The 71,973-nt window shown below is 41.1% G+C and overlaps 1 protein-coding gene and 1 pseudogene across 1 annotated transcript; both read right to left on the bottom strand.

The window, feature by feature from the left end:
• Positions 1-5,496: 5,496 nt before the first annotated feature.
• On the bottom strand, positions 5,497-60,525 carry LOC145413185 (glutamate receptor ionotropic, delta-1-like). The gene is made up of 11 exons (XM_080282910.1): positions 60,376-60,525; positions 59,036-59,146; positions 56,555-56,628; positions 45,571-45,813; positions 35,811-35,938; positions 35,299-35,420; positions 25,496-25,724; positions 24,705-24,859; positions 23,128-23,217; positions 20,630-20,796; positions 5,497-5,629 (listed from the first exon to the last, which is right to left on the bottom strand). Exons 1-11 carry the CDS (start codon positions 60,523-60,525, stop codon positions 5,497-5,499), a joined length of 1,602 nt encoding a protein of 533 aa, XP_080139036.1.
• On the bottom strand, positions 47,374-47,493 carry LOC145413331 (5S ribosomal RNA; annotated as a pseudogene).
• Positions 60,526-71,973: the final 11,448 nt, after the last annotated feature.

Consider the following 71,973-nt stretch of genomic DNA (forward strand, 5'->3'; position numbering starts at 1 on the left):
AGTACCTGCCTGGATGTACAAACCTTCCTCAACTCTTTCCATCTCCCGAAAGGAGGATGGTGGGCTGCAGTGTTATTTCCTGCAGTCCACTAGCCTCACGTCCTCATGAGTCTGATGTTGCTGCTACTACTGTTACTACTGTCATTACTCAGGTCGAGTCTCATTAGCTGAATAGAATTGCGAAGTGTATCCCGAATACCATATGACGTTCCCTATCCTTGGCCACAATGTTAATCCAGATAGGTCACAACATTTAGCGCCAATGGGTATCTCTGATATGCATAAAATCGCCATAGGTTAGGCGCAACACAATACAAACTTCGTATATCGCACTCAAAGCGTTAACCGATTCAGCACAAAGACTTTCCATTCTTGCTATCTCCACTCGATTTTACTGATATTTGTATAAATAAATAAATATATATATATATATATATATATATATATATATATATATATATATATATATATATATATATATATATATATATATATATATATATATGTATGTGTGTGTGTGTGTTTGTGCGTGTGTGTGTGTATATTAGAATTGGAGAGATTAGTTATATCCTTCATTAACACTGTAAGTAAGAAAACTGAGAAACAGGACAAGAGAAATAATTTATTTAATATCATTCACTGGATTAAATATGCTGGTATTCCTGCACAAAGATTATAAATGATGAGTGGCTGCCGGGGCTGGTAATATTCTCAACCGACGCAGGCAGACATGACCCTTTTAGCGTATTTACTCCAACCTAACAAAGAGCCATAACCACCTTCAGCTCAGTTGAAAGCCAAGAGTAGACAGACTGGATAGACGATTTAACTATTCATCGAGGAGACCCATTCCTGCCTCATAACCAATACGCATAGAATTTCATGCAGCCATAACGCAGTAGCCAAGCTCTGGGGGTGGCTTAGCCCCATTAGGTGAAAGCTAGCCTACTGTGTACTAATCCTCGTGTCTAGTAGTCAGCAAACTTGTATTATGCTCATCGACAGTCAGAATCTATCGAGACTTGTGTAACACCTTCATTCCACAGATGCGGTTTTCATTTGGTTCTTCTTACCACCTCATAATTTTAATAATTCCCAGGAACCTTCTTGACAGAGAATTTTAATGGAAATTGTTTCTAACCTCTTCTCTGTGAGGGGTCTCCCAAAATCTAAAGAGAGAGAGAGAGAGAGAGAGAGAGAGAGTAAAACAAAAACCGTGTCCACTGGCTGAAGGGGTTGAACCAAAACGAGGGCTTCTGAATCCTGCAGTCGCGGTGGAAGCTGTGCGTAATAGAATTAAAAATCCTGTAACAAACTCATTGCTCTCACCATGCGAACCCTAATTCCCACTAATGCATGGGGTGGGAGGGATGCAGGAATAGGAACAGTAAAGCACGGAACAGGAGAATTATCAACAGGCTTCCACTGAAACAGACCTTCCATTATCCACTCACCGTTCAGTCCTTCGAAATGTTCTGGTCTATCTCAAAGGCCAACCATCCGCACACAAAAATCTGCTTTGTAATTCATTTGGGACAACTAGATAAAAATAAAAAAAAGTGGGGGAGGGGAGAGCTGAAACCCTTGTCTTGTACGTTTTCGTACATACTTAAAGCATGTTTTTCTTTTTTTCATATATTCATTTCTTCTCTCCAACAAAGAGACTATCTTTCACCCCTGTTTGTTTGTCTGTTTGTTTGTTTGTCTGTTTGTTTGTTTGTCTGTTAGCAGCATCACTCAAAAACTTAAAGAGAAATTTGGACCAAATCTGGTGGGTAGGTAGCCCATATCCCCGGGACCGATCCGGATCGTATTGCAGATTCTTGGCCCGGAAAACACATTTTGCGAAACCCTAATCAGTGATGAGAAAACATAACCCATTTTGATGAGTGGTTTGGGAATTACGTTGCCCTTGTCGGAGAGATGCTCTCCACTGAGTGCCCCTCTAGTTTGTCTGGTTTCATATTTATTGTACCCATGCGTCATTAAACTTACTCTTCACACATTCACTTACTTGGAAACCCACGATTTTCTCTACCTACTTACTACTACCCTCTGAAAAATAGACTTCTTTGCCCCGCATCTTCTAAGATTATCAGCATTTTCTTACATACTCACCCTAATTAACCCATATACATTCCTCAGTAGTCCCATTTATACTGCACTCTTAATTTTTCCACACTCCAAACCGCTTTGAGACTGAGCAAGATGATTTTTTTTTTTCCCTCAAGGAGGATGAGCAGAATCTGATAAAATATACGGAGCACAACAAAATAGTGTATGTGAGTGTGGTAGATGGGAGACCATGGATGATATGGAGAGATCAAGTGGAAAGATTTAGGAGAGAGAAGGGTAGAAGTTGGAAGGAGTGCAGCAAAAAGGCAGAGGACAGGCCGTCGTGGAGGAGATTTCTCTGTGTTTTTCGTTTTATGTGTCCGACCCGGCATATGCTTCAGTCGCTTCATATCCCGTTCCCAAGGCCCTGTAGTCTTTCATACCATACCCCTTCACATGTCACCACTTCGGCGCTAACACCCACCGTCCATACAAACTAGATGCTAGGGCTGTCTCATACAAGACTGGTGTATTGGTATTAGCGGGGGTATATTTGCAACATGTCGGAGGGGTCTTTTGGTAAATCAGTAAAGTCTGTTTCATGAAAGTCAAATTCTTAAACTGTTCTTGCCCCAGCCGGGATTCGAACCTGGGTCCATTAGGACTTCAGGCCACCCCACTATCGATTCAGCCACCCCCTACCTGTGCGTGATTAAGGTGTCTGGCAATAGATAGAGAGATAGTTTTAGCAACCGGGATCGTCACAGAAAACTGTTATGAGGCTAACTATGGTATTGTTTCAGAAATACTTGTGGGCTAACTATGGTACTACTTTTGCTTACTGTGAGCCTCTAGATCTCCTACAGTGCCCTGTTGCTGCGTGGTGCTGCACAGTATTGCTACAGTATGCTTCCTGATACTTATGCCACTCCAGTGTATCACACTCATATATTGATGTGGACACTTACAGACTTATTGACAGTCCTCTTGCTGCCTCTGTTCCGTATCAGGTAGTAATTTTAATCTGCCCGTCTATCTCTGTCAGTCTATTTGTCTATCTTCCTGTTGATTGATTTATCTATCTACCTGTCAGTCTATGTCAATATATCAATTTATCTAACACCCCGTCCTCTATTGCTTCATTAGGAGCGCAGGGACCCGGGGATAAGCAACTCACTTCTGACTTTTAATGACTGACCAATCGTCCTATTCTGAGTGAAATTATGTAAGCAAGAAAACCCAACCATCCCTCAGACGTACACCCTGAAGAATCACATCCAGGTGGAACGCCTTAACCCATCATACCACTAAGCGTACACTACAGTATATGGTTACCTCTCATGGTAGTAAATGGTTTCCTGGGCCACAAGATACAAACTGGCCTGAGAGTGGCACTGCATCTAGGAAGTGAATGGATGTTGCCTCCACACATCAAATGAGTGGATGGTAAAAACGTGGAAGGTGATGCAGCTTACCAAGTGGGACGAGGCAAAGGACGAGGAGTACAAGGCGACCTGCCACTGAGCCAGCCATGGTTGTGGTACTGCGCGCTCCAACACCTCCCACCTGCCCTCTATATACCCACCTCACACACACACACACACACGCACACACACACTCACAATCGTACCGTACACACACACGATACACACACACACCTTACACACACACATCAACCATGCCAGTTGACACCAACATATCCAGAATTATTTGCCTCCCTCTAGGTATAAAATGTGACAGCCACTGTCGATAGTTTCAATCCTTTATTGATATTCTAGCGATATTAATATGGCTTCCCGCAATTACTGAAGTCTTTTATACGTAACGACATACTATTTCCTTCAGATCTGGCAACCCTATGGAACTAGCCTCTATTCACCATAACCCTATTTGTGATCACTCCTCGCCCACGCCGCATCTGTGTAAACAATTCTTCTATACTCACCAGCGGTTTATTAGCGCCGTATTGAGAGGTACTGCTATGGCCGTAGCTCCTCCAAGGTTATTATCACCTCATAACCAGAAAGCAAGAGGGCGTGGGACTTGAGTGATGATTACTAAAATCTTGTTAAAACATAATATCACCATCATCATCGACATCATTATTGTCTTTTAATACACAACAGGGCCAAGGTCTTTCTCAGCTTTATTCAGGCCTGTACGTAGTGTAACTGATCCAGTCCTGTCAAATCATTTTACGGATATACTCTGGACATCTAGTAATTCTGCCTGACCTTATCCTCCAGCTCCACTTGGGTTGCCACTCTGTTATTGTGTCTACCTACTATAGTTACAATAGGAACTGATACCCAGTTTTTGCTGCCGTCTCCACCAGGTTGTACTGTTTGACCCTAGTTTCAAAACAAACCGCAAGTCAACTGATGTTCCATGTGCTCGTGATCATGCGTTCTTAAAATCGTTTTTACGAGGTAAAGCTTTCACAAGTCAAAATATAATCGTAAGTGCATCGATAAATATTGTGAAGTAATGTAACTCCTGTCTCGGGCATACCAGTACACCTCTGTGAAAGTGATGCTAAGAGGGAGTATTTTCCCAGTGCGTTACTTCTCGCTGAGCTTGAAACATTCAATGTCCAACCATCAATACACTAAGCTCTAGACTCAAAGGCAGGCTGCATAAATGAATGCCGACACATCATATTACTTCTTCGCCGTCTGCACATAGACTTGACGGACCGTTACCTGAGACCTACAAGGTACAGTACCAGAAATCGTACACAACCGCTCCGGCGCTGGTACCCATCATCCATATTGAGTACAGGCCAGAGCTGTTTCAGTCAGAAATACTTACATATATATATATATATATATATATATATATATATATATATATATATATATATATATATATATATATATATATATATATATGTATATATATATATATATATATATATATATATATATATATATATATATATATATATATATATATATATATATATATATATATATATATATACATATATATATATATATATATATATATATATATACTGTATATACTGTATATCCTGTATATATATATATATATATATATATATATATATATATATATATATATATATATATATATATATATATATATATAATCACACTGTTTCTTGTCCCAACCTAGAATCAGCCTCCCGTTCATTTGTTGGTACAGCATGCTCGTATATTTGTCAATGGTTACATCACACAGGCTGTCCAGCATTCTGTGCGCATTACGCAATCATCATTTTACACATGGATGATGATCAGCTCATCATGAAATTATGTCTAAAGCGTCCTTGGTTTTGCTTTATATATATATATATGTATATATATATATATATATATATATATATATATATATATATATATATATATATATATATATATATATATATATAATTCCGGGAGGAAAGGACATATCTTTGGGAAATGATAGATGAGTGAATTAGAAGTTGTGCCCTATCAAAATGTGTTCAAATCTCTGCCGTACCAGAGCTACATTTACTGATGACCCTCTGGGAGAATTATGAAGACCATTCTCGCCCATGAGGTCATCAGCAACTGTAGGCTTGTAACGGCTGAGGATGGACATATATTGATAGGGTGTTATATGCATGGAATCTGCTCATCTTTCACTTCCCAAAATTATGCCATTCCCTCCAGTGACACCCTGTTAGATTACATGTTCATATAATTTCTAATAGACACTACATTTTACATCCAATATCCACACAAATCGGTTCCAAGAACAAAAGATAAAATTCTGTATCTGCATGGAATGACCAAGTCGTACTGTTCTTAAGCAGTGTTCTGTACAAGTGGTGAGATTAATTCAGGAATACGAGAAACACAAAAGGAGAATTATGAATAGAAATGATCATATAACCATTTCATTGTTTAAGTTTTTTAAATTCTGAATTCTAGCACACAAACCAAATGATTAAAAATGTGTTTTATAATGTCTGAGGGGTTGAGACCAGCAATTGGCTACTGTATTAAGAACGGGGTGTAGCGCTTATTTTGTGTATCACTCTAAAAACTTACGCTTCCACATTATGGTGGACACCTACTCTATTTTCAAATTTTCCAGGTCCCCTGCTTTTCTACTTTTTGTCGTAGTGAAGTAGGGGGCTTAGGACACGGCAGCAGAGACATGGTCCTCTTAAATCATTGTAACTGTAATTATTACAACCCATTTTCGTCGGGACCTATTGCATCTTTTTTGTCTGATACTATTTTTCTCATCTTCCTCTGTCGACCGGCATTTACATTACCAGTCTTGGCAGAAACGTCTGTAAAACCCACATTAATTTATTTATTCAGTTCATTTCGTTCTTTCATTTTTCCAGTTCTTCTTTTCGTTTGGTGTATTTCTTTGTTACAGTTTGCTTTAAACTTCGTACAACTGTTTTCTGGACAAATACCCCTAAATGCCCTTTTTTATTAATCGAAACATTTCCAGAACATCTATGGGATCACAGGTCAAACCATATAAACTCAAAAATTTGCAGGATGGTTTATCAATGTACTGTAGCTGTATAAAGAAATTTTCGTATTCCCTTGGAGTTGTTGGCAATCTTTACAGGCCTATTCTGTCTACTTTATTTCCCTCGTCAACAATTTTGCTTTAACCTTCATACCTCATTTATTTGCACCTTCATTTACCACAGTAATTCGTCCTATTTGCCTACCACAGCTGCTACTGCCCTTGGAATCAGCCATACTTATCCTTGTCACCAACATGTTCATTTCCATTCTCCTTGTGTAACGATACCGCCTAAGCACAAATATTTATCCTTTCAGCAGTAGACTTCGTTACTCCACATTCTTTACAAGTTTCTGTTTCTTATCCTATCCCGTTTACACAACCCACGTATAATCACACATATTCCTTAATACTCCCATTTCTACCGCTCCCAGTCACACTATTAATACTCATACCAGTTCTAAGTATCACACGAATTCGTTAACGTGCACATTTACGTCTCTTTTTCATCTGTCTACCAATTGCCAGACGTCTCAATCCCGTAAGGGGTGGCCACATAACAAATCGCTTCCATGTCGCCCTGTCCAGCGTCATATCACTGCCCTGCTCCCAGTTCACACACCCCTCTCATATACCTCTCCACTCCATCCCTCCATGTCATCCTCGGCCTCCCCCGCACTCCCCACCCCGTTCCACCTCACTCGCATACACTCGCCTCGTTAGTCTCTCGCTCTCCAACCTCCCCACATGGCCAAACCATCTCAATGCATTTCTCCTAACGCTTTATTTCACTCCACTTCAGCACCACAACACTCCTTTATTTCCTCGGTTATCAGTCTGTCTCTCCCCGTAACTCCACAGGTTCCTCTCTAATAACTCATTCCACTGCTCTCATTCTTGATTTGTGCCCTTCCAAGATCCAAGCTTCACTTTCATACGTTAGGGTTGGTACCACAATACTGTCATGCAGCGACTTTTTTACTTACATGCGCACTTTCCTGTTCCTTATCACAGCTTTCAAGAAACCAGCAACCTTTCTTCTCTGTTGTACCCATTCATGCACTTCACCCTCTAAACTTCCATCCTTATTCATCACACTACTCAAGTGCTTAAACTCACTCACATTTTCCATTTCCTCTTCATCCAGCCTCACTGTACATTCAGTGGCTTCACTTCTCTCGAAGATCACAACTTTACTCTTCCTTATATTCACCTTTAGATTTCGTTTCTTACACACATTCCCAAACTCGTTCACCATGCCATGCAGTTCCCCATCGTCTTCATATAACAATACAGTATCATCTGCAAACAACAGTACAGTTTCCAAACACTACCCTCTCTCATTACGGTCGCTCCAACATCCACTGCCCTACCTTGTACCTCTTTTATAACCTCACCCATATACAACATTCAACAACAATGGGGACATGGCACATCCCTGTTTCAATCCAAAATTCAAATAGAAAAATTAATTCAGTTCACTATCCACATGCACTGCAGCCTTAGCACCCTCATACATACTCTTCACAGCATTCAACAACTTCCCATTTACTCCATATATTCTTAATACTTTCCACATTCCTTGTCTATCCACCCTGCCATGTGCTTTCTCCAAATCCATGAAAGCCGCATACAACTTCTTTCCCTTCTCTAGAGACGTTTCTACTGAAGACCTAAGAATGAATATCTGATCTACACAACCTCCCTCCTTTCTAAGACCTCCCTGTTCTTCTTCAACTAATTTCTGTTATTTCCATATCTCTGCCACTAAGTATCCTGCCATATACTTTTCCTAATACACTGAGAAGACAAATGCCCCTGTGATTACCACACACTTCTTTTTCCCTATTTTCCTTGCACAGGGGAATAATTATCCCTGACTTCAAATCCTCCGGGACTTTACCTACCTCCCAGGCCAATCTGCACATCTTCCTCATCCAATCTAATGCTATATCTCCCCCATGATTTCAGCATTTCACCACACACTCCATCAGTTCCTATAGTCTCACCAATCTTAAACCCAGGTTTGGGTGGAGTCTGGCGCTGGGTGCAGCCATGCCATACTTCCTAAACGAGCGATGAGTAGATTCTGTTATATATGTAATAGGCATCACAGATAGGTACACACATACTAATACAATATAAACGTAAGTATTCTAGCATATAAAAGGAAGGTAAACGTGTAATGCATATGGCTCTTGTACATCAATAAAGAAACGTGGCATACATATTTTACAGTGGTGCTGAAAAATATGTAGTTACTTTTACCGACTTTCACGGTAGTTCTAAGTTGGGTAAGTAATGTAACAATTACGTTTATAATATAATTTGAAGGAATCAGTAGAACATACGCTATTTTCTTAATAGAAATAAATAAGTTAAAACACTCACGAGCGGCAACACCAGGCCCATACTGGGAGTTAATCCATTGGAGGGAGATTTAAGCTTCTGTCAGGTGCTTCCACTATTCACTTTCTATGTTGATGCAGACACAATGGCAGCTACGCCAACTCGCTCGCATCTACATAGTCAAGCCAAAGAAATGGCCTTCAACGTAAGCCAGTATTTTCTGCAGGAGAAGCAGTACGGAGGAATTTTCGATGATGTGTCAAGGGCAATTCATCGAACAGCTGCAGCAACAGGACTTAGCAAGAGCAGGATTGAAGCAATACGCAGAGAAACAAGAGATAATGAAGAAAACAACTCTCCAGAGTTTACGTCTCCCAAGAAAATCACTCTCACCTCTTCTGATGAGGAGGATTCATGATAATTTCTTACATGCTGTAAGAGAAGAGGAATAGGCCTATCGGGGAAACCTCTTCAAAAAAAAAAAAAAAAAAAAAACGCGCCGTGACTTTTACCTCTTGGGTGGTGTGGAAAGAAAGTCTAAGTTTTAATATGTAGAGTGTAATTTAAAGGCTATAACCAGGTAAAAAATCATAAATTATATGAGAGAGAGAGAATGCGACTTTTAAATTCATTATTTTGATTATATTTATAACTTACACTAGTTTGTCTTTACACACACACACATACACAAACACACACACACACACACACACACACACACACAGAAGTGGGTGAAGTCATGTCAGGCCAAGTGGCGAGATGGGAGCGGACGAACTCTAACGGTGTCAGGTCAGCCACTAGCCAATGAGAGTATAGGAAACAAGGCAACGCTGTACGCCGGGAAATCCCCGGCTAGACTCCACCCAAACCTAGGTTTTAGATTGGTGAGACTATAGGGCTTTTCCCATTTTGACTTTCTTCAGTGCTTCCACTACTTCCATCCTACTGATTTCTTCCTTTCGTCTCACCTCCCTCTTTCTCCCAGCCATTCCCCAGCCACTTATACTCGCATTACTTTCATTCTCTGTGTTCATCATTTCCTTAAGTGTTCTCTCCATCTGCTCATTTTTTCTCCCTTCTCCACCATCAATCTACCATTTTTATCTTTCACTCCCCGACTTAATATACTTCTTTATCACCCTGACTAACTCGATTTTTAGAAATGGTATTTAGTTTACCCTAATTTGTACCTAATTCGAAAACTAATCGTCCTATTTTCAGTTCTGTGGTAACGATCTTTATCTCTCATAGTCCCCTATGCATGTGCCGAATCTCATTGAAATCGTACGAAATTAGCTGACACGTTTAGAGTTAATACCGGATGGCTCCCCACTAAACCACCTGGTGCCATATGGTATTATATATCACCCAACATAGTAAACGGTTTAATGGTTTACGAGAAACCACATGGCTTGTCACTCAGTGCAGAGTGACCTAAAGTAAGCACTACATGAAATGAGTGGAAGGTTTTCATGCTTATCTACCACACTCCGATATTCACATGCACTTAGCTTGACATCCGTGGCTTCCAGTTTGATTAAAACTTATCAGAAACGAGTTTGACAAACACTTAGAAAGATAATCTCGTGAAAGCAGCGCAACCTGGTTTTCTGAAAAATAGTTTTTGCCTTTTTAATCTCCAGGAATTTTCAGTTCTGTAAAGAATGTGCATGGTGAGGGAATATTCATTGGCACTGTCTGCTTAGATTTTCAAGAGGCGATCATTTAAGCTCCTTACAATTTAGATGCTAACAGCACGTGGTTTCAGTGACAGTGTGCTATGGTGGACTGAACACTGGCGTGCAGGACGTGAAAGAACGAGTCTAACTACTGTAATGACAAAGACGCAAACTGGAGGATCATCATGGATGCGGTGCCACAGGGCTTGGTGTTTGGTCCTATTTTATTTTAATGTACAGAGATAAAAGTGGAGAAAGCGTACATTGTAAAATAGACAGATTTACTAACAAGAGAAAATTTTCCAACAGATCTGATTTAACTTTACAAAAGCAGGTGATTCAGCGAATCGTTTATTAACTTTGGCCCCAAACAACGGCAATCTGATTTCAGAGCTGGTAAACTAAAACTGCTGGTCATCGTCACTAACAATGGAAAAATTATTCTAAACCCAAATGTAAACAATGGAAAAAAAAAAAAAGGGACTTACAATTACTAAAGATCTGAGACCAAGACATTGGAGTACAGAAGCTTTGTTTTTTATAAATCGGTTCATAGTGCAATCGAATATTGCCAAGTTAGAATATTCTCAAGTTGTATTATTCTCTAGTATATTTACGCCATTGTGATCACTTCTTATCACCTTTTTACAAAAGAGACAGGGAGAAACTCGAGAGTACAGTACAGGGAAGGTTGACAAAATGTTACCTAAGTTATAAACAAATCATACGAGGAGAATTTAAAAAAATGAATCTCTTTACCTTAACCGATAAAACTTCTAGGGAATTCAGTCAAGATATACAAATTTTATTAAAGACACGATAAAATGGCAGCAGAAAAATATATGGCGGCGGACCAGTCGAATTATACCAAGGTTTCCAGTCACATACAGTTGTAAACATTTGAAACAAACTGCCTTTCAGTGAGGTAAGTCGTGATACAATGAAAACGTTGGAAATATATTTGTCTACTAACCCCTAGCTAAGAATTATCAACCTTATTTCTAACGTACAACATTTTCTGCACACGTCATGAAGGAAAACCCACAGAGCAACATGCCTATACACGTAATATCTACTTTGTTATTTTACCTTACAGGTTGTGATAGAGTATGTTTTCCAGCCATTCTTTTCACTCAGATTTGCATTGACAGCTCTTCAGTGATGCATGATAGCCTTCTGTTTATACGATCTACTTCGCCTAAAGGATGCGATGGGTAAAGGGACTCTTCCTGCCTTGTTCTCTAAGTTATAACTTATGGAATAACTTACTGTAAACAAACCTTCTCAAAAGGACCGTCTGTTGCTGTTTGTTTTGTCTTGTACTGTGCTGTCCCTTAGTTCTTATGTATTGTGGGTGCAAATTCACACACACACACACACACACACACACACACACACACACACACACACACACACACACACACACACACACACACACACACACACACACACACAGATTTTTATTTTGTACATGTGCTCTGTAAACGCTTGTGGGCTAAGTAACATTTCACCGCCTGTCTGGTTTAAAGAAGTATCCTTTTTATTCAGCGAAAACCTGACGGACTAGAAAAGAACAAACGTTTTCTTTATAAGTAGTGGAAAAAAAGAGACAGACAGTTAGGTGTTAAAATGAAGAATCGAATCTCAGGACATAAATTTAAGTGATCTAAGAAAGAGGAGTTGACATGTTACTGGAAAGACGTATAAAAATCAGGTTTCATTGACGTGCAGACAGAGAGTCTAGTGTTTATGTCTGTGGGTGAACACTGAACACCGTGGATGTCGTTTTCTTTCCATTAAAAGGGCCATCCCAGCAACACAGTGGCCCAGGAGCAGCAGGAAAAAGGCAGCCTGGAGGTGAACCAGGGTGATGGCTCCAGTCTCCTTTCCTTCCTTAACCCCAGCCTTTGACACCTGGGAATAATAATAATGACAATGATTAATAAAACTAATAATAAAAAAAATAATAATAATAATAATAATAATAATAATAACTAGAATGGCACTCAGTAGAGCGTATACCTCTGCCAACGCCCCATCTCGAGATGTTAAAGAAAGTGAAAAAAAAAAAAAATCCTGGAACCGCACCTTTATCCGGATCCGCATCAAAATTTAATGGAGTGTATTTTGGGCTAAGGCCCATTCTTCTACCAAGTTTCGTGGAAATCCGTCCAGTAGTTTTTGTGTAATCTTGCTCACAAACCAACCATCCAACAAATAAAGGGACAGGGGTGAAAACATAACCTCCTTGGCGGAGGTAATAAATAAATAAATAAATAATAATAATAATAATAATAATAATAATAATAATAATAATAATAATGTAATAATAATAATGATAATAATAATAATAATAATAATATTATTATTATTATTATTATTATTATTATTATTATTATTATTATTATTATTATCATTATTATTATTACTAATCACCATCATCATCAGAAGAACAAGAACAAGAACATGAACAAGAACAAGAAGAGAAGAAAAAAGAAGAAGCAGCAGGAAGAGGAGGAGGAGGAGGAGGAAGAGAAGGAGGAGGAGGAGGAGGAGGAGGAAGAGGAGGAGGAGGGGTAGAAGGAGAAGAACAAGAAGTAGAAGAAATGATGATTTATGGCCCTTAAAATTAACAGGACCACGTATAAACAAACCCACAGCGTCTGAAGGTATTTACTGAACCGATGAGGGCAGGAAATGTGGCTTATATACACGTCGACTTAATGAGAGCGTATTTACCTCCGCCATCGAAAGCTGGTGGAGGTTATGTATTCTCCTGGTTTCTTTGTTTGTCCACACGATGTCTCAAAATGTTATTCATGGATTTCAAAATCTTGTGGATATTTGGGCCAAGGATGAGTTTATGAACTTTTGGTGACGATCTGAATTAGCTGACACAGGCATTAGCGGAGGTATAGGCTCTCTGTGTACGCTTAACTTGTTATAAGTGAGACACAGAAGCCTAATCCACTTTACTCACACCGTTGATAACATTAATAAATCAAAATCTGGGGTTAGTCACATCTTCACCTCACGAGTTTTAGTGAAATGGCCATTAATATTCGAAGGATCTTAACTAATTTTTATGATAACCACGTTTTCAAAGAAGAGAAATATTGTTCGAAAAATACATTATTGGTTCATATTTTATCGCTTCAAAGGACCTTAATCAATTTGTGTGATAAACACTACTAAGTTAGTGAACTGCTGTATTATGAATCACTCAGGTCGTATTCTGTCACTTCAGTATTCACACTTTGGTTTTGAAGTGACTCGATGCTGTAGGAATGGAAATGCAAGTAGATGCAAGCAGTCTTATTCGTACCTAACCTCAAGAACGTTATAATGCTTACTGAATCCGCTGAGAAAAGAAAAATTTTACAAGGAAATTATGCTCAAGATCACAAGTTTTATCAAAAGGGTGAAAAAAAAATAAGTCATTTTTACAACTTAATTCCCATTGATCCGAGTACTTTTTTTTTTTTTTTTTTTTTAAATCCGACTCGCATTCTCGTCGGTTAAGAACGCTCCCTAACACCTCTTTCAAAGCGATTTATTTCGGCTGTTATAGGTTACAGTCGTCTTTTGCTTAAATCTTTCAAATACCGCCATACTTTGCATAAATAAGGTACAAAAGTATATTAACTAGCCACATCTAAAATAGATAGCTGAGGAAGAGGTGTAATCGACTTATGGCATTTTGGTGGAGACTTTCCCAACAGTAGGAGTCATAATATACAGCCTTCATGCAACCCTAACTACGAGAGGTCTCCTTCAGTACATAGAAGTTTGACGTTCACAAAAATACAATGAAAAAATCGTCATCTGATCAAGGACTCTAAGCTGAAGAAAGTTATAGGCCTGTGTTCTCGTGGGCTAAGGAGGGTTCCAAGCACCTTTTCCTTAGTGATTTATTTTTTAATATGGCTGGTTAATACAATTCTCTTTCTTTATTTGTGCAGATTATGACGATGTTTGAGGGATTTATATGACACAGAAAAGGAGAGTAAGGTGTAATAAGCCAAATTAATTGCCTAGGGAAAGGTGTTAGGGAGCTTTCGTTAACGGAGGAGAAGGCCATAGAATTATAACAGGTTACCTTGGCTTCCTCATCCCGTGCCCATTTCAGCACCAGACCTGCACCGACGGCCCGACCCACCCTGAGGACCACACGAGGTTGAGGTGAGTAGCTGCTTAGTTGATTAGCTGGTGTGTGTGTGTGTGTGTGTGTGTGTGTGTGTGTGTGTGTGTGTGTGTGTGTGTGTGTGTGTGTGTGTGTGTGTGTGTGTGTGTGTGTGTGTGTGTGTAGAATATGTACCCATCTTTTAAGCCTTCACTACACTGATGTCACATTATCATCTTGCTATCTACATACGATTAAATTATGCATAGAAGAGTCATACCGAACTAGAGAGGCCTCATACTGAACTAGAGACGTCTGAGAGCGCCTTCACGCACCCTTTCACAACGAGGGGCCCTTCCCGAGCTGAATAAACTCGCCTGGCAGTTGTAGGAATAAGATTAACACTCCGTCATTGCAGTAAAGTGACTATACGGTGTTCACTTTCACTTGGCCCAGATTTTTGTCTGTGTCAAGCTTATTCCATGTAGTTCAGTGGCAGAAAATGACAATGCTACGGCTCTACAATACTTTCATTCCATAGCATCTCCTCATGACCAGCATCATATTCTAATTATAATCTCCTTTAAAGACTCAGTTATTGAGCTGGAGAGATGGCAATTCTAGGCTAAGTTGGCGTAAAAAGGGTATAGATTATAGGGTCACGTCGATATAAGAGAGAATAGGGTCACTTCGGTATAAGAGATCACTCCTTCCTATGATCGTCTGGTGATAAAAAGCATGGATGTAGAGAAGACGTCAATGACCTAAAGAGGCTAAATGAAACTGTCTCCAAACACTTTACTAAGAACAGCCGTTCCCGGTCAGAGCAAAACCGTCCAGCAAGAGCAAGGACGAAAAACGACAACATAAAGACAAACACTTACTTCTCACGATAACGAATTCTTAGCATATCCTTACTACCACTACAGATTTACTCAGCTGACGAAGGACTTGTATTAGTATATGTGTTGACGAGGGCTATGTAGTAACACAGCCAGTTCAGAAGTCTCCCACGCCAATATGATTGTCAAGTAGTGTCAGGAATAATAACAGACTAAAGAGAGGGAAGGAAGGGGCCTAACTTCAACCACACGAGGTGGAAAGAAAGCCAGCATTTATTAAGGTAAATAGCCTGGCGATAATCAATAAGGGACAGAATAAAATAAAAGCAGTGAGGTAGTTGACAGAACAAGTATATAATCGTCAGGGGGTAGGCAGAACAAATACATAATCGTCAGGGGGTAGGCAGAACAAATACATAATCGTCAGGGGGTAGGCAGAACAAATACATAATCGTCATGGGGTGGGCAGAACAAATAGGTATTCGTCAGGGGGTAGGCAGAACAGATATGTATTCGTCAGGGGGTAGGCAGAACAAATATATAATCGTCAGGGGGTATGCAGAACAAATATATTACAGCCAAGGGGTAGGCAGAGCAAATACATAATCGTCAGGGGGTAGGCAGACCAAATATACAATCGTCAAGGGGTTGGCAGAACAAATATACAATCGTCAAGGGGTAGGCAGAACAAGTATATAATCATCAGGGGGTGGGCAAGACAAATGTAATCGCCTGTGGGTAAAGCTGTTAAATAACTGTCTGGTTGTGGACATAACTTTTTTTTACAGAGTATGAACAGAACAAGGAAAACAAATTGAATAAAAGAAAAAATACACACACCAGATTGCAGGTGACCTCCACTCATAAAAAAATAAATAAATAATCTATCTATCTATATACCTAGGCTGCTTCCCCCAAGGAAAGGGAGGCAGCCGAGGCAGGACGACACACTCCCCATTTACTCATCCATTCAAACACATTCATTCGCATCTTAGCCCCAAAGGGGAGAACGGACAGATCCTCACCGCACCACACCGCACAAGGGTCAACTGCGCAATGCAATCAGTGACATCCGCAGCAGGGCCCGACAGCAGAGCTGATTTACCCCTGCCACATCATAACAGACCCATCCCCTTACCCGCACCTGACCTGACTAGCTGATCAGACCAAATGCGGGAGAATATCCCCTCAGGGCTGTGTCATCACTTATTCATTCACAATTTCTCTCCATTTATTTCTGTCACGCACAGCCACTCTTCCTTGCTCAGACATCCCTCTCGCATCCAGCGCTCTCCTCACACTGTCCTTCCATCCTATTCGTGGTCTTCCTCTCAGCCTTACACCTCTCACATCACATCTAGTTATCTTTTTAAATAAATAAATAAATAAAATTCTGTGACAACTGAACTTGAGCTGCTGTCGCTTGAAGTCTGGGAGGAACTAATCTGAGGAAACGAGTTCCAGAAAGAACCCGCTCGGAGAATAAAGAAATTCTGACAGGCAAAAGACCTGCAGTATGGTACCGCGACAGTCAAGTCGCGAGCACTACCAGTTGGCCGTGTAGCATGAAGGAAGGAGTGGTGAGGTGGTGCAATGGATGCAATTTCTTCTGAACATTTGCCACAAAAGTATCTGTAAAATGATGCAAGGGAGGCAACATTCATTCTTTCTTGTAGGGGAGGTAATTCTTTTGTAACTGTAAATTAGACTGGTGATATAATAAGTAGCAAAATCATCTGGTGGTAAGTAGGAGAAAAAATCGTTCGTTGGTAGTCGGAGTTCAACATACAATCGTCTGGTGTAGTAAAAAGACAATATTTTTTTTCGAAATAGTCTTCTGATGATCAGAACACAAGTGTCAGCTGGTAGAAAGAACGAAATCATTTGGTGGTTTTAGTCTATCTGTATACATACCTAGGCTGCTTCCCTCAAAGAGGGAGGTAGCCGAGACAGGACGACACACTCCCAATTTACTCATCCATACAAACACATTCATTCGCATCTTAGCCCTAAAGGGAGAAGGGACAGAACCTCATCGCACCACAGTGACCACACCACATGAGGGTCAACTGCGCAGTGCAATCAGTGACATTCGCAGTAGGGCCCAACAACAGAGCTGGTTTACCCCTGCCGCATCAAAGTGGACCCATCCCCTTACCCGTACCTAACCTGATCAGATGATCACACCTAATGTGGGAGAATATCCCCTCAAGGCTACGTCATCAATTATTCATTCACAATTTCACTCCAGTTATTTCTATTACGTTTTAGTATAAGTATAAAATCGTCCTGTGGTAGTGTAAAAGTCAGTCATCAGCTCTGTTCTGGACGTTTTGAAAAGGAGTTTGTCAGTAGTCACAAAGCATAAAGATCATGTGGCAGCAATCAGAACAACAAGCGCAGCAAAACTGTTGACACCCTTTCCATAGCCGAGGACTCTGAAACCTGAGTGGGAAAAAGAATAAGGCCACAGCTGCCCCTAACATGTTTTCTGAAACGTTCTCCATTGAACATCTTCCTGGGAAAATGCTGTGTTCTGCTTTCTCCCAGCGATGTGTTGGTACATTTGTTGGCACATCCAACTCTCAAAAAAAAAAATATTAATTATAAAACCTAGTTCTGTTCTTGTGACGGTCTAAGTCTTGGATGAAGTGTGGTTTCCTCCCTTATCCCTGCTCATATATCAGGATATTTGAGGAAGTGGAGGTAAATTATAAGACTGGGTAGTGTATTCGTGTGAAAACTGACTCTTGATAGAAATAGCCCTCTTGAAAAACCCTGTTGCTGTCGAAAGGCATTATTTCAAGCCTCCATCTCGTCGTAGTGAAGGGGTTACTGAGGGATTTACCTCTTTCAACTTGCTACGATTTAGGCCAAATAAAATCGACTGAGAATAGCAAAAATATAATCTAGTGGCCATCAGACTGGAAAGTTAAACCAAAACAATTACACAGCCCACCCGATAATATATATATATATATATATATATATATATATATATATATATATATATATATATATATATATATATATATATATATATATATATATATATATATATATATACATATATATATATATATATATATATATATATATATATATATATATATATATATATATATATATATATATATGTATATATATACTGTATATATATATATACTGTATATTCTTTCCTTCATACTTTCCTCTTCCTTCTGCCTGTGGGTGACTACACTGAGTGACAAGCCAAATGGTTTCCTGTACACCAGGAAAACATTTACTACACTGGGTGGTAACCATATAACCAAATTTTGGCGCGTGGTGGTTTAGTGGGTAATTACGGAGCTCCAATCGGATTGAGCAGGTGGTTTATATCCAAGGGGTGGTTGGGGTTTATTGCTCACGTAATGCCACTCAGGGATGAGTAAGACTGGTCACTCATCTTAAATGCCAGGACCAACAAGCCTAGCCCCGGGCTCCTACGCTCCTAATGGGGCAACGTAGGATTGGCTGATGAATGAATGAATGACTAGACAGATAGATAGATAGATAGATAGATAGACAGACAGACAGATAGACAGATAGATAGATAATATATCCGACAGCAGTCAGAAGAAATAAAAAAATCGCAGCGTTTTAGGCAGAATAGAAAAAAGTAAAAACGTATCCCAATAGCCAGAAAAGGCAAAAGAAAAAATCGTCAGTTCGCAGTTAGAATAAATAAATAAAATCGTTTGACAGTATACAGAACTAGGGGGGAAAAGTTGAGGTTGTGGCCAGAAGAAAAGGGGAAGGGCACCTGTTGGCGAGTTTACACCTTCACCACAATGACGCGCTTCTTTTTAACCCCTTCATTCCGGTAATTTCTTTATTTCTGCTGCCTCCAGACGATTGTATTTAGTTTAGGAAGGCCCTCTCATACTGATGTGGCCAATCTGGACTACATCTAATCCCCAAGGTTGAAGTCTCTCCTTAGCTGAAGAAAATCGTCTGGAGATAAAATGAACAAAATACAGAGTACGTCACCTGACTGAAGAGGCTAAACAGACCAACACCAGACGATTTTATTCAGCTAACGATTGACCTCTTGTAAAAGAAAAATGAAGCCTTTATCTAACCCTGTCCAGTTCGATAAGCCTTTTCCAAACTGAATAAAATCGTCTGACGGTTTTTAAAAAACAAAAAGATATCGTTATTGTATTGGAGAGAGAGAGAGAGAGAGAGAGAAAGAGAGAGAGAGAGATTTCACTACCAGACTCCCCTCCAATGTTGAATGAAAGTGTCTGGCTGATCAAGAATAACAGTTACCCCTTCAGCCAGTGATGTATTTTGAGTTTATTGTTACCACATCCAAACCATTGTATTGTTATCACATCCCAACCATTTTATTCAGAGCGGGAGAAAATGTGTGCACCAGAGGGGTTGGCTGCAGTTATTAATTCATACGGTCACGGGTGTCTCCCCTAAGCTGGGTAAAAAAGCCTGGATGTTTGTGTCTGTATTTGCTTCAGTCCACATTAGGTACCGTGCACTGCAGGACAAGGGGACGCTGGATTCCTAAACTCTTTTTTTTTTTAATGTGTCCTACTCTCAGTAGAGGCTTTAACAGCCCGTTGCTTGAGGTGCGGCAGTCATCCTATGTACCATACATCTACACAAGTCACCATTTCGGCAATAACACCCACCGTCCATATTGAATTCATGCTAGGGCTGTCTCATACAGGATTGGTGTATTGATATTAAGGAGCTGTTTTTACAACACGTCAGCGGGTCTTATGGTAGATCAGTAAAAGTCTATATTAACGAAATTCAAATCCTTGAACCAGTTCCCTGCCCCAGGCCGGACTCGAACCTGCATCCACTGGGACAACAAACCGCCTCTCTACTGACTCAGTCACTTGTAGGATAGCTTCACACAAGCAGTTGTTACCTGTGGTCTACGAGTTTTTTCGGCCAGAGAGACCAGAGTTAATCAACAACAACAACACAAATACGAGAATCGATCATCGTCTGCAAGTAGGAAAGTAATTTACTAAAACACCACCAGACTGAAGAGGTTAAAAATACGTCATTGTACTGATGAGGGATACAAGAGGTGCCATGTTGTGACTCACATGATGTCAAACTGGTGCGTGTATGGTGACCCCCGAGGGCATGCCACCCCATAACCTTGGGGATAGAAGCTCTCCCGGCCAAGGTGGAACCGGTGCCTTCCTCTTGCAGCGGTCTGGATGGTGGAGCCGAAGAGGGCGTTCAGGAACACGTACCGCCCTGTTAGTACCTGGGGGTGAGGCTATCATCATCATTATCATCATCAACGGTAATTATGATCATCACCTTACTTCCAGGAGACAGTGACAAGGAATACACTAATGCCACCACCACCACCACCATCATCATCATCATCATCATCATCATCATCACCATCATTTTAATAAATTTCTCATGAATATATGGAGAATCATCATCATCTTCGATGTAGTCATCACAGTCATCTTCATTATTGTCACCATACCCATCATCTTCGGAACGCTACTTGTCATTAATATATGCAGAACTGTAATTGTCAGGAACTTTGAAAATCAGTTGGTTTAACCTTTGCCATACGTTTGTTCTATCGTCAACCATTACGAAAATATTCTAATATAAGTAGGGAGGCAATTTACACGAAATTATTTGTGAAGGCTTTGTCTAACCTCCGCCGCTTGACGTCTCCTTAAAACTGAAGATCGTCTGGCAACAAAAAAAAATCAGAGGTACTGTATGTCATGAAAGCGAGGAGGGTAAAATAATACTAACGAAGGTGGTGTGGTTACTAAGCTAAGATCTGACAAGCTGTGGCATACTGCACTGGATGTGGTAGGAGCAGTAAGACACTAAAATCCTACTATCCCTCCACCAACTAGGGACAGGGGATGCAGAACTGGCGTTTTCAAATAATTATATTGCCAGGCACTTCCGACTGCAACTTGACTGAAATCGTCTGGTGATTGTTAGAACCGAATACTAGAACTGCCTGACAATGAGAGGGATACTGATAACACTACTAACAATCTCAGGCACCTACTCTTACCCTCAGCTTGATATTATTGTCTAGCGTTCACTGAAGGAAACCACTAGAGTTGTTTCGATCAAGAGGAAGTTAATGATACCAATATGAAGCAATGGTCGTCAACGCTAGAAAATATAGAACGTATTCGAGCGAGCAGGGTAGTCATTTTAGCTTTCCAGTGATGTACGTAGGTCCTCTGTAGCTTTTATATTTGTCGTGATAACCCAGTTTTGGTGCTGAGAGTGGCACGTTTTAGCTTTTTTCGGCAATATGGTGGCTAATTTTGAGAAAAGCTACTTACGTACCGCTTATTACTTTCCGTAACCTTTCCAACTGTGTATGTTCACTGTAGTTTTATTAGTTCCCTAGATAATCCAGTTTTGGTGTTCATATTAGCTGTTTTGGCTCTTTTTTTTCGCCAATATCTTGGCGATTTTTGAGAAAAGCCGCCTCTGTAACTCCATTATTTTTTTTTTTTTCGCAAATGTTTCGATGGTGTGCATATATCCACCGTAGCTTTAATGGTTATCGAAATGATAGTGTTAGTTTGACTTTTTTTTTTGGGGGGGGGGCTTTATGGTGGCGAATACGTAGCAGTCATTAAAGTACGCCTGTTACTTTTTATAAGTTTTCCAGCGATGTGCAAAGATCCGCTATAGCTTTAAATGTTTCAGATATTACAGTTTTAGTGGCGCTCCCTGCCATTCTACTGTCCTTTCGCTTGCCCTACTGCCAGGCTGCACTCACACTCAGCTGAATGAAGTTATCTGGCTTTAGCTGCAACAGAATACTAGAGTTGTCCTGGCCATGGCAGGGTTATGAGAGAGGTTAATGATATACCTGTAGGCTCTGAGGCAACCGCTACATGCAGGGTTACTCAGGTGGAAAGGACATTACTCTGGGAAATGAAAGATGAGGGAATTCAAAACAAAATATTTCATACATGTATCATCATGGGTCCAAATCTCAACCGTTACGGAGCTACAAGTATAAGTATTGATGATCTGAAGGATGAATTATGAGGGAGACCATTTCGCCCATACGGACATCAGTAACTGTAGCTCCGTAACGGTTGGGATTTGGACACATGTTGACAGACCATTATTTTTACTTAGAATTCCCTCATCTCTCATTTCCCAAATTTATGCCCTGTCCTCCCGAGGCAACTTGTATTTCTTCTACCATAGGAGTGATTTTGGAGCGCCATTGGAGGCTTCGTCTCATCTCATTCTTAGTGACCTATTCTAAACATTATACCTCAATATTCTGAACATTATACTTCAATATTATAGACACTACACCTCAATATTCTAAACATTATACTTCAATATTCTAAACATTGTACTTCAGTAGTCTAAACATCACACCTCAATACCCTAGACATTATACCTCGGTATTCGCTTGTTTGAAAATGAAACGACATAAACAGCATACAAGATAATACTAAAGAGTAATATGCAAAACTAATCGCTAAGGAAAAGATGCTGCAGAGCCTCCCACGCAACTTCTTACCTGAATTTTAAAAGTACGTGATGAAGAGCAAAGTGGGAGAAGTCTTACCTTTTCAATGCCCTCAGAGAAATGAGTGACGTAGCCCACCGTGGGATCGAACACCTCCCAGACCTTCCTATATATGCCACTCTCCGATTTCTGGAAACAGGTTTTTGTTGCTGTACTCTGTCGACTTTAAACTGGCCGAAAATTATCACCCCTCCATCGCAAATGTTAAGAAAAATGGAAAAGAGCAAAAAAGCTAAGGTGTCTACAGTTGAAAAAAAAAAAAAAATGGCGCTCCCTTGAGTACTATGACTTATGTATTTCCTTCTTGCTACCGTCGGATGATTTTATTAAGCTTTTGGGAAAATCCTTGAGGTGAAAGTGTTTGAACGGACATCTGATGATTACGTAAATTATTTACGGCATAGATGGGAGAAATAGGAAGAGAGGAGGGCAGACACAGAAAAGGGATGATAAATGTGAAGGAAGAAATAGGCAGCATGCTGCCTACTTTTTCGTTTGCCTTTATCATTCCTTTTTTGTCTGCCCTCCTCTCTTCCTCTTTCTTCCATCGTTAATATCACTTTTTATTAATCTTCTTTCCTTTTCAACTGGCTTTATATCCAAATGGCTTCCTGTAAACCAGGAAGCCATTTACAAAGCTGGGTGGTAACCATATAACCAACCGGTACGTGTTCCTTACGTGTCAGTAAGTGGGTCGGCGGAGGGTTAGTGCCCCTCCCCGTAAATTAACTAACTAAAAGACAAACGGCCATCCCTTAAGAGATTCTGGCGTCTGGCTATAGATAGAAAGATGTTCTTCTTCCTGCAGCCAAACTATTTTATTAATCTAAGGAAAGCTTCTTGTACTAAAAGGGCTAAAGAGCAAAGTGTGGAATTAGTTTTGATGAATGTTTTCATGATGGTGACATACTTTGCACTATGTTCTTGCTATGTCCAGACGATTCTGTTCAACTGTGGAGAGACTTTTCAAACTGGAGGGGGTTAGGTGTAGCCTTCATTAAGCCCTTCACTACTAGGACACATTTGAGCCTGAAAATTATCGCATGGTGGCAGCAAGAATATAGCAGAACAAGGCTTCATCGTAGTGACCAGGTAAGCTCATTTATGTAAAATAAGTATGAAGTACTCTAGAGGGTGAGGTGTGACTGCACTGATTTCTCACAACGATGACGCCTACTTTATTGTACTTCATCCATACTAACACCAGACGATTTTGCTTAGCGTAGGCTTAGCTTTTTTGAAATGGAGGAGTCACATGTATAGCCACTTCATTATGTTTTCCCTAACTAGAACAAAATCCTCTTGTTATACCAGGAATAGACATAAAAATACGTCAACATACTGAAGTGATTTAGGAGCTGTTACTTTTTTCAGACGCCATTACTGTAAATATTATCCTCGACTAAATTCCCTAAGCCAGAGGACTGTTTTTATATTTTATTCTTTCAACCACCAACTTTTCCTCTCCACTTCAGGAAAGGCTTCTCCTGCTCAGACAGGGTAGTGAAGGCTGCATCTAATCCCCTTGCTCAAGTTCGATAAGAGAAGAGCTATTTAAGGAGCACCCTGTACTATAGGAACACGCACTCTGGATAAGCCAAGATACACTTCAATACCTTAATAATGTACTCGTTGGATGATCCTAGAACGACGACTGGATGGTACGGTGCGTAGCTGTGTGCGGCGTTGAGCAGGTCGCTGAGGGAGTCTATGGGCCGCTCATAGGCAGGACGGGCTAGTTCGGCAGTCAGGGTCCCGCCGTACATGGCTGCTAGGAAGAAAGAAATAGAACATAAAGTGATAGATGAACAAACATATTAGCAGCAGCAGCAGCAGCAGCAGCAGCAGCAGCAGTAGAAGTAGTAGTAGTAGTAGTAGTGGTGGTGGTGGTGGTGGTGATGGTGGTGGTCGTAGTACAATTATCCTTATCGTGAACCTTTTTCTCATCCAACTTATAAAGGCTGTTGGTATTTAGATTAATTAAGGCTAAGTTTAGGTCCTCCAATTTGAAAAGAATCTCCTAAACAGAAGAAAACTTATTTGGCGGTAACAACAACAAAGTAATGAGTAGCTTATTTTCGTGATTATGGTAAGACTGCAGCTACTTGTAGCAAGGAAGAGTGAAAATGTTCAATCTATTGCCAGTCGATGAGAACAGCTCTCGTTTGCATGAGAGGAGTTCTGCTCTTCCTTTGAAAAATTAAAATTAGTTCAATAATAAAGGGTAAAGGGGTAAAAGAAAAAACAGTTTAATAAAGAAATTAGACTTAAAACCGTAGAATGAAAAAATATGAGATATTATTTACATAATTTCCTTGCAGTAAGGAAGTGGAAGACACACAGCTGTGTGTGATAGGAAAAATTGAGAACCTGAGGACTATTTCTCAACTACAGGAAAAATACTTACAGTAAATGACAAAGCAGAAGAAGAGCCATGAAAAACCAGCAATTCGTAGTGGCCAGTGGTCCGGGAGGGTACCGGAGTCCTGATTGACAAGGGAGCGGAACACATTGAAGCTGAAGGTCTCCAGCGAGTAGTCAGCTATCTCCACATCCAAAAGTCGAGAACGAACCCGGTTTAGTCCAGCGAACACAAGTCCCATCACAACAGTAGCAGCCATCACCAGCATCCATACCTAAAAGCAGAGTTATAGAAACCACTTGGCCCTTATATTCATTAACGTTCATAGAAGTACAATATGGAATCTGTTTATTCAAGTAAATATGGTTCCAACACCAGCATAGCAGCCGCCACCTATACCCATATCGAAAGAAATATAGGAGAGTTTCATTGAGATCAGTCAGGATGGATGATACCTATGGATGGTTTGAGTGACAAGTTTTCTGTGAATGTTGGCGTGCATCAGGGGTCAGTTATAAACGGTTCTTGAAACTCCCTCACGTGACCTCAAAACTAAATTTCCATGGGAGGTGTTGCATGCTGATGATTTGATGTTGACTGTAGAGACTGAGAGGCAGGCGGAGGAAAGATATAGGAAGTGGAGAGATGAATGGAGTACAAGGGTTTGATTGAGAGTAAATGCAGGCAGTGATATCTCTTATCAAAGCAAAGGGAGTGTGTCCATGTACAGTTTGCCACAAGGATGTGGGAAATAACTTGATCTTATGCACTATTTGTAATAAGTGGTAGTATTAAAGGTAGGCTGAGAAGTAATGTTGATTTCTTCTTGTGGTGTGTTGAGGAGAGCAAGCAGAGACTGAGAGGTGGGAAAGGACTGATCTAGCTGGAAAGTCTCTTGAGCGTGTGGAGGAGTTTTGTTATATGAGGGACATGGTATGTGCTGGAGGTGGGGCTGGAGCTAGCTCTGTAGTTAGGGTAAGGAGTGGTTCGAGGATGTTCAGGGAGCTGTTGCCTCCCCTAACAATTTGAGGGCTTCTTCGTGCCACGGGATCCTTGTATGGAGCATGTGTTAGGACCGTAATGCTGTAAGGTAAAGAGACCTGGGAAGTAAAGGGAGAGGATATTTCCACACTCAAACGTACGGAGACGATAATGGTTAGATGAATGAGTAGTACGTCCTTGAAGGAGAGGCCTGGTAAGGGTTAGGATTGCAAATGGTGAATTGAGAGGCAATAAGGAAGAGGATATTCGTAGGCTTAACCGTACAAGGATGATAATGATTAGGTGGATATATAGGTCCGTCATTGAATGAGGGGTCTGGGGAGTTAAGATTATATATGAAGAGTTTAGAGTAAGGCTGTGACTTGACTATATTAGAACTGTGATGAAGATGGGAAGAAAAATGATTGGTTTGGTCATATGGAGGGAATAGAGAATGACGACTGGGTGTGGAGGGTGAGATATGTGAACAGTGAGGGTAGGGTTACGAAAGGCAGATCAAAATGACCTGGAACGAGGCCATACAGTGTGACCTCAGGGATAAGGGACTGAATAAGGAGGTTGCCAGAGATCGAACAACGTGTAGAGCCGCCATTAGGTGTACAAGGCCGACGCATGCCAGCATGTCGGTGCCTTCATAAACGATACGAAACGAAACGAACCGTCCTCTGCCCTTGTGCTTTCAGGAAAGACCTTTCTGCTAGCAAGTTACCATGGGCTGTGGGGGAATGGGAATTGGTGGAGAAGACGGTGGTTGTGGGGTGAGAAGTGTTGGTGTCAAGGAGGGGATGTATAGTGCAAATCTGAGATGACTGAGTTGTGCCCAGCCTTACTTCAGCCAGGGTAAAGAGTGTGAATTACTGTAGAAATCTGCGGGTATTGCCACTTCACATTATGTATTAGTGTGGTAGGATATCTGAGTTTCGGCTAGGTGGTGATGGTATGGAGTGGACGTTACGGAAACTGGATAGAATAATAAAAAATTACAATGGTGCTTGGTTTACCAACAAAACTGGAATGAGTGATGAGACTTCTAGTACAATATGCAAGTTAATTTGCACAGAGATACCAAGCGCAGAACAGAGGCCACCTTTGGCGAAACGTCTAATATACAGGGCCCCTGTTATGCACTTGGTGTTTATCAGTACAAACTGTCACAACCAATGCTGGATCCATATACAAGTTAATTTATCATGACCTGTAAAGTGAGTCCCCAGTGTTGCGGGAGAATTGTGTGTGTGTGTGTGTGTGTGTGTGTGTGTGTGTGTGTGTGTGTGTGTGTGTGTGTGTGTGTGTGTGTGTGTGTGTGTGTGTGTGTGTGTGTGTGTGTGTGTGTGTGTGTGTGTGTGTGTGTAGTGGGGAAGGAGGGAGACGGCAGGAGGTGGAGAAGAGTACACAATGAAACGAACGGGCAAGGTTGGTGGAAGGGTGTATGAGGACGAGGAAAATGTCCTACCTACCCTATCACTTCCCCTTTTGCCTCCTTTATCTCATCCCTTAATGTTATTTTCCAGCTCTTTTCTAACTGTTATTGATGTTTAATTTAATTGTCATTGATAATTCGAAGATCCATATATAATACAAAAGTTAAAGAGGGACTAGCGAAAAGAGGCTTAGAATTATGAATATCTGTTGCAGACAGCCATTTTTTTCAATATTCTAATCTTCCCATACAACACGACCAACACCAGTCAACATTTACATCCAAGTATCCATTTGGACTGTTGGGTAGACAATGGCAACAGACCCACCGAAACAGAACAGCGGCTAAGGTGGAGGGACGGAGTGGAGAGCTATGTCAATGAGAGTGGTCTGAGATAGAGGAAGAGCGGCCTGATGCCAGAGAACATAGCGGTGAGCAGTCGACTTATTCGGTTTATAAACGTCTACATATATTGAATAACTTGAACAAATTCTCCTCATTCCTTGATTCTTACCTCCACTTCCTCGATTCCCACATCCTCTGACTCGAATAATACTTGGATGATTCTTCCTCCCCTCCCTTCACTCCTACCTCCAAGACTACCTCACAAGTACAGCACCCAAGTTGTTCCCCCCCATATGACATACAACCCTCGCATAACATGTAGATCCCCATTTGCCATTACCCCCTTCCACTGCGATCCCTCTAAACTCTCTGAACCATGTAGTTTTTATTTTATTTTTGTTGCCTCCAGACGCTTTTGGTATGTTTATGAGAGACCTTTGATAATGGAGAAGTTAATAACAGCCATATCTGAACGCTTTAGTTTGTAAATTCTCTCCTCCCTGAGTAGATTAATTTGTGAGTAACGGGAACAATACGATATTATCCTACCGAAATACTTAACCCCATCAGTTCGATAACGTGTTTTTCTTACTGTAGTCTTCCTAACTGCAATTTTCTATTTAACTTAGGGCTACACATAATCCTTTCAGTTCAAAATGTCTCCCCTGATCTAAGAAAAATAGAATCATATATACTGTAGACTGATATAATTATCAGCCCTCGGGACAGGCTGCTGCCCATGCCCTTTTGCTGAACTTTTTCAGTGTTTCAGCAACACAGAGAGTAGGCCAACATGCTCTCCAATACTAGTTCCTCTAACTTTCAACACCAACCCACATGCACATTACACAATTTCCTATTCAAAATTGATAACATAAAATAGCATCCAATAACCAACCGTCGGAGTTCTCGGAGGGGAGGGGGACAATCAAAGCCCCCACCATCCCCCCCATCTCCCGGTGACGACCCAGCGAGATGTCTGGAACCACTGTCTGAGTCACTTTTTCATTTCTACAACATTCTCAGTCTTTCCTCTAAGTTTCTCTTATTTGAGCACCACTTCTCCTACTCTAAACCTCACCTTCGCCTCCTAACTGAGACTCAGCTGTCTGAGGTGACTGAAAGCAAACCCTTCTCTGTATCCTCCTACTTTCCCTATACTCTTTTCAAAGCCAAAGGTGGCTTTTGTGTATATGTACGCAACGGCATTTCTCGCTCTCGTGTTCCTAAACTTGAATCTTCTGAATTTTCTGCTCTCTGGCTTCGGCTTTCCTGTCACTCTCTGACTAAATATATCTGTGATGTTTACTTATCCCCTAATTCTGCTGACTATGAAAGCTTTTGACTATCTTACTTCTAAGATGGAACACATCCTATCAAGTTCTCTTTTCTGTGAAATAGGAGATTTCAATGTTCACCACCACCTTTGGCTCTACTCTCCTTTCACTGACCCGCCTGGTGAACATCATTATATTTATTCTATCCTTAACGACCTAGAGAAACTTGAACTGCACCCTTCCCGTATCCCTGGCAGCCTTGGAGAGAGTGCCAACATACTTGACCTCTTCCTTACACCTAGTCCTTCTGCTCATGCTGCTAATCTTCCCTCTTCGTTGGGCTCCTCCGATCAGAACCTTATCACCTTAAAATGTCCCATCACTCCAGTACGGCCTGTGGACCCTCTGAAGAAGCATCACTTGTGGCACTTTGGAGCTGCTGATAGGGAGGCCCTCAGGCAGTATTTCTTTGATTTTCAATGAAATGATTATTGCTTCCATGGCCGAGGGCTACATGAGTGTGCCTTGCGCATTACGGAGGTTATTCACTTGGGCATGGAAGCATACATTCCTTTATCATATCCTTTGACTAATGCAAAAAAAAAAAAAAAAACATAGATTAATCATGCTTGTTCTAATGCTGGCCACCACACGGAGGGCCTAAAAAAGGTACTGGAGCCAAGCTGGTCCTGAATCTCATCTCTGTTATGTTTCTGCCTGGAATTCTGCTAAGTCTGTTCTTCACTCTGCTAAAAATAATTTCATTCGTACTAAATGCTCTCAACTCTCCAACTTGGATTCTTCTTGCTCTTTCTGGCACTTTGCCAAAAACCTTTCTAACAACTTTACCTCGTCAACCTTCTCTCCTCTATTCCAGTCTGTTGGCTTTGTAGCTATTTCTTCTGCTGATATAACTCTTCGTTCAGACTTTCTCCTGCAATTCCACATTAAAAGATTATTGTGCTGTTTCTCCATCACTTCCCCCCTCTAACTTCCTCATGGCTGACATTGAAATTTCTTCAACTCATGTATTTTCTGCCATCACTGGCCTCAGTACTGACAAGCCATATGGGCCTGATGGGGTCCCTCCTATTTTTTTTTTTTTTTATAACGGAACAGAGGAAGGAAAAACAAATGAATAAAAAAAAAACTAATCCATACACCAGATTATTGGCGTCCTCTGTTCATAAAACATCTGTAACAGTTACACTTGAACAGCTGTATGTTGAAGTTTGGGGGGAAAAAACTCTGGGGAAGCGAGTTCCAGAGAGATGCAGTTCAGGGAATGAAGGAACTCTAATAGGCAGAAGTTCTGCAGTATGGTAATGTGACAGTCCAGTCACGAGCGCTACCAGTTGCCCGTGTAGCACAAGGGAAGGCGTGGAGAGGGGGCACAATGGACGCAACTTCGTCTGAGCATTTGCTATAAAAATATCTGTAAAATAGTGCAAGGGAGGCAATATTCCTTCTTACTTGTAGGGGAGGTAGTTTATTAGTAATAGCTGGGTTGATAATAATTCTAACAACTTTGTTCTGCATTTTGTCTAGTTGTTTTAATGCAACCTCTCCACATCCATTCCACAAGGGTGAGCAGTATTCAAGCTGAGAGCACACATGATTCTTATAAATTATAGCTAACTGCTCGTCAGCGAGGAAGTTACGGACTCTGTACAATAATCCAAGTTTCTTTGAGGCAGTTTTAGCAAGTGATCTGGCATGAAAGGTCCAGCTGAGGGCATTAAGTGAGACGCCGAGAATTTCAATACTTTTGGAGATGGGAATATTTGTAGCATTGAAGGTAATACACGAATCTGGCAATACCTGTCTATTAGTAAATTGTATATATTTAGTTTTACTAGCATTAAATGAGACAAGGTTGTTCTGTCCCCATTTGCTGATCGTACATAAGTCTTGATTTATGGAGATGGCCTTACTGAGTTGAGAGTTAGAGATACCAGACTTTGTAAATGGGTGTCTGAATGAACCATGAAGAGTTGAGTCATCTTCATATGAATGGATGGGATTGTTTTTTTTTTTTGTTTTTTTGTTTTTTTTATGCGAGGAAGAAGGAACCAAAGGCCATGAGCCCGCAGTAACAGTTCCCTCCAAGAGAAAAACAAAATATAATAGAGAGCCAAATTCAAGATCCGATCATTTTGAGATGCCTGGACACACTACGTTTGAAAGACTGGAGATCATAGGCAGAAGGAAACACAGACAGAGGGAGACAGTTCCAGAGCTGACCTGTTGCATAAATGAAAGACTGGGAGTAACGGTTAACTCTTGCATTAGAGAGTTGGACAGAAAAGGGATGAGAGTTTGCTGCCAGACAGGTGCTACGCGCCCGTCGTAGAGGTGGAGGAATGCAAGCAGACAGTTCAGAGGAGCAGTGACCATTAAAGTAGCGATAGAAAAGAGATAAAGATGCAACAGTGCGGCGAAGAGACAGAGGTTGAAGGGAGTCAGTAAGAGGAGGAGAGTTAATGAGACGAAAAGCCTTTGACTCCACCCTATTGAGAAGAGCTGTATGTGGGGAGCCTCCCCACACATGAGAGTTGTACTCCACACAGGGGCGGATAAAACCCCTGTATAGAATCAACAATTGTGCAGGGGTAAAGAAAGAGCGGAGTCGGCTTAGCACACCCAATCTCTTGGAAGCAGATTTTACAAGAGATGTAATATGATCTTTCCAAGATAAGTCCCGAGTAAATGAAACCCCAAGCATGTTCAAGGATGATGCAGGATTAATCTGAATATTATTAAACATTAGTGGGTATACCTGTGGGTGATAGATAAGAGATCATTAATATGAACCAGGAACAGGGTTGGCACCAGAACTGATCCCTGCGGCACGCCGGCGTTAACTGAGGGGAAATTGGAATATATATCATCTACTTTTACTCTTATATTTCTGTTACTGAGATATGAGGAAATCAATTGAACAAAAGACTTTAGTCCATAGCAAGGGAATTTGGACAACAGGGAACAATGCTATACTTTCTCGAAAGCTTTAGAAATATCAAGGGCTACGGCATGAGTTTCTCCATGTCGGTCGATTGATTGATGGATGGTATGAGTCAGGAGAATGAGTATGTCAATGGTGGATCTTTCGTGGCAAAAATCAGATTGTCTGTCACTAATTAAGTTGTTGGATTCAAGATGTTTGACTATGTGCTTATTAATTAAAGTTCAAATACCTTACCAAGGGAAGATGTGACACCTATTGGTCTGTAATCAGAGGGGTCAGAGGAACTTCTTTTTCTTCGGTACTGGGTGGATATTGGCTTCTTTCCATGAATTAGAGAATGAAGAAGTACGTATGCACAGTCTGAATAATTTAGCAAGACAGAGGCAAGGTTTGGGGAACACTTTTTCAAAACAATTGGAGGAATTCCATCTGGGCCTGGAGCTTTGTTGGTAGGTAAATTGTCTAGGATGGATTTTACGTATCTTGTTTGTATTTTAAGTGGGGCAATTTCGGGGGAGTCAGGTTCTAGTACTGGGACGTTCTGGCTGGTAAAGTCTATGGTAGAATTTCTGGCAAATGTACTGGGAAAAATATCTGCTTTCCCAGGCGGATCATTTGTAATTGTTGCCATCTGAAGATTTTAGTGGGGGAATGGAAGACAACTTGTTAAAGTTATTATTGAAAGAATTAAGAGTTGACCAGAATATTCTATTGTCATTAGGGTTGTTAAGTAGTTTTGATGTTTGATTTTGAAGAAACTTTCATTTAGCGAGATCTATTACAGCTTTTGCATGGTTTCTAGCAATTTTAAATTGAGAGAGTGATTCAGATTTTTTTTTTTTTAGTAAGAGTTATATGCTAATGGCTTTTGGGATGTTACTCTGGCACAGGTGCCATCAAACCATTTTGGAGAGTTTGATCTTTTAGTAAACTGCTGACTTGGTATGAACAAAATCCATACCAGCTAATATTAAGTCGCAAGTGTGGGACTGGGTAGAATTGACATCACTAGAGAAGAAAGACTGCCATGGAATGTCAGCAAGATCATTTCTAAATCCATCCCAATTTGCCCTATCAAAGTGCCATCGGGTCACCCTGACAGGTTCAGAACGGGGAGGTTTGGGGGGGCTAACTAATGAGGCTTTAATGAGATTGTGGTCAAAGGATCCAAGTGGAGACAATACCTCTATCCTGTATTGATCAGGATTATTTGTCAGGAATAGTTCTAAGAGATGGGCATTATGGTCAGGACTGTCTGGTATTCTGACTGGTTGCTTTACCAGCTGCGTGAGTTTAAACGATTCCGCAAACAGCTTGCACTCTAGACCAGCATCATCAGTCCTGGCAGAATGCAATAACCATTCAACATTATGTATGTTAAAATCACCTAGAATGGTAATTTCCATGCTAAGGGGAAGGTTAAGGTTACTCAACTGTGTGGATATGGAATCAAATACACTGGGTTCTGAAGAAGCATTGTCCTCAAGAACTGTGCTTTTGTGCTTACACCCTGCCTTGGTAAACTCTTTTGTCTTCGTCAACTTGCACCTTTCCTTCTTGCTGGAAGTTTGCTCTCATTCAGCCTGTCCCAAATTGGGGTGACCATTCCCATCTCTCTGACTATTGCACATTTGGTCTAACATCCTGTGATTCAAAAATTTTCCGGTGAATTTTTAACAAAAAATATTTAAAGCAACTTTCTTATCACAACCATCTCTCTAATCGTCAGTACGGATTCCATCGTGGACGTTCCACTGACGATCTTCTCACCTACCTTTCAGGATTCTGGACATAGTCCTTTCGGGACTTTGGCGGAATTGCCATTGCACTTGACATCTCAAAGGTTTTCTATCGAATCTGGCATAAATCTTTAATTTCCAAACTGCCCTCTTACGGTTTCCATCCTTCTATCTGTGCCTTCATCTCTAGCTTCCTTTCTGGACGTTCTATACCTGCTGCTGCTGAAGGCCACCAGTCATTTCCTAGAGCCACCAATTGTCGCGTTCCTCAGGGCTCTGTCCTATCACAAACACTTCCTTTTATTCATCAATGACTTTCTAAGCTGTGCATCTAACCCTATGCACTCGTACACTGATGACTCCACCCCTTCAACTTTCCATTCGCTTCTCGCAGCGTCCACCTCAGCAGTCATTTCAACAAACAAGGGATGAGGCTAGGGCATGCTTAGTGTTTGACTTGCCTCATATCCCTGGCTAGGGTAAAAGAAATCTTGTTTTTTTAATGTATCAAAAACTCAGTTCTTACTTTAGACCCGTCAGTTCTTCTGCAGGAGTATCCTCTAATCTTTAACAATATCTAGCTCAATTTTGCATCATCTTTGAACATAATTTGGAATTAATTCTCTAGTGATTCATCTTGGAAAGATCATATTATCTCTCCTGTAAACTCTGCTTCCAAGATATTAGGTGTGTAAACAGATTCCGTGCCTTCATTACCTCTGCACAGTTATTTATATTTACCTCTGTGTACAGCACAACTCTGGTGTGTGGGGAAGCCTCCCACTTATAGCTCATGTCAACAGTAGCAGCAGTAGTAGTAGCAGTATTAGTAGTAGTAGTAGTATTAGCAGCAGTAGTAGTAATAATGGTAGCAGCAATTCAAGGCTAATCTTAATGTGAACCAAGTAGACTGCTGACAGCAGTTGCCCCCCTCCTACAATCCACCATCCTCCTTTCGGTATTGAGGAGGAAACTGAGGGACTTGTGTATAACCAGGCAGTGGGCCTGTTCAATTTTTATCATTGCCACCACGTGAAAGTGTCTCTCCATCATTGGTGAAGGGGTTAAAGTAAGAAATATGCCTCTTGATGCCGTACCTGCAGCGTGAACGGCGAAAGCACAGCGAAGGCACGGTCCCTTGCAGCGGGAGCCTGGGACACGAGGACTGTGGACTCCAGGAAGTAGGGCTGAGTGAAATCCACCACCTGTGCTCTAGTGACTGCGTGGAGAAGGAGGGGAAAGGGGGAGGATTAGATGGTGAGGAAGTGATTGCTGCAGAGAGAAGAAAGGAGGGAACAGAAGACTTAGAGGGTTGGGAAGGCGACGGAGAGAAGGAAGGAAGGGACGGAGGAAGGAGTAGAAGGTGAGGAAATTACGGCTTCGGAGAGAAGGACGGAGGGGACAGGAGGAGAATTACTTGGTGAGGAAGTTAATTTAGGAACAAACGTCGAGGATTTATTCAGCATTCCACGTAGTATTTTGAGGCTATAAAACTGTACAAACACATGCAAATTTCTCTAACAAGGAATATAACCAAGTTTGCAGGAAAGAAGTATGGAAGGGACTGGGGAAGGATTAGAGAGAGAGAGAGAGAGAGAGAGACTATTACCTGTGATGGTGACCTCATTAACAGCAAGGTGTGCCTGGTGACGTGCTACCAACCCCACCATGCCCGTCACTGTACCATTGGCTAATATCGCACCCCACTGGCCGTCACTCGCCTCTACCACACTGTACCTGACAATGTAATGGCTTTTGATCTAACCTGACAATGATCCATGAAAATTTTTGAGCTTAGGTGATAGTCAGATGGTCATACTGGAGTTTTATTATTACTAACACTAGTACTAGCAACAGTAGTAGTAGTAGTAGTGGTAGTAATGGTGGTGGTGGTGGTGGTGGTGGTGGTGGTATTATTATTATTGTTATTATTATTATTATTATTATTATTATTATTATTATTATTATTATTATTATTATTATTATTATTATTATTATTATTATCATTAACATCCGCGATAGCGAAGCTGGTATTGTTTTCAATTTGTCTCTGTGTGTGTGTGTGTATCTGTCTGTCTGTGTCTTTTAGCACATAACTTCGCAACCGTTCAAGATATCATCACAAAAGTTTACAGGTGTGCAGTAGAGATGAAAATCTACGAGTTGGAGATTGGTGAAAGAAGGTCAAGGTCAAGGTCATATGCCAGGCCGTGCTAAATATGTATCTGCTCGCGGCTAGTGTGATTCCCATCTTGGGCAGGCTTCTAGTTATTTATTATTATTATTATTATTATCATTATTGTTATTGTTATTATTATTATTATTATTATTATTATTATTATTATTATTATTATTAGAACAAGAAGAAAAGACGAAGAAGATGGAGAAGAAGAGAAGGGCAGGAAGAAGTAGTCCATAAAAAGAGGGTAGAATGGTTGCAAGAGGATTAAAAAAAAAAAAAAAAAAAAAGGCAGAACATACAAGAGAATTGAAAGGACGATTGGATTAATATGACCTGGAGCAGATGGGGGAAGTGGAAGGTGTGTGTGCAAGGTATTCACGGAAGAAATCTGTCCAGCATGTGAGGTGGTGTGTGAGGTGAAGAGAAGACGAAAGGGGTTGCAGGGAACAGCATGGTGGAATGAAGAGGTCAGACAAGCTGTTGCGCAAAAGGAATAAGTAAATAGTGAGTGGAGAAACAGAGGCATGGAGGGTGTTGAGAGACGGAATAGAGAGTTATAAGCAGAGAAGAAGAGAGAAGTGAACAGATTGTTAACAGAGAGTAAGAAGAGAGTGGATGAGGAGTTTGGGGGGAATTTGAGTACAAAGTGAAAGGACTGTGACAGAGTTTTAGATAGGGTGATAAAGAAGGTAGTAGGGAAATTAAAGATAAATATGGTAGGTTGCTAGTGGAGAAGGGAGAAAAAGTGAGCAGTTTTAGAAAACAATTTAAGGATTTATTAAATATAGGCAATAAAAGTAACGCGAGTATAAATGGATAGGGAATAGCTGGGAGAAGGAGAGATATGAGAAGGAAGAAAGAGATGATTAGGATGGAAGTAGTGGAAGCAATGAAAAAAGTCAAACTGGGGAAAGACCCAGGAATTAACGGAGTGTGTAATGAAATACCGAAGCACGGGGGATAATAGTTGTAGAATGGATATGGAAGATGTGCAGATTGACCTGGGAGGAAGGTAGAGTCCCGGAGGATTGGAAGTCAGCTATGATTATTCCCCTGTGCAAAGGAAAAGGGGAAAAAGAAGTGTGTGGTAATCATAGGGGCATTTGTCTTCTTAGTGTAACAGGAAAAGTATACGGTAGGATACTTGTTGACAGAGTTAAGGAAATAACGGAGGAATTAGTTGGAGAAGAACAGGTAGGATTTAGGACGGGATGAGGTTGTGTAGATCAGAACTTCATCCTAAGGTATTTAGTGAAAAAGTTTCAAGAGAAGAGAATAAAATTATATGCAACCTTCATGGATTTGTAGAAAGCATATGACAGAGTGGATAGACGGACTGTGGAAAATATTAAGTGGATATAGTAGATACAGCGTATACGGGAAGTTCGTGAATACTGTGAAGAGTATATATGAGGGCGCTAAGGCTGCAGTGTGTGGGGATGGTTAACTGTGTGAATTTTTCTATCTGATTGTTGGATTGAAACAGGGATGTGCCATGATTCCATTTCTGTTCAATTTGTATATGGATGGAGCTTTAAAAGAAATACAAAGTAGGACAGTGGATGTTGGAGCGCCCCTACTGAGAAAAGGTGGCGTTTGGGTACTTCCTGATCTGTTGTTTGCAGATGCTGTATTGTTAAGTGAGGACGAAGAGGAACTGCAAAGATTAGTTAATGAGTTTGGGAGAGTGTTCAAGAAATGAAATAAAAAGATGAATGCAGGGTGGAGTAAAGTTATGGTCTTCGAGTGAAATGAAGTCACTGAATGTACAGTGAAGCTGGATAGTGAGGAAGTGGAAAATCTGAGTGCATTTAAGTATATGGGTAGTGTGATGAGTAAGGATGGAAGTTTAGATGATGAAGTGCTTGGTAGGGTACGACAAGGAAGAAAGGTTGCTGGTTCACTGAAAGCAATGATAGGAAGTAGGGAATTGAGCATTGAAGTAAAAAAAAAAAAAAAAGTTGCTGCATGATAGTGCTGTGATACCAGCTCAAACATATGGAAAGGAAGCTTGGACCTTGTTGGAAGGACACAAGACAAGAATGAGAGCGGTGGAAATGAATTATTTGAGTGGAATATATGGAGAGACAGACCGACAAATGAGGGAGTCAAGGAGTGTTGTGGTATTAAAGTGGATGTGATAGAAAGCGTTAGGAGAAACACATTGAGGTGTTTGGCTGCTTGTAGAGGATGGAGAGTAAGAGGCTAACGAGGAAAGTGTATGTGAGTGAGGTGAAGGGGGGAGAGGGAGAGGGAGACCGAGGATGAGATGGAGGGGTGGAGTGGAAAGGTATATGAGAGAGGGGGGATATGAGCTGGGGCAGGGCAGCAAAATGGCAGTGGACAGGGCTACGTAGAAGCGATTTGTTTTTGGCCACCCCTTACGGGATTAAGGTGTCTGGCTATAGATTGATAGATATATTATTATTATTATTATTATTATTATTATTGTTGTTGTTGTTGTTGTTGTTGTTGTTATCATCAGAATCATCATCATCAGTCCTGCCCTAGGGTGGAAAAGGTCTGGGTGACGATGATGATCATCATCAGTAGTGGTAGTAGTCGCAGTAGTAGTAGTAATTATAGTTGTTGTTGTTGTTGTTCTAGCTATCAGGTGGATTTATTCCTGCATGATAACTAAGCTTCATCGAATATTAGAAACTACGACTTAGCATTCGAGAAGTGCAAGTAGACTGCTTCCCCCAGATGGTATCAGGCCGGCTTTAGCAATGGATTCACTTAGTTTAAATTTGCAGGTGTTCAGTGATCTTACCGTGGCGGTGAATTAATACGCCATTTATTAAGATCAGAGTCAAAGGTGTTTAATTAAACAGAACCCCTAGCAGTGACAGGAGTTATGATGGCTATATCTAACCCAGTTTGCAAAATCTCCTCCTTGATATAGCAAATAATATGCTCCCAGGGGTGCAAGTTGTTACACTATAACAGAAAACTCAACTGTATAATATTCCTTGGCACTGAAGTCTATCTAAGGGTTACACATCACTCTTGAGTCTTATTGTAGGTGGCTGTGAGGAGGCAGCTTAATATGAATGACATTTAATGTGTTCTAATTAACATAAAGTAACAAACCGTAGTGCCTTATCTGACCAAGTTTGAAATTCTCCTAATGACTAACTGCAAGACACTACTGTGTTAGATAAGCTGTATTAGGCAAGTTATTGTTACTCCCAAATCTCAGTAAAAGTGCTACCGGTACGAGTGTTTAAGATGCTTTCACCTACGGTGTAATGCTCTGTCTGATTTTAATTTCCTATGAACATAACTATACACCATATTCTTTTTAATGCTTGAATCTCATTTGCCATTTAGCTGCTCATTTACAGAACATAATAATATCTGACTGCATGCCCTGCTTCAACTACTAACTTTACATCATCCATAACACTGACTACAGTAACAACAGTGTAACACTGGCTAACTTCTAATTCACAGGTACATCCTCACTACTTAAAGAGATGTTAAATATCATAGCTGATGGTTTTGCAGTTTCTATCTCTATTTCTTTCATTTTTTTCACTATACCACAGGCAACGATTGAAAATGACGAGTTCAAGTGGAAAACGTTATCTCATCACTCCCCATGAGAACATCAAAAGGGTGAAACTACCATCAAACGGGGATGTGCTAGGAACTATTCTAATTGAGACTCAGCTGTCTGAGGCAACTGACAGCAAACCATTTTCTGTATCATCCTACTTTCTCTATACTCATTTCAAAGCCAAAGGTGGATGTTGTGTATATGTACGCAACGACCTATCTTGTTCTCGTGTTCCTGAACTCGAATCTTCTGAATTCTCTACACTCTGGCTTCGGCTTTCCTGTCATTCTCTGACTAAATATATCTGCGCTGATTACTTATGTCCTAATTCTACTGACTATCAAAATTCTTTCACTATCTTAGTTCTACGATGGAACACATTCTATCCATTTCTCCTTTCTCTGAAATCTCCATACTAGGAGATTTCAATGTTCACTACCACCTTTGGCTCTCCTCTCCTTTTACTGATCCACCTGGTGAACTAGTTTACACCTTTTCTATCCTCAGTGACCTACAGCAGCTTGTACAGCACCCCACCCGTATCCCTGACTGCCTTGGAGAGAGCTCCAACATGCTTGACCTCTTCCTTACTACTAATTCTTCTGCTTACACTGTTAATCTTTTCTCTCCGTTGGGCTCCTCCGATCACAACCTTATCACCTTAACCTGTCCTATCACTCCGGTACGGCCTGTGGACCCTCCAAAGAAACGACGTCTGTGGCACTTTGGAGCAGAGGATTCGGAGGCCCTCAGGCAGTACTTTGATTTTCCATGGAATGATTATTGCTTCCATGGCCGGGAGCCATCTGGATGCCTTGCGCATTACGGAGGTTATTCTCTCGGGCATGGAAGCATACATTCCTTTCTCATATCCTCTGACTAATGCACGAAAGCCTTGGTTTAATCACGCTTGTTCTAATGCTGTCCGCAACAAGGAGAGGGCCTATAAAGAGTATCAGAGCCAACCCACCCCTGAATCACATCTTTTATACGTTTCTGCCCAGAATCGTGCTAAGTCTGTTCTTCGCTCTGCTAAAAATAATTTCATCTGTACTAAATGCTCTCAACTCTCCAACTCGAATTCTTCCCACTCCATCTGCACCTTCCCAAAAACCTTTCTAACAACTTTACCTCATCATCCTTCCGTCCTCTTTTCTACTCTGATGGCTCTGTAGCTGTTTCTTCTACTGATAAAGCAGATCTCTTCGCTCAGTCTTTCTCCTCCAATTCCACCTTAAACGATGCCGGTGCTGTTCCTCCATCACTTTCCTCCTCTGACTTCCTCATGGCTGACATTAAAATTTCTTCACTTGATGTATATTCTGCCATCACAGGCCTCAAAATTAACAAGGCATATGGGCCTGATGGAGTCCCTCCTCTTGTTCTCAAGAACTGTGCTTCTGTGCTTACACCCTGCCAAGGCAAGCTCTTTCACCTTTGTCTATCAACTTGTACCTTTCCTTCTTGCTGGAAGTTTGCTCTCATTCAGCCAGTCCCAAAGAAGGGTGACCCCTCCCAACCCTCTATCGTCCAATTGCTTTAACATCCTGCATCTCAAAAGTTTTCAAGTCAATTCTTAATAGAAAAATTTTAAAACATCTTTCCTATCACAACCTTCTTTCTGATCGTCATTAGGGGGTCCGCCAGGGGTGCTCCATTGGCGATCTTCTCACCTACCTTTCAGACGCCTGGCCATCCTCCTTTCGGGACTTTGGCGAAAGCTTTCCCATTGCACTTGACATCTCTAAGGCTTTCGATCGAGTCTGGCATAATTCTTTAATATCCAAACTGCCCTCTTACGGTTTCTATTCTTCTATCTGTGCCTTCATCTCTAGCTTCCTTTCTCGTCGTTCTATAGCCGCTTTTGTAGACGGCCATCATTCGTCTCCTAGATTTATCAACAGTGGTGTTCCTCCGGGCTCTGTCCCATCACCAACTCTCTTCCTTTTATTCATCAATGACCTTCTAAGCTGTACATCTAACCCAATCCACTCGTATGATGATGACTCCACCCTTCACTTTTCTATTCGGTTCCCGCAACGTCCATCTCAGCAGTTACTTCTACAAACAAGGGATGAGGCTATGGTACACCTAATGTCTGACTTGGCTCGTACCTCTGACTGGGGTAAAAATAATCTTGTTTTTTTTTTTAATGCATCAAAGACTCAGTTTTTACACCTATCAACCCGACAAAATCTTCCACAGGTATACCCACTAATGTTTAATAATATTCAGCTTAATCCTGCATCATCCTTGAACATTCTTGGGGTTTCATTTACTAGGGACTTATCTTCATAGATCATATTACATCTCTTGTAAAATCTGCTTCCAAGAGATTAGGTGTGCTAAGCCGACTCCGTTCCTTCTTTACCGCTGCACTATTGTTGACTCTATACACGGGTTTTATCTGCCCATGTGTGGAGTACAACTCGCATGTGTGGAGAGGCTCCTCACATACAGCTCTTCTCAATAGGGTGGAGTCAAGGGCTTTTCGACTCATTAACTCTCCTCCTCTTACTGACTCCCTTCAACCTCTGTCTCTTTGTCGCAATGTTGCATCTTTATCCCTTTTCTATCGCTACTTCAATGGTCACTTATCCTCTGAACTGTCTGCATGCATTCCTCCACCTCTGCGACGGGTGCGTAGCACCCATCTAGCAGCAAACTCTCATCCCTTTTCTGTCCAACTCTCTAATGCAAGAGTTGACCGTTACTCCCAGTCCTTCATTTATGCAACAGTTCAACTCTGGAACTGTCTCCCTCTGTCTGTATTTCCTGCTTCCTATGATCTCCAGTCTATCAAACACAGTGTGTCCAGGCATCTGGAAATGATCAGATCTTGAATTTGGCTCTCTCTTGTATTTTGCTTTTCTCTTGGAAGGAACAATAATTGTGGGCTTGTGGCCTTTGGTTCCTTCTTCCTCGCATAAAAAAAAAAATCTCCACATTGGGAAGAAGCAAACCATTCATGAGGCATCAGGCGAGACATGCAATAAGATTTAAAAATTCTGGACACGTGCTAGGATCCCCACAACGAGGAGAGATCACGTGATACAGGAGGCTGAGAAACTTTATAGAGAATACCAGATCTTCAAAAAAGTGGGAGATGGGGGAAATCGGCGCATGGCTCCTCAAGGCCAAAAGAACCCTTCCAGCTCAAAATAAAGAATCTCTTCGATGTGGTTCATCAAGATGCCTTAGAGCAGATTAAGGTACCCTAGGACCGGGAGCTTCTTCTCACAGAGTGAGAACCAAGTCGTCGAGGAAGCTTGGGACCATTCTTCAAAATTCTCACTGCAAAGGAAGCCATGGCTGCTGCGTGTTTTGATGATGAACTCAATAAGGCTGAGAAGGCAAAGGAAGAAGCATCCACTCCTGGATGTTACAGTACCAATTCAAGCTCATGCTGAAGGAGGAGTGAGGTCTCAAAGAGATCTGAATCTTTACTGTGCGGGTTTATCTGAAGTAAAGGATTGAGGTTTCTCTTCCTGTTGCAGTGCCTCAAATACATGTAGCTTTCCTGAAGATACTTGAAAGTCATTTAACCAGAAACAGCTCTCAAGAAATTCCATAACCACCTATGGTACCTTTCCAAAGAGCTCGTTGTCTTCTCTTTCTTTTACCCTATAGTCCCAGCTGATATCAAAAAGGAATTGCTGAAGGCAATGACTGGAAATACCTATGTGATAAAGCCACCAAAGCGGGCCATGGTTAGAGGAGATGTAGGCTACCTCTCGTTGGAGCACTTTGTTTCTGTGAACACCAAGCGCTTCATCAAAACCCTCATTATCCCCATGAACTTTCTCAATGAAGAACCAGAAACCTGGCCAACCTTGGAATTGTTCCAGTGGGTAAAATCTTTTGTTGACAGACTTCAGTTGTCAATATGTCAGGCTGGATATGGAGCAGCACTAATTCAGGAATTCAATTGCATTATAACCTCTGACGAAGAACAACTCCAATTCATCTTGCCAGTAGTGAACGGGCACTAGAAGACCTTCTCAGTGCCAAGAAAAGGACTCCAGCGGCAACTAGGTCACAATGAGAGGGTAGTACCAGGTGTGGCATCCGTCTTTAAGGAGATAAACCCCTGGAGGGTACAGTGAGGAGAACCAGAGCTCACCAGCCAGGGGTACAAGTTCAAGGATAGAGTTAGTAGACAACTAGAAAAGCATCTACAAAGAACAGAATCACAGTTATTCAATGGGCTTCAACCTAGAATCCCATGACGTCTTATTTCTTTATTTTTTTTTGCTACCAGATGACTATTTCAGGTTAAGGAGAACCACTAATGATGAAGTAGGTTGATGAAGGCTATGTCTAATTCCCCAAATTCATATAGCCTCCTTAAGCTACCACTGGCCTCAACTACACTGTACATTCTTGATCAGAAGTTCATCAACACTTCCTTGATGGCTGTAGCAATGGAAAGAACCACATGAAGTAATTTTTATGTTACAGCAGTAAGAATCACACAACAGAAGAGTATAAGAAAAAAAGGATACTTCCTGACATTTGGGGAAGGATGACAAATACAGATGTCAGGACACAATACTGGGAGAGAACTTTTACTTGTGTTAGTTCCTAAGGTCTTGGGCTGGCCACATTGTTGACCAGAGTTAGTTTCCACCTTCTACTTGTTCATCCAGTAGTATAACTTGGGATTTGAATGTAATATAAACTATGGTGGATACATTGTGGACATAGCGTAATATTTACTGTTGAGGATAGCTTAGTAACCTGGTTGTAATAGTGACTGTTTTGGGTTTGTTCAGGACCTGGATGTAATATTACCATAACTGTTCCTGGTAAATTGGGGACCTGGAAGTTACATTAACTATTCGTGTCATATTCTAAGAAAAGGAGATTTAGCACAGACTGAATTCTATCTTAATAATCCTCGTGCTATCGTTAAGTATTATCTAAGCTTTCATTTTCCTGTCCATTACTGACTTCAGCCAAACCAAACTTGAGGGTGCAGCTTATTGCATCGTCGGCCACAGTTTTGTCGTCTGTATGGAGCTGAATCCACCAGCGTCTGGTACAGCCAGGCAAGTTACCCTTATATTTCTTACATTCCTTCCCTGGCGAGTATTCCTAGGCTGGGAAGCTTGATATATTTCTCATTATAGATGATTTGCGACCGAAGCGGGGATGATATAGCCTATGTATCTCTACCAAGTGGCTTAGGCTGTCTGGTAGAGATTGTATGTAGGGTGAGAAGTGCTTGTTAGTGTGACTGTAGTGTTGGAGTTGCTTTGGATGTGTGTGTAGTCCTTGAAACAAGTGTAATCAGCCTGCGCAAGCTGACTGGGTGCAAGCATACTTTATAGTATGCAAAACTGGTTCAACCACAGCACCCTTTATGTCCGCCAAAGCAGTACTTGGTCAGAAGAACGCTCCCAAAGCTTATCACCCTGGCGAGGCACGAACCCTCGTTCTTCAGCGTGTAAAAATGCATACTTTACCAATTTACAACAGAGGCTCCATATATAGATAGATAGATAGATAGATAGATGATAGTTAGATAATATATATATATATATATATATATATATATATATATATATATATATATATATATATATATCGAGGGTAAGGCCTTCTATGCCCCTAAACTCTCACGTGAAGTTGAATTTCTCTGCCAGGGTGTTGAGCAAGCTGACATCTACACCAGAGTCTGCAACTGGAGTGCCATCATCGCCCCTGGCCACTCTGAAGAAAGGCCAGTCGTCCACCACGGCTGCCACCAGCTGTCTGCCGCCAAAATCCCTGTACATAGTGGCCAGAGGAGGATGGAGGGGGCTGGAAATGTGGGATCTAGGGCCATCTTCTGCACTCCACTGCCATGCACCAATTCTCCGCAAACTGAGGAAGATAGAGTAGCAGTTATGGCACGCCTGATAAAGCTGATGGCCAGATGTTCTCATACTGGAGGATCATTTGACAAGTAAGTATAAAGATTCATTCCTGCCTTATAGCTGACTCATGGAAATTAATGGAATCACAATATACAGTAGTATTCACACTGCAGGAATGACCCAGTTCTGTCAGATGAAAAAGAAATCCAGTATTGAGATTCTTTTAATCTTCTTATGCGCGTTTTTTGTCTAGTACTTGACTCCAGCTGAGAGTGGGTCATTGGAGCATACGTGATAATACTGCCACCCATTAACATTCTCATGGTCAGAAAACTTAGCACTGTATCCCACCTTACTTTTCACTGACAGTGAGGCATAGGAGCCCCAGCGATGATTCCTATACCCACAAACATTCTTTAACCCGAGGCATCCCATCGACGTATGGGTACATTGCAACATTTCGCATTTGCCAGTCCCGACGACGTACTGGTACGTTGCGGAATTGCAAGGTTCATAATTTGCACAATTTTCAATTTTCATGTGTGATTTTTCGTACGTATACACGGGACACCTTCCTATATTCTTCTACAAGATGCCAAGCAGGGACAATGCCTTACACTGCATAACTCCCCCCCCCCACGCACGCCATTGTCTTGGCAATTCACCTGTTACCAGTGACCTGGCTAATAAAGACATTCAGGGCCAGAGTGATTCCCCAATCGATGACAATGTGGAGGACAGTGTTTACATAGCATTTGAGGAAGAAACAGTCAGAAATGATGATCAGGTAATGTGGCAAAAAAAGGTCAGGTATGGTGATGAGTTAGTGAGTGAAACAATGCTTATAATGCCTATGTTACTGTTTGAAAACCAATATACTCTCGTACTACATATAAATTCATACCAAGTAAATAAATAAATACTGTTTATGAGTGGTGTGATATAGTTACTCTCCCATAGAACTCGTTTTCTTTGGTGCCTGGCTGTTAGAAAGCCCAATAAGGTAAGGAGGTACTGCTACCTGGATCGTGTATTTTAAACCTCTGGTGAGCGATTTCTCTATGAATTTTCGATGTTTCTCACCAAAAGCGGAGGTTTTAGCCAAAAAAAAAAAATCGAAAATACCTCGGGATTGGGGGGTGTCGGAGGTGCTAAATAGCTCGGGAAGTGACGGGTTAATATTCTTGCTATTTCCAAATAATGCTATTCAGCTTAAGGCGGATTTTTTATAATGGAGGTGTTGGGTACATCCCTTATCCTCTTGCTGTCAGGGATAGGGAATTGGGGAGGAGGAGGGTGTCTCTTTTAAATTAATATAATCATCTGGTTATCAGCAAGACAAAAATGAAAAATAAAAAAGTATTCAAAGGATTAATCTTGGTTTGTTCTTCCTTTCTTCCTTCTTGCAGGTGGCTTTTTCTATTGATATATTGTTCTTGTCAATATTATCATTCATTCATTCATTGCCAGACGCCATGTATCCCACATGGGGTGGCCAAGGGCTTAGAGTTAATTGTTTTACAGGGAGGGGCACTAATCCTCCACCAACCCCACTTGACACGTAGGGATGCCAACAGCATCTGGTGTTCCCAGGCGGTCACCCATCCAAGTACTAACCAGACCCAACGTTGCTTAACTTCGCTGATCGGACGAGAAGCGGTGTACTCAACGTGGTATGTTATTATTATTATTATTATTATTATTATTTCTTGTTTTAAAAAACAAGATAGAACTGAGCTACAGTCACCAAACTTGGTACATTTATAGAACTTCATATGCTATGCATGGCTTCCAAGTATGAATAACCTTGACTCAAAAGTCAAGGTCACACCTAAGGTGAAAGTTCAAAATTAGCTCATTTTATATGGAACACTATATGATGCCCATTGAAGTCACTAGGTCCAGCGATAGGTTTTGAGGAATAAAGCGGTCCCTTCAGTCGAACTGAAGAAACTGGATGACCTTGCCATGTGGTGAGTTATTGAAATTGCTAATGTCAATTTCCATTATCTAGTTATTATTACTTTTCTCTTAGTATTATCAAAACTTCCAACATCCCCTTGGGAAGTTTTCTTGTTTTGTCGATATTCTTTTTGTTTCCTCTTAAAAAATAAATGGCCATTACTCGGAGGCTCTTTGCCCTAGAGCCTTATTACTTTGCCAGGTTAATTGTTCGACTGGCGGCTTCTTCCGGCCAAATATGAAGTCAGTCCATCAGCTGGATCACCACATATTATTCAGAATGTAGGTAACAGATTGCAGGACGCTGTCTCAGAAATCACTTAAGCTAGCAAGCTGAAATTTACTGCATTATAGCCTTCAGATGGCTGCATTGCAGAAAGGAGTATGGTTCCAATCGGTTAATTATGTTCTCTGAGATCGCCGAGGGTAAAAAAACAATTGGAACTTTTCCGGATTTTCCTGATGTTACCTGATGTTACCTGATTTCCCATAAAGGATTAAAGCTAGATCCACCAAACTTGACGGATTTATTAACTGTGATGACCTGAGATGCCATGCACAAGATGCAAGGTAGTGACTGTGGGAAGTTTTTCTTAAACAGACTTGTCTTTGGACAATATTCCGGTGTTATAGTTATTAGCACGTATCACAACTCTGCAGTCAAGGTGGAAAGAAAGCAATTTTAGACCAAGATAAAGTAAAGTGAGCAAGGTTGGGCAAGATCTCAGCAGATGATCTTGTCTTACTACATATTAACTAAATTTTATTGAAAGTTTGTGATTATTAAATTTGATCAGCCTGTCTCCCATATTACAGAGCGCAGTCAGCAATGATAAGATGCCAGACACGTTCTACCTTTGTCTCGTTCCTCAGAAATTTTCTTCAGGAATCGAGGGATCGCCTTCCTATTTTGTCTCAGTGTTTTAGCCCGTTCAGTAAGATACTGTGTTTTTCGTTTTATCCTTGTCATCTCCAGGCGATTAAATTCAGTTTAGGGAGGGAAATATGGTTGTGAGGGGGTGTACTGAGAGCTATGTCTAACTCAGTTAACTGGAAAGTACTGTATGTCCTTTGGTATGCAAATGTTTTGTATTTAGCAAACTCAGATTATAATAGGTCGTCAGACTGAGGAGATTATATATGACCATAGTATTCACTCTGAACGTCGTTCATTACTTAATATCACTTTTTTCAAGGATTTACATTTTCAGGCTGATAAATGCTTGATTTTCAGTTCTCTGCATTACAATTATCTTTTTTTTTTTTTTTTTCAAAAGATGTTCATTAAGTTGCTGCTCAGTAAGAATATGCTGATCAAGATAAGGAACTCAGCAAGGGATGTTGCATGGATATAAAACATTAACCTTGTTGCTGTACGATTTGACTACACGAAACAAACCATCTGGTGATAGTCTAAATAAAAGTCCCAAGACCTGTGTTTTCGTTGGTTAAGGAAACTCCCTAACACCTTTTCCTACGTGATTTATTTTGCTCAATTCATTTACTGTAATATTCTCTGTTATATAAATCCCTCAAGCATCGCCATACTCTGCACAGATAAAGTATAAAGGCATATTAACCAGCCAAATCCAAAACTAAATCGCTCAGGAAGAGGTGCTAGGGAGCCCCCTTACTGACAAGAGTAAGGTCTAAGCATGGAGGCATAATATGGAAGGAGTCGGCATGAGGTCACGTGACTTGAAGCCAGCGCGCTGCAGCCCCCCTGCCCACTTTTGACTCAAAACAAACGTCAGCTGAGAGTGGAGCACTTCATTATTTTTTGTGTAACCACTCAACATGCCTGCTTGCTCTGCTTTTGGGTGTACGCAGAGGGATCGACGGGACTCTGATCATTCCATAGGTAAAACTACTAGGTTAAAAAAGGAAATGGTTTCTTAGAAATGGACTTAAAACTGTGTCACGTTGGGTTCTTTTCCACGCATTTTCTTTGATCATTTATGGTCTAGTGATTCGATACTGATGTTCTTTAAGACTTTAGCAACCTCCAATAATCAACATTCAGATTAGACACCGGTGCTGATACTAAATATTCCAAATTTGGGGAGGGAGTGTAAAGAATACCTGCTAAGTGGTTCCCCGTTGTGGCCAGTCGGCCAATAAGTAGACTTGGCCTAGAATATACTGCTATCTCAAACACCTAACCTAACCCACATAGCCTATCCCAAATTAGCCTGTATAACCTAAGCAACCGAGCCTAACCTAACCTAATCACCTAACCCAGCTTAACGTAACTTAACCTAACCCACCTAGACCAGCCTGACCTAGCTTATCTTAACCAGGCACTAAATTAACCCATCTAACTTTACTTACACCAAGCCAGCTTAACCCAGCTGATCCTAACCTAATCTTACCTAACCCAATTCACCTAATCTGATCTAATCTTAGCCTAAGCTATTTAACTTCAGCTCATTCACTTGATTTAAAAGGTATGTGGTGTCTAATAATGACCAACTTTTTCATACTATATGAGTTATTTTATATCAGTCGTTGGTTTAACAAAAAAAAAAAAAAAAAAAAAAAAAAAAAAAAAGGGTTTCTGTCTTGGCTATCCTTTATCAGTGGTATGCTGGAGGTAAGGAGGATTACAACCTTGAGTGAATTTCATTGAGGTGGAATAGATAAGTATATGTAGCCTAGGTAATCTGAAATTTAAACTATGGTGAATTTAACTGAACTGGAATCAATAAATTTTCCCTTGCAAATGAATTAGAATTGATAACTTAATTTCTTTCTGGAACTGGATTTGACTTGGAGTAAAGAAATCTGAACTGACCCCATATTTGGTACTCTCTTGATAAAAAACTTATTTGCTTGTATTTTATCTAGTATGTTCCCTAGAGATGAATTTTTTCACAGGAAATGGATAAAGACAACACGCAGGAAGGACTTTAATCCTTCTAAATCAGCAGTTCTTTGTTCTCAACATTTTAATTAAGAGGATTTTGACAGGATCACACCGAACTATGTTAAGGGAAGGTGTGATACCAAGTGTGTTCGCTGGTTTTCCATCATATTTACAGAAGAAAACTAAAATGCCCAGGAAAAGTCCAGACAAACGGTAGGTACCAGCAGCACAGTATGTTAAACTGGATTCTGTTAACAGCAGTAGAATAGTTAGTGTTGATACCAGTACTGGTACTTCAGAAGGCACTAGTGATTGTTCCTTTCCTACGGATAGGCCAATAGATGAAGTCTTAAACTCTCCTATGGTGTTCTCTGTGAGTCCTGAAAAGGCTAAATTGATGAGAAAAATTAGCTGAAAATAAAGACAAACTTGCAGCTTCCAAGAAAAAAATTAAAACTTTACTTCAGTCAAAACGAAGAGTCTTAAGGAAAAATGCACAATTACAGATTGTTATAGATGACTTGAGAAAAAAATGATCTACTCAGTACGAACAGCTTAGATGTATTGGAAGACTGTGCTGGAAGAGTAGCTGATCTTTTGAAAAGACAGTTGGCAAAAAACTGCAGTGTTTCGAGTCAGTCCCTCTCCATCGCAGATGAAAACCTAAATTATTAAATAATACTACCATTTGTAATTATTATTGGCATGCATGACTGATTCAGAATTATCTATAGTCACTACAGTATAATATGATGTCAAAACAACACGCTGTCAACGTTTCTTTTAAGGAATATTAATGATTATCTGTGGAGCGAACAAATCAAGGACTTCTCATCTTCTTAGTGTGGTGTGGTGCCTGGTGGGTTTTTCAAGGAATGTCTTTATATATGCCTTGCATATCAAATAATATTTCTCCAAATTTGTATGTGGTGAAAAACAGAAAGCAGTTAAATGTAATAAGTCGCCCTGCTAAACCACAATGTTTTGAGTCAGTTTCCCCCACCTCCCCTGGCCACTAAGCCTCGCCCACCGGCTTCACTCGCGAGGGTAGAGGCAGACCGACATGCCGCCTCCTCCCTATAATACCTCCATGGGTCGAGAAGTGTACCAACAGCCTCTCAGGGGTTACTCGAGACAATTCTGAAACCTCTAAGCACAAGGGTTTCACCTGGGCGAACAAGCTCCTGTAGTGTCGGCCTGAACGAAATTTGAGAGGGGACCAATCGCACCGACTTGGGAGGCTACTTTAACATCTCTTCCTTATCAATTTATTCCTGAATATGGCGGGTCGGTATTATCTTGTATGTTACTTGTGTATTTATGTCCATATTACAAAGACATTTATTTATGTCCATATTACAAAGGCATGCCTAACACAGGAGAACAGCATGGTGTATTATGCAAAATATATCGCTAAGGAATAGGTACTTGAACGCCTTTTAACCTTTCCATTCCTGTTACGCATTTTTCTGTTTTATTCTTGCAATTTTCAGACTTTCTTATTTAGCTTTCGAGAGCGTCACAGTACTGAAGGGATTAATGAAGCCTGTGCTTAACCCATCCAGTTTGAAAAATCTCTCCTGAGTTGAATATGATCGTCTATTGGTAACGATAATAGACCACAAACTACGTCACCGGACTGAAGGGGTTAAGCTTCTACAACATTACTACAACATTAAGCTACTACAATATTACTTAAGGTGGTATATTGGTCGGGTAAGGCCTTGTAGAGTTTCCTTATCATTTTTTTTTCAGTGCTAGGAAGAAGGAATCAAAGGCCACGAGCCTGCAATAACTCTTCCTTCCAAGAGAAAAACAAAATACGAGAGAGCCAAATTCAAGATCCGAGCATTTCGAGATGCCTGGACACACTGCGTTTGAAAGACTGGAGATCATAGGAAGCAGGAAATACAGACAGAGGGAGACAGTTCCAGAGTTGACCTGTTGCATAAATGAAGGACTAGGGGTAATGGTTAACTTTTGCATTAGAGAGTTGGACAGAAAAGGGATGAGAGTTTGCTGCTAGACGGGTGCTACGCACCCGTCGTAGAGGTAGAGGAATGCAAGCAGACAGTTCAGAGGAGCAGTGACCATTGAAGTAGCAATAGAAAAGAGATAAAGAGGCAACAGTGCAGCGAAGAGACAGAGTTTGAAGGGAGCCAGAAAGAGGAGGAGAGTTAATGAGACGAAAAGCCTTTGACTCCACCCTATTGAGAAGAGCTGTATGTGGGGAACCTCCCCACACATCCGAGTTGTACTTCACACATGGGCAGATAAAACCCGTGTATAGAGTCAACAATTGTGCAGGGGTAAAGAAGGAATGGAGTCGGCTTAACGCACCCAATCTCTTGAAAGCAGATTTTACTAGAGATGTAACATGATCTATCAAAGATAAGTCCCGATTGAATGAAACCCCAAGCATGTTCAAGGATGATGCAGGATTAAGCTGAATATTATTAAACAGTGGGTATACCTGTGGAAGATTCTGTCCGGTTGATAGGTGTTAGAACTGAGTCTTAGATGCAGTAAAAACAACAAGATATTTTTACCCCAGTCAGAGATACAAGCCAAGCCAGACATTAGGTGTGCCATAGCCTCATCCTTTGTTTGTTGAAGTAACTTTCTGAGATGGACATTGCGGGAACCGAATGGAAAGGTGAAGGGTGGAGTCATCAGCATACAAGTGGATAGGGTTAGCTGTACAGCTTAGAAGGTAATTGATGAATAAAAGGCAGAGAGTTGGTGATAGGACAGAGCCCGGAGGAACACCACTGTTGATAGATCTAGGAGAAGAATGGTGGCCATCTACAACAGCGGCTATAGAACGACCAGAAAGGAAACTAGAGATGAAGGCACAGACAGAAGGATAGAATCCGTAAGAGGGCAGTTTGGAAATCAAAGATTTATGCCAGACTCGATCGAAAGTCTTTGAGATGTCAAGTGCGATGGCAATGCTTTCACCAAAGTCACGAAAGGAGGATGACTAGGCATCTGAAAGGTAGGTGAGAAGATTGTCAGTGGAGCATCCCTGACAGAACCCATACTGACGATCAGAAAGAAGGTTGTGATAGGAAAGATGCTATAAAATTTTTCTATTAAGAACTGACCCAAAAACTTTTGAGATACAAGATGTTAAAACAACTGGACGATAGTTAGAGGGTTGGGAATCGTCACCTTTCTTTGGGACTGGCTGAATGAGAGCAAACTTCCAGCAAGAAGGAAAGGTACAAGTTGATAGACAAGGGCGAAAGAGTTTGCCTAGGCAGGGTGTAAGCACAGAAGCACAGTTCTTTAGAACAAGAGGAGGGACTCCATCAGGCCCATATGCTTTGTTAATATTGAGGCTTGTGATGGCAGAAAATATATCAGCTGAAGAAATTTTAATGTCAGCCATGAGGAAGTCAGAGGGGGGAAGTGATGGAGGAACAGCACTGGAATCGTTTAAGGTAGAATTGGAGGAGAAAGTCTGAGCGAAGAGATCTGCTTTATCAACAGGAGAACTAGCTACAGAGCCATCAGAGTAGAAAAGAGGGGGGAAGGATGATGAGGTAAGTTGTTAGAAAGGTTTTTGGCAAGGGGCCAGAAGGAGAGGAAAGAATTCGAGTTGGAGAGATGAGAGCATTTAGTACGGGTGAAAAAATTTAAGCAGAGCGAAGAACAGACTTAGCACGATTCCGGGCAGAAACATAAAAAAAGATGTGATTCAGGGGTGGCTTGGCTCCAGTACCTTTTATAGGGCCTCTCCTTGTTGCGGACAGCACTAGAACAAGCGTGATTAAACCAAGGCTTTCTTGCGTTAGACAAAGGATATGAGAAAGGAATGTATGCTTCCATGTCCGAGAGAAAAACCTCCTTAATGCGCAAGGCACACTCAGATGGCTCCCGGTCACGGAAGCAATAATCATTCCATTGAAAATCAAAGAAGTACTGCCTGAGGGCCTCCCATTCCGCAGCTCCAAAGTGCCAAAGACGACATTTCTTTGGAGGATCCACAGTCCGTACCAGAGCAATAGGACAGGCTAAGGTGATAAGATTGTGATCAGAGGAGCCCAACGGAGAGAAAAGGCTAGCAGTGTAAGCAGAAGGATTAATTGTAAGGAAGAGGTCAAGTATGTTGGAGCTCTCTCCAAGGCAGTCAGGGATATGGGTAGGGTGCTGTACAAGCTGCTCTAGGTCACCCTCAGGTAGAGCCGGGTCTCTGAGACCCCCCCCCCCGAGTTTGTTAGGTAAACTACATTCTAAACACCCGGGAACCCTGTACCCCCCAATAGCTGCCTGACTTTTTGTACCCATGTAAGGGGTGAAAGGGCAATTTCGAACTGTTCTCCGTTTCCGGTGTAGGGGGGGAGGGTCTCACAGACCCGGCTCTACCTGAGCAGGGTGCTTTATTTTGTTCCCTGATTGCAAATAAGGTCGCAGCTTCAGGCACCCCAACATCACACCATGAAGCTCCATGATGCTACTGCCAGTTGCACCACACAAAGTTACAGTCAGATGCTGTTTTCATTTTTTCCCTGAATATTTAAAAAAGGACCTTTTTTTTTTTTTAATAAGTAAAAATATATAATGAATTTAAAAATTAAGTTTATTTACGTGGCTGTATTGCATATACATTGAAGAATGTCATACCATGTTTGGATTTGTCATAAGTAAAACAGAAGTGTGTTTTCTGACCTTGTTTCTGACCTGGGTTTGGTAGACCCAGGTCTACCTGAGGCGAATGGGTGGACAAAGGTCTACATGAGGAGGGTTAAGGATAGAAGAGACGTAGGCTTGTTCACCAGGTGGATCAGTGAAAGGAAAGGAGAACCAAAGGTGGTGGTGAACGTTGAAATCTCCTAAAATGGAGATTTGAAAGAAAGGAGAAATGGATAGAATGTGTTCCATCGTAGTAGTAAGATAGTCGAAGAATTTTTGATAGTCAGTAGAAATATAGGATAAGTAAACAGCACAGATATACTTAGTCAGTCAGAGAATGACAGGAAAGCCGAAGCCAGAGTGTAGAGAATTCGGATGAATCGAGTTCAGGAACACGAGAGCAAAATAAGTCGTTCCGTATATATACACAACATCCACATTTGGCTTTGAAATGAGCATAAAGGAGGAGGATACAGAAAAGGGTTTGCTGTCAGTTGCCTCAGACAGCTGAGTCTCAGTTAGAAAGAGAAGGTGAGGTTTAGAGGAGGAGAGGTGGTGCTCAACAGAGCGAAAGTTAGAGGAAAGGCCGCCAATGTTGCAGAAATGAAGAAGAAGCGAGTCAGACAGTGTTCCAGGCAGCTCATTTCGTCACCGGGAGAGGGGGGGAAGCTCGGGGCATTTATGGTCCCACCCCCTGGGGACTCCGAGGCCACGTGTTGAGTAGCCATGATTTTTTTTTTTTACTCGTATTTCTGTATAGGACACATTAATATTGTCTTATATGCTATCTATGCAATATATATCTGAATTAAAAGGTTGTAATTAGCATGGAAGGGGCACTCTTTTCTTTCTATCTATCTATCCCTCCATCTATAGCCAGACGCCTTAATCTCGTAATGGGTGGACACAAACAAATAGCCTCCATGTCGTCCTGTTCTCTGTCATTTGGCTGTCCTCCCTCCAACTTACCCACGCTTTATTTCTCCATTCCTCCATTTCATTCTGGGTCTTCCCTCTACCTCATTCTCCTACACGCTCTTAATCAGTCTCTCATTCTCCATCCTCTCCACATGTTCAGGCCATTCAAAGGTGTAGTATTTAAGATGAACTGCTAAACAGGGAGGGCTAAAAAGTCTCCTAAGCTCAGTAGACTACGGCCCTTGAAGCAATAAGAGGCCACTGTGAGGATGAGACGAGCTGCCAAGGTAAGCTGACCCAAGTATAGAAAAGATGATAATTATGCCAGGGAGACTCCAGAACTGAGGGCCCTGCGATGACTCACGTTAAGGCGCTGTCCTGATTGACGAAGGAGGAGTAGAGCTGGTACATGCTTCCTCGTTTCACAGCCAAAGCCACCTGTAACAGAGAGGGAAGAAAATAAAATCGTCTGTCAGAAGAGTGGATAATAGGTCTGTGGCTGACTAATCCCAATCCTGCAAGCAGTGCCGTTTGCAACAGAGAGGCAGCAGAATAATATTGTTAAAGATTTTGTACCTGGTCCCACTTTCAGCCACACTTCCGACAATACGGCAGAATAAGATTATATGGCGGTGGCAAGAATGATATGACTCTAACCCTAGCTCAATGCCTCAAAGCCAAAGCGATGTGCACCATAGAGGGGACAATATAATTGCTTGGCTCTAACAAAAATAATGGAGTCTGCTGCTAACTCCCTCCTCAGTGTAATTACAGCCAAAGCCACCCAACATAGAGATAACTGAGAAAAAATATACTGGTGGCAAGAATAATACAAGAGACGCTATTATACACAAGGACTTAAGGCATATTCTTTGTTAAGCCCTTGGCTACCACAAGTCTCCCGTTCGCTACCACAAGTTTCCTTTGCCACGACAAGCCTCCCTCCCTACCACAATTCTTCTTTGCTACCACAAATCGCCTTCGCTACCACAAGCCTCCGTCGCTACCACAAGCCTTCTTTGCTACAACAAATCACATTCACCACCACAAGTCTCCTTCCTTATCACAAGCCTCCCCTATTTATTTATTTAGTTTTCTTTGCATTGTTACTACCAGACGACTTTGCTACACAGAGGAGAGTTTTCTAATATTAATGTTTCTAATCCCTTTATTACTAGCCTTTATGGTTGTTCTTGCTACTAATGGCCATCTCATTGTGCTGAAGACAGCCCTGGATGAAGTTCTTGTGCAGCTGTTACCCTGTCCATACCACCTTTTTTTTTTTTTTTTTTTTTTTTTTTTTTTATGCTCGCTATTATCAGACGATTTAATTCAGCTCAGGAGAGACTTTTCAAGCTAGATAAGTCAACTTGTTTTTCCCCAACCCATTTACTACTAGCCTTCTCTCTTTAGCAAAATAAATTAATATGAAGGTATTAAGTGATTACGAAAATACAGTAGAACTCCATCGGCTACACCACCACCTCCCCAGATAAAATCTTACTTGCAGTCTCCCAACATGGAACGTAGCGAAACTGATTGTCTGCCTTAACACCTTTAGTCCCATGACCTTTTTTATTTCCGACATTATATTTGTGATGATATTATTCCAAATAGAAAAGTGCTCTGTTATACTCCTTTCACCATACTTGGCCTAGATTTTCGTCCTTTTGCAGCCTATTGGATGTGCACAATACTTTGGCTTTACATTCTTTCCACAGCACTTCGCCATGACTAGTATCGATTTCAATCTGTATGGTTTTGTCATGGCTCAGCATTTATTATGAGGAGATGGCAACTTCAGGCCAAGTTAGAGTAAAACAAGTATTGTGGAGAGGTTAACGAAAGCTGCATATAACCTCTTCATTTCCAAAACTATCTTAGGGTAAAAGAAATCGAGATAGCAAGAAGAAAATTAATTATACGCCATTAGAGTGAAGGGATTAATCCATTTATCGGTTTGTTTTTATCTTACGGAGCTGGGCCATTCTCACTCACAACTTGAATACGAAGCCCCTGATCCATGAATTTCGATGAACCTCAGTTATGAAGAATGGCCAGTCACATCAACCCCCTCCCCTCTGTGTCTACACTTGTCCATCAGCTTAGCTTAACGGGGTTGGGGATGTTGGTCAGGTTAAATAAATGGGCTACAGTCGATAGGCATAACTTCAGTCTTTTCAGTCCGGTTATGTGTTTTTCGTGTCAGTCTTGCTTCCTCCAAACAAGACCGCACACACTGACAAAGACTTTTCCAAGTGAAAGAGTTACATATACCTTCATTAACCCCTCCAATGCTAGAGTTCTTTCATGAGTATTATAATTTTGGCAGGAATTAACTTAAAATAAAAGTAACTTTGATGAAGGATTAATTGGTCGTATTACTGAAATGAGTAGGTGAAAGACCAGGTCAGCCTCAAAGGTATAAGAGTTAATTCATATACAACTGTAAGGAGAGAAAACATTCAAACCGCCTTCCACTTTCCATAACGTGATTAAAAACAGGACGAAAAAATCAAACGTTTTACTTTCCTTTTATTTTTTTAAGGATGCCAGTAACTGGAAGTTTGACTTTCCGTTCGCCAATTCTGGTTTAACCCACTAAGTCTGAAGATGTCTGTTTTACCTCATTCTCGTTATCTCCTGAGGATTTAATTCAGCTTAGCATAAATTCTTCAAACTGGAGGGGAGAGATATAACCTAAATAAGCCTCTTCAGTTCTAGATGTTTTATAAGTTGCATAAAACCATTTGACAGTAGCAGGAGTACACTAAAAAGGGCGCCATCTGGCTTCTTACAGCCGTCCCTCACTTTCCTCTCATCCTCCCTCTTGCTAGCAACCTACCTGTGTGCCTTCCCTAACGCCAGCCAGGACTCGCTTGGTGTCGGTGGCTATAACTTTGTGCAGAACAATGAACCACCTCAACCACGTTGACTCCAGCGATCCCTCCCTCACCTGACAAATGAAATAGAAGGCTTAGATTAATCTCTATCGGCTACACGAGAGTCACTGAGGTGCACAGTTTTATCTGTCAGAGACTTCCCTTAGAAAATAACTTTCAGTCTCATTGTTGTGACAAGATACCCAATTTTACTGTTGTGAGAATAGTGTATCAAATAAATATTATACAGAATATGATCTTTATTCAGTTAGGCCCACCGATTCTTGGATTATGGTAAAATTTAACTAAACGATTAGATGAACATGGAAAGGACTGGGATTCATTGATTTTACATTCTGTCGCGTTGCTAATATAGAGATATTTTCTAATCTATTTAACTTATTTCTATGAAGTTTATTTTCAGTTTTTTTTCCACGAGTATCAGTCTCAATACTATATTCCGGATTTCATTATTCCTAGTCTCATTTCCGGGCACACAGCTAACCCAAGTAATTAGGATAAAAAATAACAGCTAAATTTAAAAATATACTTAACTAAAAACAATACAAATAACATCAACATAACTAATAATTACACAGAAAATTACATCGACAAAAACGTTGACCAAAAGAGACAAAGGAAACAACTAACGCTTCGGACGAATTACAATAAATAATCCCAGTGTAAAACGGAAGATGGAATATAGTACACCGTCATTCCTGACTTATGGGAAAAGTAGGACATACTCGTTGTTGCCATCAAAACCTGCCTGTTGCTCCCATGCCACTCAAAATAAAACACCAGAAGGGGCACTGGGGGAATAAAACACCTGCGCCTTACTTCTTTGAACTTGCTCTCACGATCCAGTCACTTCATCTGTGCCTGACACTCAGCCCTTCCAATAAACTTGGTGCAAGTCAGCTCAATGCAATTTAACTTGACCTTCCCCAATGACCTTGATCTTTGTCTTATTGTTTTAAAAAATCAAATCCTCTGTACTAAACTCATGCCGAGAAGAAAAAACAAAACAAAAAGGGTGTACATTACAGTGCCTGCACTTCTAGGCAACATTTCTTCTCTAAGCATGAGTCAGAAATCAGCTTTAATTCCCTTAGAGTATTCATGCTTATTTTCATTACTGCACGTCCACACGTGCCCTCGAACATATGTTGCCAACACAGCTGGCAACATGTTCGGGTATATGTATGCAACAATAATTGGACAGATGTATGCAGACGTGTTTCACTGTAGTTTCGAACACTGGCAGCAAAGGCGATGGAGTAAGCGTGTCCATACCAGGCACCTGAGACTTCATCATAATGTTGCCAACATGATCCGGACGCTGCTGTTCCCAACATGTTTGCGACGTGTTCATTACTGTGTTGCAACATGCTGCCAGCGCTTGTTCGAGCACACGTGTGGACTCGCCCTTAGATATAAGAGAGGCCGCCATACCAGCACTATAAAGATACAATGTTAGGGTTTGATATTCTTCACCCGGCGGAAAACAATTTCAGAATGGATGTTTACTATAAAACTTCATCTCCATCCATGACCGAGTGTGCAAGGTGTAAGGTGAAAAACGTCGGAAGGGTTTGTGGCGGCGAAACTTCCACATAGGTTTCCGGTGAAAATGGATGTCAGAATCGAATTCATCATACTCAAGACCTTAGGAAAACTACAGTATTGATCTTCTTAAGGCGGGTGTGAGAATCTGGCGTAAAGATAAAATTTTGCCACTCTAGTAACTTCATCCTTTCAACCCTTCCAATAAGTCTGATCCAAATCGGATCAAAGCCAATTAACTGTTACCTGGTCGTGGCGTGATGGATAAACTACCCGACTGTCATCAGTTATTCCGGAGTTCATTCTCCAGTAGAGTACAAGTGGATAAATGATTGTTGTTTGATTTATACTCTTAACACACACACAGACAGACAGAATGACAGACATACAAAGGACAAACAGATAAGCAGACAGATACACAAAAACACAGGCAGACAGGACCCAATATAATACACCGCATGCTACAGCGCGTGGGTGTTACCACTCAGGCCCAACCACCACCGAAACGTTGTTGTTTTTGTTGTTGTTGTTGTTGTTTTTGATGAACCCAGGTTTTCTTGGGCAAGTCGATCCGTTGACCACATAAGCACCTACTTCTGTGGGATCATTTTACAGGTACAGTACAATTCAAACTGTACGCCATGCAGAAAACCACTTTGTGGTAGACAGAATCTTTGCTAGGGTCGGAACAGGGTTCTTCCCCACGGCGAAGCGGAGGGAAATATGAGGACGTTTGGCTCCTGAATGGACACTGCAGGTGCTTCGCTCCACGCAGGATGCACAGCGACACCTTGTCAGTCCAAGACATTGCTGGTTGCCTCTCCTACTTGCTGGTAACCTCTTTTTCTCCTAAACCACTCGCACAAGACCCCAGTTCGTTTGCAGCGATTGTGTGCTGGTCTGTGCAACCTAATCCAGTTACTGTACACGCCTTGTTGTGTCAGGAGTCATGATGAAGGGTTCAGAAAGCCGTGATCCTTTGGGGTTCTATGACTTTCACTCCCTCTAATAGTTGGGTAGTGCCAGGAGACGGTTCAGATGCTAAGAGGAACATGAAATGGGGATTATGAGACTCATAAAAACATCTTAGTGGTAGGTTGTGGTGACTATCATCCACTCACTTGATGTTGTGCGGCATACTTCTTCCATCACTTTTATTCTTTATCTGTGCCTGCCCTCATCTGTTTCTGTTTCTCGCATCTATCCTGTCACGTTTTGTTAATCTTCTTTCTGATTCAGGTGGTCCTACAGTAAGTAACAAATCTAATGGTTTCCTGTAACCCAGGAAACCATTTATAGCGCCGGGTAGTAACCATTTAACCAAATAACAGGGTGATGTGGATCCTACTGTAGTGCCCTTGATAACTGGATGGAGAGACGCAAATGAGGCGTCCATCTGGGAACCAAACCCCCACACTCTTCCCCACGCTTCACCAAAGCGAGGTGCTGTTAATGCAAGGGAACATTGGTTTACTGAACGGGACTGCCCTGCAGTGGTGGTTGTGACTGCTGGGTCAGCTCGGCCAGACCTGAGTTACTCAACAACAGCAACAACAACAACAACGTCATTTGATTGAAATGGTTAATGTGTGAAGTGCATATAGAGTGGAGCAGACTAATAGTGACTGGTTGGCGGGTCACCACTATTATAAGGATCTCATTTTCCAATACATTTCCTGATACTTGAGTTTAATAGGGTGAAGTGTGTGTGTGTGTGTGTGTGTGTGTGTGTGTGTGTGTGTGTGTGTGTGTGTGTGTGTGTGTGTGTGTGTGTGTGTGTGTGTGTGTGTTCATTAGTCACTGCTACTCTTGTATTTCAGTTTTATGCACAATACCGGGCATAGTTTGTAAAGTGTATCTGTTGATTAGTCGCTGCTCGTCGTAGGAATGCATTGGAGAAGCCAGTCTCTGTTTTACTATGCGGAATGAAACAGACAATAAGTGACTGGTTGAATGGAAGCAGTTGTTTTGAAAGCCTCCTTTGGAAATGCAATAACTAGTTTACTGCGTGGACTGGTCTTTGATATTCTAAAGACCTCATTGGCGAACCCAGTACATAATTCAGTAAGTAGAGTGTGTATGTGAAGTGGAGTCGGCAGGTGTTTGGGGCATTAGTTACTACCATGCTAAAGTTATCATTTGCGATTCCATTACCTGATTTAATACATGGAGTGGAGCGAATAACAAGTGATACGTTGACTGCTGGCTGCTGCTTTTAGGATCTCATTTTTAGTTCTTGGTTTAGTAGTTTGAGTATGTGTGGAATGAAGCAGACAACAGGTGATTGGCTGACAGGTAACTGCTACTGTATTCTAGTTCTCTCAGACTTTTTTTTTTTTTAGCTTAGGAATGATATGTAAGGATGAAAGGGTATATCATGGCTATGATACCTTGCTTCCCCAAATTGAAAAGTAAAATCGTCAGACTACCTATGGATAGCAGAGCCAACCAAATAAGAACAGGAAAAAAAAAGTCACAAGATTCAAGACGTTAAGGATCTCATTTGTGGCTCCAATACCTGGTTTAATATGTGGAGGATGTGTGGAGTGGAGCATACAACCACCACCTGCACTGCCGTCTTTGCTTGGTGGTGTGAAGTGAGGGCAGTCTTCACCCAGCCCGGCTCCTGTGAGTATCGGAACACAGTGACTTGGATCCATTTGTGGTACCAGGATTCCACCGCTGCCACCACGTCTGAAAAGGCATAAATTTCAATGGTATGGCCGTTGTGTCCATTTTAACCACTTCTCTACAATGATTTATTTAGTTTATTCTTGTTACCTTCGGACAGTAAGCTAAGGAGAAATGTTTCGGTCTGGAAGTGTTTGATATTACCTCTCTAAATCCCCACACTACTAAGGGTACTTCCACACTTGAGTTCAATCGCTGGTGGTGACATAAGTAAGTATAAATAGCGTTATTGGACTGAAATAGTTTACCCCTTTGCCACGAGAAATCCCTCTAATCTGAATTATCTCATCTCTCAGAAGCAAGGATGAAAAGGGACATTGTGGCACTGATCAATGTAGACATGATCACACCATTCCCATCACGTCTGAAGATGTGTTGAATTTAACTGTACTGTTATATAAGTTCATTTTAATCCCTCAGCCAGAATAAGTAGTTTGTGTTACTGTCTTACCGGTACCTAATGATTTTATTCACATTAAAGGAGAAGTTTATGATGGGATTAATGAAGGCAAATGTGACTCCTCCTTTTCCAAAAAGAATATCCTAAGCAGAACGAAATCGTTTGAATACTGCACAAATAGGACAAAGTATACGCCACTTGCCTGAAGGAGTTGTTCTTTAACCTGGTGACGCGAGTATCATTTATTTAGAAGTGACTTTAGAAGCAACTTTTCGTACGGGAGAGGTATGATATGGCATTTACTGTCTTAGTCACTAAAAAATGTCCTTCCTAAGATAAACAAAGCCATCCGGAGTTGGGAAGGACACTCCGAAAAAACATGTTATCGTATTGACGAGTTCCATTCTTTGGTTTTCATAGATCCATTGTGTGCAAAATAAAATTATCTGTCATATACAGTAATTAAAAAACAAAAAACTTGGTACAACCAGCATTAATGGACACATAATTACACTTCTGTCACATCCATAAAGGTTCGTATTGTCCGTTTTAACCTTTCTGCCTGAGGACTCATTTCTTTCTTGTTCTAGCAAACATCAGATTATTTTTTCAGCCTTGGAAACCCCTTCCCCATCAAACTGAAAGCTTTGAGAGATATAAATTTCCACGAATTCAATTTAAGAGCTCTCTCCTGCTTAGAAACAAACAAAAATTGCACTTGTTTAACGTCTTCGCTATGAGAGATCCTTCGTTAGCCAAATACATTCATCCATCACTGTACTCTTTTCACTCTAACTTGGCCTAAAGCTGCCATCTCTCGATCTTGAATGATGAGTTGCAACAGTAGATTAAAATTCGAATATGGTAATAATCAAGAAGTAGTGCTATGGAAAAGATGCAAAGCTGTACATTGTCTTTTTCTGCCACTGAGCTGTGTGAAATGAACGGAATAAGGACAAAAATCTGGCCCAAGTAAAGGTAAAAGGAGTGTAGTTATCTATTACATCACTGCTCCTTTACTGCCTCATAATGAAGGCAGGGATCCGCAGCTACTTGGTCCTGACATAAAGTGAGAGTGGCCAGTCGTTTTTTCCTTGATTGACATTATCTGTGAAATAACCTTAATTACCTATTTAATGCAAACTTTTTAGGGTCACATGAAGTTTGAGCTCTTTATTGTACTAGACCTCCAGACGTCCCAAGCAAGAATATAATAAGAGTCGTGGTACTGAAAGTGTTAAGAGACGTAGTAACATGATGCCACCGTCCGTAAATTTAGCCCAATCAGTCCGATGTCCTATCTTTCCTTAAGTTGCTTGCCACATCTAGACGATTTATTTTGCTTAGGAAAGAACGCTGGTAGTGAAGGGATAAATGAAGGCTGGATCTGTCTTGTTTTTGCTATTGACAGGCGACTGTATTCTGCTTTGGAGAAAGCCCAGGGAGTGAAGGGGTTCATGAAAGTTATAATATTTGTCTTTTCGTGTCTATTTTATTCCACTTAGGAGAGAACCTTGGTGGATTATGAGTTTATGAAAGCTGTATCTAACCCCTCTGATTTGAAAAACTTATTCAGAGATCACGGCCCAGTAAAATAGGTCAGTCAGTTGGACATATAAAAAAATAAAATAAAAAAAAAGCCTCCACCGCGCATGACGTCACTCTTGCCATTGATTCAGGGGTCCGTCAACCCAAGCTACAATTCCACAACACTGTTTTTCTTTTACTTACATTTGTTTTGTTTATTTGCTATTTGCCTTTTTCCTATATACTCTTCTTACGTGGATATGATTTCAGCACCTAGAGAAAGATTTTCTTTCCTACAATGATGATTTTCCTCTTCTAGTCTCTCTACTTTCTGTATGTTGTCAAAGACTGGCCCTAGTCCACCAGGCTTCTCTGTAAGTGCGTACTCCGTCAACTTCTGGATTAGTGGTTCTGTTAATTTCTGTTTGTTTTACAAGTGCTGTCATCTGCTTCGGTACCAAAGCAGTTCAACATTTCTTCAGTCTTCATTTTTCTGCTCTCTCAGATCTCCCAGTCATCTCCTCTGGTACCCTAGTAGCTGAAACATTGACAACTGTAACATTACACCACTTACTAAGCCTTTCATACAGTTAATAATGATCTCTCCAATAAACATGGCTTTAAATCAGCCAAATTATGTTGTACCCTCACAGTTAATGTTATGCCTAATACAAAAAAAGGCTGTACCGCACAAATAATGCTATACCCACACACATACTGCTGTACCTTCACAAAAAAGGCTGCATCCTCACACACACACACACACACACACACACACACACACACACACACACACACACACACACACACACACACACACACACACACACACACGCACACACACACACACACACACACACACACACACACATAGGTCCGCCCTACTACATATTGCTCAACTTTCAGTGAAAATACACACACCTCTCTAGCACCAATAAAGTGCTGTTTGTGAACACGTCATGAGTGAGCGAGTGCTTTGTTGTCAGAATTTTCCTCTGATATATTTCTTCATGATGGTAGCTGAGCAATGAAGAATAAACTGGAACGAAACACACACACACACACACACACACACACACACACACACACACACACACACACACACACACACACACTTGGAAAACTCTAGAATCCAAGGGGTTCCTACGTCTATATGGATGAGCTTTTAGTTGATAACAAAAATTTATTGAATGAATGTATCACATGCCGAGACCTGAGAGTAAACAATGTTCACTCGCATCTCTCGCTCGCAATCACACTAAGGCGAAATCATTATGTACTATACTGTATACTAGTTGCAAGACAATGAAACTAACCATTGGGCAAAAAGAGAGATGAGACAGCGTTCTTCTTCTGTATTCATTAATAATCGATATTTCACGTCATCCGTGAAATCATTTTCGGTGAAGTGTGTAGAGCATATGAGTACATTGTATGGATTCACTTTTTCTGCACGATGAGCATTTAATCGCTTCTCTCTGCATATTTTTTTTTTCTCTTGGAAAACTAAAATATTGAGTTGCTGTGCCTTTTATCATCTGCTTGGAACTAAAAACAACCATACACAGAACAGTTACTTGGCATTCTCATAGATTACATGAACATAAGAGACAGACGAAGAACATCAGAGTCCCCTCACAGGTCTATGCCTGGATTCAACTGAGAGCGAGATACACTCAGAAAAGAGGGTGACGAGCGTGATGTCATGACCTCCAATTCCTTGACCACCTGCGCATCGGCTGACCTGATTTACTGGGCCGTGCCAGAGATGAATAGAATCGTCTGGAGTTAGCAAGAACATCGTAAAAAAAAACATAGAAAGTGTAAGTTATGATCCAGATATCTAGTACATTTTACAACCTGAAGCAGTGTATTGCAGAAACTGTGAGGATATCATCGTGAAAGTACTGTAAATGTGAAATACGCAAAACAGAGTGGAAAACTCTGAACTTCTTTAATTTGATGACGTAAGTTTTATTTTATTCTTTCTGTCCTCATTTTATATTAAATCAGTTCTGTAGAACCTCCTTGTTGTGAGAAGTTAATAAAGACCGTATTCAACCAAGGCAGCAGTAAATATATCTCCTAATTGACAAAATCATCAGGTACAAAGTGTATATAACAGAAACGACATGCAAGAGCTGATGGTGTTAAATAAGACATGATATTAGGGATATTGTGATGAAATTATATACGCAAATTATACATAACTATCCCTAACCACCTGAGACTCGTCACAGGTGTTCGTATGACTAGCGTATTTACAAGACTTGTACTGATATATAATTGCTCCTCTCACGCAACGCATACTGCAGCCAACTATCAGGAGAGCGAATCACAAACATATTTACTGGATATTCTCCATAGCAACCAACAGTGTATCCATCTATCTGTTTATCTATCTATCCATCTGTACATACATACATACATATATTTACATTGGTATGCAATATGTATGTAAATATACATAATACATATATGTATTATATGTATCTTATACAATATATATATATATATATATATATATATAAAACCTAACTTTAACAAGCAAACGTAATTAACTCTAACAGACTAACCTAATTTAACTAAGACTAACTTCTAACAGACTAACCAGCCCTTGCAGACTAAACTCAAGTACTGTAACTCAATAATCTAACCTAACGTGCCTAACCTATATTACCCCAGTCCTAACACACTAACCTGCCCTAAACTAGATTCTCGTGGAAAAGACAAGCTGGGCCAGTGGACTACTGCAGCTGAATTATCTTGTATGTCCGCCATAGCATTCACTGGTGCCATGTAATCATGAGGTACACATATCGATATTCCCCCATCTCACTGACAACACTCACATTATGGTTGGTATAATGATGACTGGTTCGTGTGGTAACTGTAATGTAGCGTCGCGGCGTGCAACAGTCATAGGTGCCTCGCTTGCTTATCTGACAAGGTTGCCGGAAGTATTGTTAGAACTGGGAGGCAAGGGTGGATTCAGGAATTTTCGGTGGGGGGGTCTGATTCGCTGATTCAACCAAAGACTTGACGCGACATACTGATATTTCAGTGTTGAAATGGCCTCTTTATTCAATGATGCATGGCCGGTGGGGGGGGGGATGCATCCTCCCATCCCCCCCCCATCCATCCCTGCTGGGAGGACACAGGTGGAGGCTCGATCAAAATTTTCGCGGCCATTTGCGAAACCCATGCTGGGAGCAATTCGTGTTCAGTCTGCTTTTGTTGAATGTAATATGTAACATGCCAGACACGCTAACAACACCAATTCCCAACAGCTGTTACATAAACCACCATCAGACACTGAGGACTGGCGTGTGTCTTTATCATCTCGGTAATGATAACATGACCAGAGATTTGCAAAACAACTCAGGATATGTTTCCTCTCGAAGTGCAGCAACCACGCCCTACAATCAGGGCTTAACATTTGACTTTGCTCTGTGGCCTTGACCTTTGACCAATTCATCTAAACATCGAGTACTTCGTCCTTGCCTCAGTCTCAAGCCTTCCACCAAACTTAGTCCAGATCGGACTGAAGTTATCTGAGTTTACCTTCCCTTCGAACTTGACCTTTAACTTATTTTTCTTAAATATGGGATCGCTTCATTCTTGGCTGACTCTAAATCCTTCCAACAAATCTGATCAAAACTGAAGCAAAATGTTCGGATTATAGGGCCAAATATTTGATCCTATCATGTGACCTTGACCTTAGACCGATATTACCTCATACCTGCCTGATTCTTTCCGATTCCACCAAGATTGTTTTAAATCGGATCCAGACCATTTGAGTTCCCCATGCTCTAATGTTCTACCTCCTTGTATGACCCTCACCTCATTCACCAGGAATACTTCATTCAACTCGTAACAAAACTGTTTGAGCTACACACACACACACACACACACACACACACACACACACACACACACACACACACACACACACACACACACACACACACACACACACACACACACACACACACACACACACACACACACACACACACACACACACACACACACACACACACACACACACACACACACACACACACACACACACACACACACACACACACACACACACACACACACACACACACACACACACACACACACACACACACACACACACACACACACACACACACACACACACACACACACACACACACACACACACACACACACACACACACACACACACACACACACACACACACACACACACACACACACACACACACACACACACACACACACACACACACACACACACACACACACACACACACACACACACACACACACACACACACACACACACACACACACACACACACGTACGTAAGCACGCGCGCGCCCAGCGAAACAATACACCCGTCGTGCTGCCGCACTTGCTGATGTTGAAAAGAAGCAAAAATACACCTTTGTTACAAGAAATTAAGAGATTTTTTTTTTTCATCGAGGCCAAATATCGTAACTTGGGCTGGTGGTGGGAGAGCAACATGGCTGACAAGGAAAGCACCGAAAATCTTTGTCTCAGACTACAACACGCAACAGTGGTTTTACATATACCATGTGTCCGTGTTTTAGTTCCAGGTGCCAACACACTGGGCTGACGACACCCTGCCAGAATATGTTGATGGGGTTCAGAATGAAATGACAATAGTAAAAAAAGCCATGCACTGATGCAAGTGGCGGAGATTTTTCCTTCATCAAAGACGTTGCCAGGCACATAGGTTGGTGTCTTAAGGCTAACACAGTCTGCACTCAGGTAGCCTGGCCTAGGGCAACTCCGAAACCTCCAGGGCCCCCAGAGTAGTAAAATAGTACTGGTTGTTACCATTATTAATAATGTGTGTTTAGATGTGATTGTTCTCTTGTGTGGTGAGTGCAGTAATGACAGAAATTAAAAAGGAATAAGCTCGGGGAGGATCCATCATATGTTAAGATGAAGAAGAGTAACTTCACAATCGGGTCACGTCTTTCAAACATTTCAAATACATAAGGGAAACAACACTTCATTTCTGAGCCATAAGTTGCAGAGCCTCATCGGTAGGATCAAATTCATAAGCCTTAAAATTTCCAAACATGTATTACTGTCTTTCACGCGGTGAGCTTACATAATTATGACAAGGAAAAAATAGAACATACGAAACAAGGGGTGGGAAGAGAGTTTGAATCCCTCTCCCCCCATCTGGCTCCATCACTGTGGTTTGTTTCTTGTTAGTAGTAACAAGAGTAACTGGGAAGGCTAGACATATCGGGAAATCTAGTTATACTCTTTTTACTCTAACTTTGCCTAAAACAGCCGTCTTGACTGGCGAGTTATTGAAATGGAATGGCACTTGAATATGATGCCACATACGAAGAAGTGTCATTGAAAGTATGTACTGGGATACCATTGTGTTAACCTGTCACTGAGCTAAATGACGCAAACTGCAAGTGGACTAAAATCTGGGCCAAGTTAACGTGAAAGAACTATAGTAATGAACAAGATAACTTCTAGAATAGTACGGGATTTGTGAATCAAATAATTACGGTACAGCAGGTAGTGGAAAACATGGGAACAGGTAAAAAGAAGCAAAGCCTGTTTTATCCCCTTCGAGGTGTTGGGATCCGAAGCTACGCTGCCGCAGTCCAGAAAGAGTATATGACCAACCAGCTTCCCTTAGTGGTACAGTATGATCGCACAGACTCCAACCACCATTTATGAACTGAACAGTGGATGCCGTCACTCCGACTAGAAGTTCTAACTTCGAGATCAACAGATTCCCTGAGATGCGCTGCTAGATACTAAATTAATAAAGGGTACTGAAGTAAAATTTAATAGCTAAGATAAACAAGGAAGGCCGTGAAATATGTTGCGGACAGAAAACTGCTGAAAAATAAGAGACTACTCTTATTTAGGAACAGATAACTTTTTGAGACTGGTATTTACAAGTGTTGAAGTGAGACAAGGGTCTATGATTTACCTACTTTCGTTCAGTGTATACAGGATAGTTTATAAAATACTCCCCTTCCTCTCCGCCGGGCGATTTCTCGTGGGTTGTGAGGATGACTTAGGTATACTGTAGTGCTATCAATGTCTATTCTGCATCATATATTAATTTCTTACTACCACTACCACACCAGTGCCCGCACCAGCAGACTGAGCCATCCCTGAAACACAAGATATTGCCATACGAGTTTCTAATGGAGTGGTATTTACGGACTTCTCTATACATAAATGATGTCAACAGAATAATAACCTGCATATAAAACTACGGTTGGATGTAATTTGTTCAGGTGGTTTTCTTGTTAGGTATTTTCCGAGTACATTGGGTCATGGTTTATATTCTAAAGAGGTTTGGCAGATGTCATAGCACCTCGCCCCTGTGTGGAGTACAACTCTCATGTGTGGGGAGGCTCCCCACATACAGCTCTTCTCAATAGGGTGGAGTCAAAGGCTTTTCGTTTCATTAACTCTCCTCCTCTTACTGACTTCCTTCAACCTCCGTCTCTTCGCCGCACTGTTGCATCTTTATCTCTTTTCTATCGCTACTTTAATGGTCACTGCTCCTCTGAACTGTCTGCATGCATTCCTCCACCTCTACGACGGGCGCGTAGCACCCGTCTAGCAGCAAATTCTCATCCCTTTTCTGCCCAACTCTCTAATGCAAGAGTTAACCGTTACTCCCAATCCTTCATTTATGCAACAGG

This window comes from Coenobita brevimanus, chromosome 95 (assembly GCF_032717465.1).
Source record: "Coenobita brevimanus isolate Jiangsu-jjx chromosome 95, ASM3271746v2, whole genome shotgun sequence".
In the NCBI taxonomy this organism is placed as follows: Eukaryota; Metazoa; Arthropoda; class Malacostraca; order Decapoda; family Coenobitidae; genus Coenobita; species Coenobita brevimanus.

What these genes read in the sequence shown, in the direction of transcription:
- LOC145413185 (XM_080282910.1), bottom strand. Translation starts at nt 60,525, where the DNA reads ATGGCGGCCTCTCTTATATCTAAGGGCGAGTCCACACGTGTGCTCGAA. An exon ending in AATCAGGACAGCGCCTTAAC is followed by an intron (nt 45,814 to 56,554) that starts GTGAGTCATCGC and finishes TATCTTCCTCAG; the next exon opens with TTTGCGGAGAATTGGTGCAT. An exon ending in TCTCTGAGGGCATTGAAAAG is followed by an intron (nt 20,797 to 23,127) that starts GTAAGACTTCTC and finishes CCTCACCCCCAG; the next exon opens with GTACTAACAGGGCGGTACGT.